Below are 60,948 nucleotides of genomic sequence, written 5' to 3'. Positions count from 1 at the left end.
TGGATGTGGTGAGGTATGTGTGCAATTTTATTGCAGAGAAGGCACCAATAGTAAAATCCTAAAAGAGGGGATTGAGGGAACCAAGTATCTGGGGCTCGGGGAGCATTCCAGGCAGAAGGAAAAACCAGTGTAAAAGCCCTGGGTGGGGAGGAGCAAGGCTGGTGTGGTTTGAGTGGGGTGAATAAGGGGGAGAGTGAGAGGAGATGAGATTGGAGAGATGACAGGGGAGGGTCAACATAGGGCCTGTGGGCTGTGGTTGAGAACACTGGCTTGTACCTGGAGTGAGGTCAGCAAGTAGGTGCCTCTGAGAAGAGGAGAGCCCTGGTGTGATACATGCAAGGTCCATCTGGTTGCATACAGGGTGCAAGCTTTTGCTGGGCAGGGGTAGGGGTGGGGTGGGGAGGGGCTGGCAGAGGAGAGGAGCAGGAGGAACAGGGAAAGGCTGCTGCCATGTTGCAGGTAAGAGAAGATGAAGGATGGACCCAGATGAGGGCCCTGGGGTGGGGGGTGAGGGATACAGTTCTGGAAATATTTTGGAGATGGAACGATTGGCCCTACCCATGAAAGGATGAGGGGTAGAAGACAAAGTTACCCAGCCCTGTTCGAGCTGGGACTATTGTGGGCAGTGCAGGCCACAGTCAGGCAGGTGTGACAGCCAAACCAGGATGATGAAAGCCTGGGCCCTGGGCTGACTCCAGGAGGTTTTCCTGGCAAAGATACAGGTTCTGAGTCCTCTAGACTGCTACAGTCATGTAGCATGGTGATTAAAGGCGCAGGCTGCATGGTTTCAAGTCTTTGCTCCACCATCTACTTGCTGTGTGCCCTTGGGCAAGTGGCTTAACCTCTCTGGGTCTGGTAAGTGCTGTGTGAGCACTATGTGATGAGAATGACAACGATGATGATAGCAATCATATCTCTAAGACACGCCTTATATAGCACGAGCATGGAGGAGGAGTCAGGTTTGAGATCTCACCAAGAGAAAATACCCATCTCCACCAACAATGAGACCCCTTGCCCGAAATGGCCTGGTTTGCAGGCTTACAGGAAGGCTCTATCATGGGGGTGGGGGTGGGGGGGCTCAAAAGGCACTGTGCCTGCTTTCCCATTCCTGTCTTTTTTATCCTTGTCTGCACTTCATCTGTCTGTCTCCGTCTCATATCCTTCGTGTCCACTTCTTCCTCCCCGCCCCCGCCCCATCCTCCGTGTCTGACCCTTTCTCCGCCAATTCCTCTAGTCTGTTCATCATGGCAAGCAGCCTCCCAGCATCTCCTCCCCCGCGCCTAGTGGGGGTAACACCGCGCATGCGCATTTAGCGCCCCTCCCTCTCCACCTCCATCTCCCCCATCGGTGTCTGCGCCTTGTCCCCTTCTCTCTGTCTCCTCCTTACCCATCACTTTCCCCGAAACGCATACCCCATTACTCCAGTCCCTCCAGTCCCAGCTTTGGTCTCCAGCCCTGTCTGCCCAAGGTAAGATGGATAGAGGGGAGGCCTGCAGAGAAGGGGAGGGGCGAAGCGTCCTGCATCCAGAGATAAACAAACCCGGGGAGGGGGCGGCCTGGACCAAGGGCCTTGACGCGAGAAGAGGAGAATGGGGGGCTGGGCCTATAGGGAAGTCTTAGGCGCTGGGCCTACACACCAGAGTCCTCTAATGGGTAACGGGTGGCCTTTTGATTGCCCCAAACCCAGAGCTGGGCCAGGGGCCCTGGGAGCCTCTGTGGGCTCTGATACCGGAGCCCGTGGGGTGCCCTGTCTAGCTTACCTTTGCCTCCACAATTTGCCTAAAGGCCGCCCCTTCAAGGGCCACTGAGAACCATGACTAAGACCGATCCTACCCCCATGGCCCCGCCACTCCGAGACGAGGAGGAAGAAGAGGACGAGGAGGATGAGCCGGTTCCCGAGGCCCCCAGCCCCACCCAAGAGCGCCGGCAGAAGCCCGTTGTGCACCCCTCTGCACCTGCTCCCCTCCCCAAGGACTACGGTAACCACCCTCCCACCCTGGAATCTGGTCCGGAGCTTTAGGTGGCCAAGGAAGTTGGGCTGAGCCCTGCTGGTGGTGATGGTGGGAGGATTCTGGGGTATTTGAAGGTGGACCCAAGGAGTCTCAGCTGCTGAGTCCTTCCTTGGACTCCAACCACCCACCCCCTTCATTTATTCATTCATTGGAGAATGGTTTTGGAATAAGCCTAATTTTTGGCTCATGTTACATCATTCAATCATTTAGTCATTCAACAGACATTTGTTGGAAAGCCTACTATGATGGGCCTGGCTCTGTGCTAGGAGCTGGTGGCACAGCATGGAACAAGACAGACCCAGTCTTTGCCTGAGAGCCTCACAGGCCTCAATAACGACCACATAAATAAGTATAACAATATAACAAATATATAATTACAAGACATGATGAGAATTGTGCTTGTCAGGAACAGGATGCTGCAAGAGCTTGGTAAGACATGGTTTCTCTGAGGCAGTAACATTTGAAGGAGACCTAAGGATGAGTTGGGAGTTAATTAGGGAAGGGTCAAGGAAAGGGATCCCAGGAGAGGTAACTGCAGAAGTAAAGGCTCTGAGAAAGGCAGTTGTGGAGCTGAGAGCGTGGCTTCTTGGAGAATCTGAAAGTGTCTAATCATCAAGCAATGTTTATCTACTGCTGCTATTCTATGACAAGCCTAATGTTGGGTGATAGAGATTTAATGGTGAGCAATCAGGCATGATCTCTTCTCTCAGGAGACGAAAGACTGAATAGTGATCAGATCAATATATCAGATAAGTTCAGATTGGAGTAAGTGCTATGAAAGAAATAAATAAAATAGAGACTGGCCAGTGGGCAGCAACTTGAGACAGAGAGGTCTGGGTGGTTCTTACTGATGAGGTAGCATCTAGGCTGAGACCCAGAGCATGAGGAGGAATCAGCCATAGGACAGCTGAAGAAAGAAGGTTCCAGACAGAGAGAAGCAGGTACAGAGCCCGGGTTTGGAACAGGACTCAGCTTGGAACAAAAAGAAGCCCATGGAGCTGCAGTTACGGAGCGATCAGAGTTGAGGTGAGAGGTTGGCAATGGCTAGATCTGAAAGTGGCTTAAAAGGCCACAGTGAAGCCTTTGGTTACACTCTAAGTGTGATTGGGGGAGAGCATTTGAGGGATTGTTTAAAAGCAGAGGAGTGGTTGGTCTGATTTATATGTTTAAAAGCTTACTCTGGCTACAAGGTAGAGAGGGTGGGGCTCAGCTGGAGTTGGACCTAAGGAGGGGCTTTTCGAAGACTTTAGTTGTGAGAGTCAGAAGCTGAGGAAGTGTCACCCACTAGAGGTGGATCAGAGGCAACTCGTTAACATCAGTCTGATAGAAAAATAAGAAAGTATTCTGGGTGTCAGGGGCAGGGAATCCATCCCAGAAACTGGAAAAGCTCCTTTGGAAATGGGGCTGGATATGATGAGGGCCTTTGACCTGGTGGGAAGTGAGAAGGTCTGGGCTGTCTTCTACCCCACCCCAGGAATACTGCTTGTAAGACAAGTAGAATTGGTCACAGAAGGTGAAGGAATCTGGAAATGTCCAGGACAGACAGGGCTAAGGTGGACCTTAAGAGGAACTCATGTATTTGCTTATTAAATTTGTATATTAATTCAGAGATTAACTGAACACCTACTCCATGCCAGGTCTGGGCCTTGGGGATAAGGCAGGGACCAAGGCAGAATGGGAATGTAGCACTTACATCCTAATGATGGAGACTACTGAGAAAGTCCGAAAGAAGAATATGGAGGTGGACTGAGCTGAGGAGGGCAAAGGGAGAAAAATTGGGACAACTATAATAGAATAACAATAAAATAAAATATTATATATATATATATAAAAAAAAGAAGAACAAAGGGAAGAAGAGAAGCAGAGGAAAAGGGGGAGGGAGAAAAGAAGGGAAGGAGGTGTAAAAAAGTTAAGCAGTGATATGTGCTGTGAATAAAGAAATAAACAAAAATAGAAGATGGAGAAGGCCAGAAGTGTTGATTTCAATAGGACGATCAGGGAGGCCTCTCTGAAGAGGTGACATTTGAGCAAAGACTTGCAAAGCTTTGAGAAGATAAGAGGGGAAATTGTCCCAGGCAAGAAAAAACAACAAGGACAAAGCCCCTAAGACAGGAATTTGTCTAGTGTGTTGGAAGGACAGAAAGAGGCTAGTGTGGCTGGAAGGGAATTAGTGAGGCAGTGAGGGCAGAGACGAGACGAGGCCAGTTTATGGAGGACCTGTAGGCAGTGGGAAGGACTGTGGTCTAGATTCTGAATGTGACTGGAGCTAGAGCAGCATTCTGAGCCAAGGAGTGCTGTTTTGTGACTGCGATTTTAAAATACTAATTCCTGGAGACACCTATGCGGTACTTCCCTGGACTCTGTATCATCTGGGCACTTATTACTCATTCATGCAACGTGCACTGAGTTCCTGCCATATGCCAGGTCCTAAGCTGGGTGCTGATGTTACTACAGAGAGCAATACTCATCAGAGTCTAATGTGGGGAGATGGAAGTCCCTATGGGCACCATCCTGGCTGGCCACAGCTTGGATCCTAACCATTCATACATTTGATGTGGACTACACAGCATTAGAAAAATTGGGGAGATTTTTCTTAAAACCCTGGATTTCTGTTATTTTTCCTCTGGAGATTTGACCAAATTCTCCCCATACCCTTTCCCCATAGGGCACTAGCAGCTTCGTTGGGCACGCAGACTCAAGGGTGCTACCACTCCTTACCACACTCTTATTTTATTATTAAATATTGTATTTATTTATTTTTAGAGAGAGGGGAAGAGAGGGAGAGAAACATTGATGTGAGAGACATACATCAGTTGGTTGCCTCTTGCGCACCCCGAGGTGGGGACCTGGCCCACAACCCAGGCATGTGCCCTGACTGGGAATCAACCTGGCAACCTCTCGGTTTGTGGGCCGGCACTCAATCCACTGAGCCACACCAGCCTTGGTGACGCTCTTGATTCAAAGGATGGTGTTTGCTGCTCTGTGGGAATTGCCCAGTCTTCCAATTTTTCAAGACATCCTGGGTGTCCAGATATTATGTGAAACCTCCAGACTTTGAAACCTCGTGGTGGCCACATGGAATATGCCTGTGGCATATGTGGCACTAGTTTGAGACCCTACCTTAAAGAACATCTAAAAGACAAAGACCTAGAGCCTCCCCTGCCTCAGGATGGAAGGAGGGGGTCAGCTTGCTTGGGGTGACTTTATACCTCTTGCCACCTCAGCCTTCACCTTCTTCGATCCCAATGACCCTGCGTGCCAGGAGATTCTGTTTGACCCGCAGACTACCATCCCAGAGCTGTTTGCCATTGTGCGCCAGTGGGTGCCCCAAGTACAGCACAAGATTGACGTCATTGGCAACGAGGTAAGAACACTGGGGAAGCTAGGGAGGGAGAGGATGGAGTCCCTCATACATTTAAGTAACCTTCCCTGGCCTGCTACTCCCAGATTCTGCGTCGAGGCTGTCATGTGAATGATCGTGATGGGCTGACTGACATGACACTGCTCCATTATGCCTGCAAAGCTGGGGCCCACGGAGTTGGTGAGAGTCCAGACCCCCAAACCAATTGCCCCAAAATCTAGGGCCCCAGATGCAACACCTTCAAAACCACCCAGGACCCTCGTCCTCTGACCTCCTCTGAACCCACAGCCTAAGATCCCAAAGTGTAGTCTCTTGAGGCCCAGGGCCTTCCCCATGCCCTTGGCCCTCGCTCTAGAGGAGATCACGCAAGCTGACCCAGGCTGTCATGCAGGGGACCCCACTGCGGCAGTGCGCCTCTCACAGCAGCTGCTGGCGCTGGGCGCAGATGTTACCCTGCGCAGCCGCTGGACCAACATGAATGCTCTGCACTATGCGGCCTATTTTGACGTGCCTGACCTTGTGCGTGTGCTGTTAAAGGGTGCGCGGCCACGAGGTGAGTGGGGAAACCCAGGCTGGGGTGAGGGGACGAGGACCCAGTGAGGGAGGAGGCCTGGAGACAGAAGGAGGGTGCCCAGGGTTGTGGAGGTGGGGACAAGGAGTGAAGAAGGAGGGATGCCAAGAGATGGGTCAGACTGAGTCTTGGCTGAGCAGGGAGGGGGACCACATTGAGGAGACAGTGGGAGGCTGGACACAGGAGGCATTGGAGATGTGACTCAGTAGTCCTCTACCCTTGGGCAGGGCTGGACCTTGTAGGGAGGGGTGGGGTTCTGTGGGAGGCACTGGCGCTGTGGGTTAAGAGAGGGTGAAGAGATGGACTTCTGGAGGTTGGAAGGTTGGGGGATGCCTGGAGTGTCAAGGGCGCTCACCCAGATCTCTCCTCTCGCCCACCTCCCAGTGGTGAACTCCACGTGCAGTGACTTCAACCACGGCTCAGCCCTGCACATCGCTGCCTCCAACCTGTGCCTGGGCGCAGCCAAATGTTTGCTGGAGCATGGTGCCAACCCAGCGCTGCGGGTACTGCCACCCTGGCCCAGCACTGTTATCTTCCTTCTCCTTCCTCCCCCATTCCTTTCTAGGCCAGTAGGCATCTGCGGAGGATGATGGGGGACCTGACCGCCTATGTCTCTGGAAACTCTCAAAATATTACAAAGATTATCTGTACAGTCAACAAATGAAATCATAGCTGACATTTACTTAGTGTTCATGATATGTCAGGTGAACTGTATTATAAGCGATATTTTTCAACAGGAAAACTGAGGAAGAGAGAGTGAGTGGTTTGTCCAGGGTCACCCAGCAAGGAATATCTTGCTTCAGTCCTGGCTGACCCTGTGGTTGTGTATAGACAGCATTTAGAGATCATGAAGAAAGTCGAATGAGACCATTGGTGAATGAGAGGGTTGGGCCCTGCATAAGCCCTCAATATGATCTTTGACTCCAACCTATTCATTTCTAGGTCCTATCTTTAACACCAATTTAATCTGCAGCATCGCAGGCACAGATATCTTGGAGTGACACCTGTGCCCCTGAGGCCCTGCCTCGCCCTCCCAGGAGCTCAGTTGTACCACTGACTCCAGTACTATAGGAGCCCATTTTTAATGTTCATCCCTCACATGGCCCCATTCATGGCTTTGGGTCTCTGAGGCAATGGCCTACCTGAAGGTGTGACCTACAACACTTAAACTGTAAACTTCCTTTCCTGTCAGCTCCACCCCTAGTCCCACCTCCAATCATGTGACATTCACAGCCTGAGATCAGCACCTTAATTGCCCAACCCCTTCTTAGTCCCTTCTTGGCCCCTGCTTCACCTAGACCCGGGGTCTCAGGGCATGGGTTCAGTGGAGATACAACCTGTGCACTGAGTCCTTGCTCCCGTCTTCCCATTGGCCCTCAGAACCGAAAAGGACAGGTGCCAGCGGAGGTGGTCCCGGATCCCATGGACATGTCCCTGGACAAGGCAGAGGCGGCGCTGGTGGCCAAGGAGCTACGAACACTACTGGAGGAGGCTGTGCCACTCTCCTGCGCCCTCCCCAAGGTCACGCTACCCAACTATGACAACGTCCCGGGCAATCTCATGCTCAGCACCCTGGGCCTGCGCCTGGGGGACCGCGTGCTGCTGGATGGCCAGAAGGTCAGGGACTGGACCGGGTAGGGGAGGGCACAACTCAGCCCTCATCCCTCAGAACTGGATCCTTGGGCACCCTCCCAATGACCCACAGGTTTTATTTCACCTAACAGTTGTTCTGTGAGTGCCTCTTCTGTGTCCCACCCTGGGCTACTCAGTCCAAGGGGGAAGACAAATTTCCCTCAGCTGACAGTGACAGTCCAGAACAGTTGTGGCTGTCATGGGGAAGCACAATCAGAGTGGTCATTGCAGCTCTGCTCCAACTGGGTCCCTTGGCCTTTGTGGTCCCCTGTCAGGCCCTGCCTCTGTTCCCAGAGTAGTCAGTACTTTGAGAAAAAAGTACAGATCAGAACAATCAGGGGTGTGAGAGGAGATGTACCCACTTGAAGATGAGGAGGAGCAAGCCAGGAGAAGTGGGTCTCAGGTAGAGGGATCAGGTGAAAAGGGCCAAAGGGCAGAGATAATCTTCATTCATCCAGGCATCCCAACTTCGACTCATTTGCTGGTGTCCCTCAGGCTCGATGCCTGACCCAGCCTGTTCTTGGGGATAAAGGACTGTCAGCCCCAGACAGCTCTCATGGAGCTTAATTTCTAATGAAGGAGAGACTATCAATAAAGTAAACCCATAGTTAAGATCATTTCTGGTAGCAACAAAGACGGAAAACCATGAAATGTTTGGATTTAGCAAATTGTCCCTGGCTAAAGGTAGAGGTGGTTTTAACTGCGTTTCCCAAGAGCGCTTCTCTAAGAAGGTGATGTCTGCGCTGAAGTGGGAAGGAACTCACCCTGCAAAAATATGGAGACAGTCCCAGCTGGTACAGAGTGCAGCTATACAGGAGGGAGGAAGAAGTGGAGAGGTCAGCAGGGACTGATCACACCAGACCTGCAGGCCACTGGAAGAAATTTGGATTTTATTTCTTGTACAGTGAGAAACCATAGAAGTCATTTTGTTTCCTAATCTTTTTTTGTATGCATACAGCCCCATCTGGAAAGCTTTCTATATGTGATCTAATCAAATTTCATATGACAATTCTGAAAGCAGGGTGCGCTCACTCTCCCCATTTTACAATCCAGAAGACTAAGAGGCTCCGAGAGGTGAAACTCTTTGTCAGAGGACATGTAATAACCATCCCCACTCCTCGGAAAACTGGCATAGCACAGTGATTGTGAGCTCAGGCTCAGGGATTTGCTGAGGCAAATCTTAATCAGCTCTGGGGCCTAAGACCAGTGATTCTGCCTTTCTGGGCATCAGTTTCTTCATCTGTACAACAGAGCTAATAACAGTACCTACCTCAGGGGGTGGTATGAGGTTTAAATTAGTTAAAATATGTAAAGCCCTTAGAACAGAGCTCAGTGCATTGTGCTTTGTGTGCAAGCACTGCTGGGATCCCCACACTAACCCTCCAAAATGGCATTTTTAGTTAACCCATCTTACAGACAAGAAGCTGAGATTTAGGTGAAAGAGCTGCACACAGTGGCAATAAACACACTCATTGCAGCTAAGCAACTTTATGTAAAAAATGTTTCAACCAGACGATCAGCCTAGGAGGTGGACTGTTATCCCAATTTTCCAGATGAAACTGGTCTGGGAGGTCCCCAGATCAAAGTTACAGGATAATAGTAGTCAACACTTAACCCCTTACTCAGCACCCAGCCTGTTCTGAGGGCTTTCATTTTTCTATACCAGCGTTCTCCAATAGACCTTTCTGTGATTAAAAAAAAAAAAAAAGTGTTGTGTGTCTACTCTGTCCAATGGAGTAGCCACAAGCCATATGTGGCTATTAAGCACTTGAAATGTGGCCAGTGTGATGGGGAAATGAAATTTTAATTTTACTTAAATTGTTGTATTTTGGCTAGTGGCTATTTTTCACTGGCTATATATATTGCACTGGACAGAGCAGTCCTATAACAATCCTGTAAGGTGGGCACAATTTCTATTCCTACTTTGTAGAGGAAGACATTGAGACACAGTGAGGTTAAGTCATATGGCCAGTAAATGGTGATGTCCAAGCTGAGATTTGAGCCTGGGGCTCCATCTACCTCACCATGATGCCTGTGTGCCAGTGATCTAGCATGGCTGCCCCAAATCATATCCTCCCTTGTTTCCTCAGACGGGCACACTGCGGTTCTGTGGGACCACGGAGTTTGCCAGTGGCCAGTGGGTGGGCGTGGAGCTGGATGAACCTGAGGGCAAGAACGATGGCAGTGTTGGTGGTGTCCGGTACTTCATCTGCCCTCCCAAGCAGGGTCAGTCCCACCAGGGGCCCAAAAGGAGTGGTGGGTGAGGTCCAATGAGTAGTTCTGATGTTGCCAACTGGGTAATGAGGCTTGGGGGATGATGGTGGGGCAGAGACATGAACAACTCCCAGCCCAGGCTCTGTCCCCCCAGGTCTCTTTGCCTCTGTGTCCAAGATCTCCAAGGCGGTGGACGCACCCCCTTCATCTGTCACCTCCACACCTCGTACTCCCCGGATGGATTTCTCCCGTGTCACTGGCAAAGGCCGCAGGGAACACAAAGGTCAGAGGGGGAGCCCTGCGGGTGAGGAGAGCCAGTCTTGGGGGAAATTTGTGGCTAGGCCAGCTTCTGTGGCTCAGGTTCTCTCCAGGCCCAAACCCTCTAGTTTTAGAGGATGACCTTTAGTCTTGACTTCTTTAACTCGGTTTCTCCTTTGACTTAGTAATGGCCCCACCCAGTTTTTGGACGGACCTGTGGGTTCCCTACCTTCTATACCTTTAGGCCCAAAAGTTTTTCCCCAGTTTTAGGGAATAATCTATGGGGTTACTGGCTTTACTGACTTGAATATCCAGTGTCCCTAGACCCAGCTCCCTCCTGTATTTTAAAAGGACAATTTCTGGGTTCCTGACTTCTGTGACTCATTTTTTCCTTTGGCCCAAATATCCTCCGGTTTGAGAAAGGATTTTGTTCTTAACTCAGTTCCCAGTTCTTAACTCAGCTGGGATTGTTTCCCTCCACACCCAAAGTCCTGCAGTTCTGGGGAAGGCTCTGGAGTTTCTCTGGAGCTAGGACAGAATTCCTGCCTTGGGGCTTTCTGGTGGCATGATCCCTCAGGGCTGGTGTCTGGGAACCCCACCTACCCTTGCATCCACCCCTAGGCAAGAAGAAGCCCCCGTCATCCCCATCTCTGGGCAGCTTGCAGCAGCGTGAGGGAGCCAAGGCTGAGGTTGGAGACCAAGTCCTTGTAGCAGGCCAGAAGCAAGGGGTTGTACGCTTCTATGGGAAGACCGACTTTGCCCCAGGTGAGAATGGGGATCTGGGTTGCTGGGCAGGCAGGGCCTCGAGGTATCCTGACACTCTTCTGCTTCAGGTTACTGGTATGGCATTGAGCTAGACCAGCCTACGGGCAAGCATGATGGCTCTGTCTTTGGTGTCCGGTACTTCACCTGCCCCCCAAGGCATGGAGTCTTTGCACCAGCATCCCGAATTCAGAGGTGAGCCCAAGCTCTAACCTTAACCCAAGGCACCACTGAGAACCCCAATTCCTCTCAGAAGCCTCCTTGTCTTGGACCAGTAGGACAGTGTGGATGCCCATGCCCACACCCAAGCTCTTTCTGCGTGGGCCACCTGGCCCCCATCTCTAGGTCAGACCCTGGCTTCTGTGGCTCTGACTCCTCCCACTCCTTGTGTCTCCCCAGGATTGGTGGATCCACTGACCCTCCTGGGGACAATGTGGGAGCCAAAAAAGTGCATCAAGTGACAAGTGAGTTGGGGGCTAGAGTGTGAGGAGGAGGGTTTGGAGATAGGATAGGAGGAAGGGTCATGCTAGTGGCAGAATCTCCAGGATTTAACTGGGAACACAGGGACCAGAAAAATGATGAAATAGTCTCCCCAAGAGGATAATTGCTATGGGATATGGGGATGTTAATGACAAGACTCTGGGCAGGCAGTTGGAACATGGGTAGTTGTTGGAAGACACGGAGAATACTATTGACAAAAGAGGTTCAGATGGGTATGGGGAATGTGGGATCCAGGAGTCTGGGTGGGTTTCGCGGGCACAGGTGGGTCTATTATCCCCACACCTGAGACCTTGCCCTCCCCTTCAGTGATGCAGCCCAAACGCACCTTCACGACAGTCCGGACCCCAAAGGACATCGCATCAGAGAACTCGATCTCCAGGTGTGTAGCCAGGCCATTGGACAAGGGTCTGGAGCTCTGGTTGGGGCTAGAAATAGAGGTTAGGAAAGCTTGTGACTAGTCAGCTTACCCAAAAACAGTCTTTAGGAAGTGAGGCCCTGCACTGAATTCTAGAGACTTCAACTTTAAGGGGAAGGTAGAAGAGGCAAAATATCCTCCTCCACAGCAACCTAAGAAGGCACAAAGAGATAGAGGCAGAATCCAGCAAGGCCAAATTCCAAATACTTAGAGGAGAGCTGAGGGAGATAGATCCAGATGTTCCCACCCCTGCTTCAGGGGATGACACATGGTTCTTCTTTCCAGATTGCTCTTCTGCTGCTGGTTTCCCTGGATGCTGAGGGCAGAGATGCAGTCTTAGAGGCCCTGGACACCCAACAAAGAGACAGGCCCCTATAGAATCTCTTGACACAAGGAGCCCCCCAAGTCACCCTGAGATAGATATTCCCAATAACACATTCAGAATAGAGACCCCCATTAGCCAGCCCTTGATCACTGAGGCCCCGTTATTATCAGATTCCCCCATGATAACCTCCGAAATACAGACCCCGTATTACCCAGAAAGAGATTCCCTGAGTGTAGCTCCTTCAGGCTAGTCCGTATCCTCAACCCCTCAGAGCAGAGCCCCCAATAACAGATTTCCACATCACCCTAAAAGGCGACCTTCTCCACATAATGCTCCACAGCAGAATATTCCTGAGTCAGTTATCACAGCTCCCTCCCCCATTAAAAAAGACCCTTTCCTATCAAGTCCCCTTGAAATAAACACAGGTCACACCTTCAGAGCTACAGTAACAGACCTTTGTCACTATCCTACATTTAACATCAGTCCCCTCAGGATATGATCCCCCATTGTTACCCCAAACCCTTACACTGCAATCACAGACCCCTCCTCCATTAACAAAGGCCCCTGCTTTTACCCTTCAAAAAGAGACATAAAGCAGACCACTGTCACTCCCAATTTACAGAAACCAAAATAGTCCTGGAAGTGCTAATTACAGGACCCCTCCCCACAGGTATTCCTACCCTCTGCACCCTCAAGAAACCCCCAGTGCCTTGTATGAAGCCCACCCAACATGGCCCAAAGCCTCTGTGCTGGCCAGGTTTCCAGAAAATTCTCTATTTTTAAAGTAATAGCTGCCCCCTTTAGGGGACCCCAAAATTTGGAGCCCCCATTCTGAGACTGGGGATCCCAAACCCCAGGATACACATCCCAAACTCCCCTGTGCCCTCAAGTCCTATGGCCCCTAGAAGATCCTAAGGCCCTAATTCCCAGGACCCCCAAACCATCGAATCTCAAATCCCCAGGGAATCCCCAATTTAAAAATCCAACCCCAAGCCCCCACAAAACCCCAGTTGTGGAGGTCCTTGTGCCTGGAATGGAGGAAACTGCAGCCAGGGTGTGCATCCCAGGCTCCCGTAGCACCTTAAGCCCTATTCACAGGCACCGGGAGACCCCAAACAGTCATGCTCATCCCTGAAAACTGGAGGACCTCAATGCCCTAAGTCATGGATCTCAAGACACTCAAATTCTAAGAGCCCCAGCTTTAACGGAACCCCAAACCCTAAAGCCTCCGTGTCTTAATACATGAAGGACCCCAAGGCCTTCAGGGGACCCCAAATCCTGGAGCTCCCATTTCAATTTACATTCTGGTCATAGCTCCAAAACACCAAACCTGAGTCATTGGCCCCAAAGGACTTACAGCACCCAGGCCTGACCAACAGCCAAGGGAGAACCTGAAGGCCCAGGGAGTCCAGTGTGAACCTGGGGGCCTCACTACCAAGGACAGCTCACGACTGCCCCTTCACTGCATGCCCCAGAACTCAGCATGACCCCTGCCCTCTTCAATAAAGACATTTATATGGTTTCTCTGTGTCGGGCCTGTATTTGGGGAATTACAGCCCTACTTCTGTACCGCTGCTGGGGGAGGATGAGAGAGGAAGTCCTTTCTTCAATCTCGTCTCCCTGCAGCATGGGCAAAGGATCATCTAGCCTGCAGGAAGTCCTAACAGTCTTCTTCCTGCGGTCGGCATGGCTGCCCCTCCCATCCAGGCCCATTCTGCAGGGTGGACAGGTTTGTTTCTGGAGCTTTGATTGGTCAGTGCCAGACGTAGACGGGTATTCGAAGGGTCCCAGTGGCTCAGAGGCTGAGAAGCGCAGCCTATCACTGGACGAGATGGAAGAAGCGGGGCACTATTGGGTGAGAATGCCGATTGGGTAGAAGGCGGACCCTTAAGGCCTATGAGAGTTCCCATTGGTCTGACGACATCTACGTCAGAAACGTGGGTGCGGAAGCGGCTGGGGAAGGAATAGAGGTGTTGAGTGTGGATATTGGAGGGGACATTGGTGGACGGTCAGTTTTGAGGGTGGCGGAGGGCGGAAATAGGGGTCCGAGGGAGCTGAGGGTGGGAATCCGGGGAAGCTCACATAGGGGTCTGAGGAAGCCCAGAGTGTGGATTCTTGGGAAACTCGTAACGTCGAGGCAAAGGGGTTCAGGGAAGAAAAGGTTTGAGAGGAGTCAGGCTTAGGGCTTGTAGGACCGCGGGTGCTGCAGTGAAGCGGCGCGCGGATAGAGAAATCTGAGTCAGTCCAGAGTCGGGGATCCGAGGAGAAAGTGGATGCGTCAGAGGAGACTCAGATTGGGAGTACAGGGTGTTCAGAATGGCACATCTGACCGGGCTTGAGGCGAGAGGTGTGTCCATGGGAACCCTCAATGTTGTTAAGAGAGCGAGGCTCATGGTTACAAATTTGAAGTTGTTAGGAAGGCGTCTCACAGTAAGATGTGTAAAAGGGCCCTGGGGTACAGCCCTGAAGACTGTGGAGCTCTTACAAAGTCTCCCAGCAGAGTCAAAGGATATTCTCTGTGAAAAGATGTTTTCTCTTGAGAAAACAAATATGTGTAGTTTGGCCCTTGGTGGATAGAGTTTGGGTGTCCTGGGTGCTTGCCGTGTCCAGACAGACAGTCTGGGTGCTCACTGGGTGGCTTTTGAGAGGCCGAGGGACTCAGGTCTTAGCAATCGAATGAGTTTGCTTAGAAGGCTGAGTTGAGACCCTGACCCATGAGAGAGCAGAAAACAAGATCATAGCTTGAGGGTAGGAGGCTTGGTGACTTCAGCATGTCCTCCCCTTCCCACAGGACTAGGTGCATGGAGTTGGTGTCGATGGAGGATCAGGACTCCAGGGTCCCAGCCCTGGAACCATTCAGGGTGGAGCAGGTTGTCAGGACTTGGGGCGCAGAGGGTGAAGGTGGGGTCTAGAGGGTGGGAGGTAGAGTGGGGATAGGCAGGCTGACTCCTGGGTTTGTGAGCTGGGACTGCTCCCTCCAAGTTTGTTCTTCCCCTTACCTCACCCCCACTTCCTACTGCCAGAACGGACATTGGTCCCTCTATGTCAGGCTCTGGCCTATCTGGGGACATCCCAAGCCTTGCTACAGAGGGCGGGGTCTGCTCTTGGATGCTAGGGCCCCTGTGTAGGTCAAAGGGCACCACCTACAGGGGATCTCTCTATCCTAGGCACCACCTGTAATCTACTATGTCCCTGACTTCATCTCCAAGGAAGAGGAGGAATATTTGCTTCGACAGGTGACCCCAATTCCCTTCTGGTCCGTTTTCCCCTTCTTTCCAGATGCTTCCCCAACCCTTAGTTCCTGTGTTAAGAGCCCCTGAGGCTATAGTGAAGATTCGGGTAGGAAGGACAGTGCCACACAGCACCCATCCCTCACCTTCCCTGTTCCTTTCTCAGTACCTACAGCACCTGTCAGAAAGAGCTTTTCCCAGGAAGCTTAGGGGAAACCAAACTGATTCTTAGAAAGGAAGTATTATTATGTAGCTCAAACTTCCTGTTTTGAGATAGGTCAGTCCAGCTTCCAAAACAAGGATGTTACTGAGATCAGATTCCTTGTGCTGGAATAGCCCAGAGCCTCAGAAATAAGGAAGTTACAGAGCCCATACTCTCTGTGCTGAGATAGCCCAATTCTGCAATCTTAGAGAAAAGGAGGTTATAAATATAGACTGAGACAGCCCAGTTCAGGCCTTTGATGTTTGGGGAATGAAGAATTTGCAGTTTTCAGATTTTTGTGTTGAGATAGGCCAGTCCTCAGAATGTTACAGAGTAAACTCTTTCCTCTGCTGAAATAGCTCAGCATAGGCCAAGAATCTTGGGAACAAGGTTTCCAAGCATAGATCACTTGTGCTATTTTTAAGGTTCAGGGAAAGAAGAATTTACAAAACTCAGTTCTTGCACTGGGATGCAGCCCCAGAGCCTTAGTTATAAAGCACAGATCTTCCCTCGGCTACTCCAACAAATCCTGTCTAGTTTGAGTCCCAGGAGTAAGTTAGCCGGAGAGCATAGACTTTTGGGCTTAGATAGTCCACTCTAGCCCCATAACCATAAGTGGAAAAAGGAGATTATTGAGTAGAGTACAGACTTGTTGGACTTCTTGAAGATTGCCCATTCTTGATCTTTGGGATCTTGCCAGTAGAGAATTTTCAAAGTACTCTTTGCTATGCTAAGTTAGCCTGACTTAGCACATTCCCTCCCCCAGGTGACAGGAACGAGGAGGTTCTAGAAGTCAGACTGTTCTGAGATAGCCCAGGAAATTACAGGGGGTGGACTATTCACTGGGCTGAAAGAGCCCAATGTGGGCCAGAGCCCTGAGTAGATTCAGATCACAATTGTGTAGCCCAGGTTCCTTTTCTTCATCCCAGTAGACAGAGGTGGGCTTTGGGGCCAGAAGCCTCCACAGGGGAAAGGACAAACAGCAAAATCTTGGGAACACTCAATTGCAGAGAATCCCACAGGTACTGAGATGACTCATTTTCACCTCAGGTAAAGACCGCTGTGTTGGCCTGGGTGGGAGAATCAGAGAGGGTAGCCCTGAAAAAGAAGTGACCCTCTCCCCACCTCCCAGGTCTTCAATGCCCCAAAGCCAAAGTGGACGCAACTCTCTGGAAGGAAGTTACAGAACTGGGGTAAGTGTTCCTGCCTCAGGGCATGAGTGATTTGAGGATGTGGGCTGGGGCAGGTGGCTCAGGTTAGTTAGTGTCAAAATATTGGGGGGGGGCCTTGATGGATCAAGGGGTCCCAGGGGCCAGAAAGACTGTGATGGGTCAGTAGAGGTCCTGTGGGGTTAGAGATTCCCTTACAAGTTGAGGGTGTCTAAGGGTCCAGGGGGTTTAGAGGCATCAGGAAACCTTTGAAAGTTGGGTGGTGATCTTCAAAGAGTCAGGTGTCCCTAAGGAGGTCAGCATGCTACTAAACCCTGGCATATTATTATTGTGAGCTTGAGGTGTCAGGGCTCCTTGGTTAGATACTCTCAGGACCCCATTGCCCTCCTCCAGGTGGGCTCCCTCATCCCCGGGGGATGGTCCGTGAGCGGCTTCCTCTATGGCTCCAGCGCTACGTGGACAGAGTATCTGACCTCAGTCTTTTTGGGGGTCTCCCAGCCAACCACGTCCTTGTGAACCAGTATCTGCCTGGGGAGGGCATCATGGTAACCACATACCCTCACCCCAACCCTCAGACCTCTAATCCGTCATGGGGCAGGACATCTTGTTGACCCACCTCCACTCTCATTAAGCAGCCACATACCCCGACCAGGCATTCACCTCCCTGTCCCTAACTGGGGAGCCCCCTAAACCACAGAGGGTGGGAGGTGTGGACTCCTGCCCTGTCCAGCCCTGGTGCCCGTTCCCCAGCCCCACGAGGACGGGCCACTGTACTACCCGACCGTCGGCACCATCAGCCTGGGCTCCCACACCATGCTGGACCTCTACGAGCCGCGGCAGCCAAAGGATGATGACCCTACAGAGCAGGTGGGCCCTGGGACACTGCTTCAGCCACTTGTGGGCACTCTGACATCCCACATCCTCTAAGAGGTCCCAATCCCACCTGCCTGCAAGATAACCACGGAGTGCAACCACATCTTCCCAGACACCTAACCCATCTGCTTGCAGGGTGCTCTAGAAATCTTGATACCCACAAACATCCCTATACCCCCACCTGCTGATTGGAATGCCTGACACCCTAGAGATCCCTTGGTCCCACACATTTAAGGGTATGTAGACCAATAGCCCAAGGTCTGCATACCCCAGGCAGGACTCCCCAATACTTTAGCAGTCACTGATTTCCTCAGATGCCCCAACACCGTTCACTTGTGGGTGTGCCGGACATCCTCTCAGATATCCTGACTCTGCCTAGTACACAGGGCACCCAAATACTGACCTCCTCCCTGCCACTCCAGTAGTATGATCTGCCATATAGGGCATACCCAGATCCTCCTTGGCACTGTCCTCTCTGAGGGCTGCTTATGACAGCAGCTTCCCTGACCTCGTCCCTGAATGATGTCTTTCTGACACCCCAATATTCACAGACCCCTGGACACCTGACCCAGCAGTTCCTTAGGACTTCCCTTTCTAGTGCTACATGCTCCTGGATACCGGATACCCTGCCTATTGTGCTGGTTTCCTCAAACATCCTGGATGTCCCCAGATTCGTGCAGACTACACCAGATCATCTCTGCCTCACTCTGTCCTCCCATACTCCCACCTCCTGGCTTCTGTCAAGCCCTCAATCTAGTTCCACCCAGTTCCCTGCAACCACTGATCCCTCAGTTCCAGCCCCAGCCCCTTGGAGGTCCTGGCTACAACCTAGTTCCTGCCTCTCCCAAGGAACTGCTGATTCACGCACCCAACCCCCACCCCCTCTGCGTTCCTTGAAGCCCTGGCTCAGGGGTCCGCTGATTTTTTACTCCAAAGCTTCCATCCCTGGGACCATGCTTGCCCCTCAGCCTTTGTCTCTGGGGACTTGCTGACCTTCCCTCCCTGATTCCCAAAGTTTGCTAACTTCTCTTCCACCCTCCCATTTCTGGGGACCCACTGACCGTCAATACGACCCGCAGCCCCGGCTCCCTCCCCGGCCAGCCACCTCGCTGCTGCTGGAACCCCGTAGCCTGCTGGTGCTCAGGGGCACCGCCTACACGCGCCTCCTCCATGGGATCGCAGCTGCCCGGGAAGACCAGCTTGATACCGCCTCCCTGCCACTCAACGCTGCTGCCTGCCCCTCAGCACAGCCGGGGGCCTGCTTGGTCCGCGGCACCCGCATCTCGCTGACCATCCGCCGGGTGCCCCGGGTGCTGCGCGCCGGCCTTCTCCTAAGCAAGTGACACCTGGCCCCAGGACCTGCCAGGCTTCCTGGGCTGCTGACTGGAGAACTGGGACCCTGCAACCTTGAAACCCTGGGGCAGAGGCGGCTCCCCTGAGTTATTTATTTCCCCAATAACTTTGTGAGAAGGTCTCACAAAGAAAAAGGTCTCATTTCAAATAAACCAACCAAAAAAAAAAAAAAATCTTTCTTTGATTTTGGATTGGGGGGTAGGGCTAATGCTTGTGTTCCTGAGGGACACTGAGCCTGGGATCTTAGATGGTGTGGGCCCAGGGGGTCAGATGAACCCAGCAGAATCCAAGACTCTTGGTGGGGCAGGGCGATATCTGGAACCCTATTGGGTGTGGTGGGTGAGCTTGGGGAGTTCAGTTACTGGTCTGCTAGGGAGTTAAGTGGTGCTACAGTCACCTGAGCCAGCATCAAATTACCTGGGTCCAGGTTTCATTGGAAGGTGAAGTTGAGCCTGCCCCTGGGCCTCCATCTGCCCCAGGCCTGGGTGAGTCCTCCTGTAGATGTCTGGGAAGACACTACTGGCTAGAAAAAAGGGCTCTTACTGGGGATCCTCACTGACTCTCTGTCTCCAGGGCCCCCCGCTATGGCCCTGTCCGCATCTCTGGGCCCTAGACCCCACTCAGAGCCCCTCGATCATCCCCCTGGAGCACCTGGGGAACTGGACATTGCTGGATGCACTATTTGCCCTGCTCCTGAAAAGGAAAGAATCAGGTAGGGGCTGGGCGTTTTGAAACGGATCTTCAAGGGGTGGCAGCAGTAGCAGGAGCTCTTGGAGGGTAAGAAGTACAATGGTTATGACCATGTAGGGATGGGGGAGAGGGAACTGGGAACGGGTAGGCTAGGGCGGATAATGGGCACCTAGGCGCACACAGGGTTCTGTCAATGTCCCCTCCCTCCCAGGCTAGATCAAGCCCAGAAACTGGGGCAGGACTCTTTGGACCTTCCGGAGCACTTCCAGGGTGGCCTGAGGAGCACTGAGCCTAGTGCCGGTCACCCCAGATTACCAACAACCTCTTCCCATGACAGTCCTGCTGGGGGCAAACACCATGAGGTGAGCCAGACTTTTTGTGTCCCCACCTCCTCTTTCCCCTGGAATCTGGCCTCACACTGAAGATGAAGTGATGATTCTGCAAAAGTGGGCACCTGGTGGGGGGTGGAACACTCCACAAAATGATTCTTTACCAGTCACCATAGAAGTATTTCAAACTGAGAAACAATTATTTCATGATTGGCCCTGGTGCAGCCTTATTCCTTGTGGGTGTATCCAGCTCCATCACCCCTTCCCTGTTGAGACCCCCAGACCCTGCATGTCCAAGTTTCTAGGAGCCTTGGAAACCTGGAGACTTTGAACTAGAGGTCTTCAGGCTTTGCTCCACTGAGAAGGACTCCAGGTGGAAACAGCCTTGGTACAGACCCAGAGATGGACTCTGTTGCAGAGAAGCATCCAGGAGGCAGGAGTCTGCACAACAGGGCTGGTTATGCAAACGGGGCAAGGTCATGGTTGGCCCACCAGCATTGATCCAGCTCCCTGTGTACTCCAGAGCCCCATCTCTGGCCAGGAAGTATTGGAAGCTGAGCAGGAGAGCCTGCATCTTTGCCTACTGGGCCTGAGCCTCCAGCTGCAGGATCTAGAGCAAGGCCTGGGGCCCCGGACATTGGCCCAGAGTGAGATGGTCCAGCTGCAGGTGGGCAATGGGAGGCCAAGGTGTGGGAAGGTGGGCAGGGCCTCAAGAGCGGGTGCCAGATCCCTGAGATGGGAAATGGGTTTATTCCATGTTCTAGGTGTCTGGGTAGGAAAGTGGGGTATGTAACTACAGGTCCCAGGTCTCTGTTTCCTTTGGCGTGGGTTTGGTATGGGGGTAGTGGTAGCCATGTGTTCCCAGGCCCTACAGGCAGACTTACGCGGGGCAGCGGAGCGTGTGGATGCACTGCTGGCATTCAGTGAGGGGCTAGGACAGCGGAGTGAGCCTCAAGCCCCGGCATCCCTGCAGCAAGTCCTGAGGGCCCTCGGAACCCACCGAGACAGCATCTTCTGGCGGCTGTGGCAGCTGCAGGCCCAGCTGGTCAGCTATAGCCTGGTATGACTCACTGTGGTGGTCCCTGGCCCCGGTGCCAATTTCACAACCCCCATGACTTCTGTCCTCTGACCAGGTGTTCCAGGAGGCCATCACACTGGACCAGGATTTGGAGGTCGAGGTGGACTCAGACTGGCCAGGACCTGGTGGAGTCTGGGGGCCCTGGGCACCCAGTAGCCTCCCCACTCCTGCAGAGTTAGAATGGGACCCAGCAGGGGATGTTGGGGGCTTTGGGCCCTCGGGGCAAAAGACAGCCTGGACACCAGGGGCTTCCTGTGAGCTGTGTGGCCACAGGGGCCCCCAGAGCTGGGGACAAGGCCCTGAGGTGAGAGCAGGTTGGGGACACCCCCACTGTGCACCTCCTAGCAGGGTTCTTCCCTTTCAAAGAGGTCTTGGTAGCTCTGTCTCTCTCAGTGTCTCTTTCTCTCTTGGTGTCTCAGTGTTTTCCTTCCTCCGTCTCTTTTGGTTTCTTTATCTTCCTCTGTCTCTTTCTGTTCTCCTCTCTCATCTGTCTATATACACATTTCCTCATTTCCTCTCACTCTCATCTTTGCTCAATCCACTAAAGCCATACTAGCCTCCAAATTCACACCCATCTCAAAGCCCCCAGATGCATATGTGGCTCGCCTCCTCACTTCATTCCAGTCTCGAGTCCTCAAGTGTCACCTCTTTAGAGAGACCTGCTCTGGCTTCCACACATCACTACTTATCCTCTTTATTTCCTAATGATACCATATCTTGACATTATACATTTATTATTGGATTGGCCAAAAAATTTGTTTAGTTTTTTCAGTAAAATAAAAGACCCATTTTTAATTTTCACCAACAACTTTATTGATTTAGATATTTGAGTGTGTCAGCTATCTCCTGCATGGCAGAACATTGATTGTTCTCAATTAATGTCTCGATTTGATCACTGTCAACTTCAACTGGTCTACCCAACCATGGAGCATCATCCAGTGAGAAATCTCCAGCACGAATCTTCACAAACAACTTTTGACACGTTCGATCAGGCACAGAACCTTCTCCATACACTACACAAATCTTTTTTTCAGTTGTGTTTTTACCTTTCTTGAAATAATAAAGCACAATATGCCAAAAATGTGTATTTTCTTCCATCTTCAGTATTAAAGTGGCTACACAAAAATTCACCAATTTTTTTTTTTAATGTACACTGATGTGACAAAATACAATTTAACAAAATTGTTTTGAATGAAGTTAAAGGTAACTAAGCACTCCTAGAACCATCTTATGGAAAAAAACCAAATGAATTTTTTGGCCAACCCAATAATTTATGGTCTCTCTTCTGGTAGAATAAAAGCTCCGTGGACACCAGGGCTTTACCTGTTTGCATTGCCACTGTGTCCCCAGCTCCTGAAATACTGTCTGGCATGTAATAGACACTCATTAAATATTTGTTGAATGAATGAATGAATAATGTTTCTCCTCTCAGTTTCTTTGGCTCTGCCCTTCTTTGTCTCTTCCCATGATCCTTCTCTTCCTCCAGCATCTCATCTCTATGACACCCCCCTATCTTAGCCCTTCCTCAATCTTGTGCCTCTTTGTCACTGGTTCTCCCAAAGCCCCCTCACCTCTCTCCACAGGATGTCCTCATGTTGGGTCTCAGCCACCAGAAACACTTAGCAGGTCACCAAAGATGCTCCCTGCTCCAGAAGTCTCAGGTGAGCTGGTTCTCAGTCAGGTATACCACTTGGGAATCTTGATGGTAAGTGACAGAAACCCCACTCAGACTGAATTACATGAAAGAGGGGATGCTATTTTTACATGTAACTGAAAAGACCAGTTGCTGTTGAATTCAGGACCTCATATGCTGTCAGGGCTTAGTCGTTCCCTCTTGACTCTAATTCCCCAAGGTCAATTTCTTTTCAGCAAAATGGCTGCCCCAGCAGCTACTCACTTTCTACTGGTTTACCCACCCCAAGAGAAGGAGACTGCCACTGACCTACTAGCCAAGTTCCAGGGCTGATTCCATTCTCCTCAACACTCCCCCCACCCTTGGGTCTTGGCCTACACTCTGAACCAATCCCAGCGGCCAAGCTGTTGGAAGACTGGCCATATCTAGGTCACGTGCTCAATCATAAAAGTGGAGATGTCTGGTTAGTAGAGTGGGGAGGTGTGACATCCCCCCACACACCAAATTGTGCCTTTGTTACCAAGAAAAGAGGAATTGGCTGGAGAACAGGCAAAGATTGACATCCACTACACTTAGAGACAGTTCAGGCCAATGAGAGGTCCTGGGGATTGATGAAGTACCAGGAAAGGAGAAATAAGCCCAGCCCTGTAGGTCTATAGCAGTAAGGGAAAATCCACACTGAAAGTCACTTCCACCCATTCTGCTGTTGGCTGCTATCTACCCTTAGAACAAGAAGCAAGCATCTTCCAATCTCCAGGATGTGATGCTGGAGGTAGATTCTGGGTGAGATGCCTGGGAGATGGGTTTGGGGGTGTCGGGGGCAGGGCTCATGATGGCAACCCAATGTATATTTAACACTGTATTTCCCTTCACAGAGGCCCTGCTTCTATGTCCAGGAGGCCCCTGACCTACCTCCTCCTTCTCCTCTTCCTTCTCCTGGTGGGTGCCACGTTGCTCCTGCCCCAGTTGGGGGGCCTCTGCTGTTCTCCTGCCCGACTTGCCAGGACACCTTACTTGGTGCTCAGCTATGTTAATGGCCCTCCCCCAGTCTGAGTACACAGCCCAGACATATGTAATAAATGGTCACCTGTCAAAGGATGTGTTAGTCCATCTGGGCTGCTGTAACAAAACAACACAGACTGCATGACTTTATAAACAATAGAAATTTATTTCTGTTTTGTAGGTTGAAAAGTCCAAGATTAAAGTGTTGACAGATTCAGTATCTGGTTAGGGCCTGCTTCCTCTCTCATAGATGGCCATCTTCTTGCTGTGGTCTTACATGGTAGAAGGAAAAGGGAGCTCTTTGGGGGTCTTATGAGAGATTAAGGCCACTAGTCATTTCCATGAGGCTATACCCTCAGACCTAATAACCTCCCAGAGGCCTCACTTAATATCATCACATAGGGGGTTACGATTTCAACGTATGAATTTCAAGGGGACATTAACATGTTTGTAGCAGAATGTGAGGATATTGGGTGCCTCAGTACTCAGAATCTAGGATATGGCCCTGGTATGTCTGGACAGCCCCCTCCACATATCCCTTTGCACTGAGCACAGAATGCAGAACTGAATCAACACATGAAACCTTGAGACAAAGAGTCAAACACAGGTAGTTTATTTAGGTGATCCTAGGCAGATTGGTAGGGGAGTGGAAAAGTGAGCCAGGGAATGGAGTTAAACTGGTTGCTGCTCTGGGCACCTGGGATGCCATACCCCTAGGAACTTCTAGGATACTGTGTGGAACACACTCAACGTTGTTCTACCCAACTCTCATTGGTTCCTGAAGCTGTCAGCTTCCCAGAACTTCCAGCTTCTTTTGTCTGTAAAAGTCCTCTCAGACAGAGAAGCATAATCACTTGCCACAGGAAGCTACAGGTATGTACAGAAAGGGTGCTTGTGACATAAGCAAGCTGCCGACAGCACCTGCTATAGCTCCTGACCTGCATACACACACATGTTCTGTTGAAACATTCTATATGGTGATCTCCCAGGCTGGGTTGTAATTGGTGCAGGACTGTGAAACCCCACTTCTCTGGGTCTTGATGACACCAAGAGGAATTTCCAGGGCTCAGTCCTGGATTCTAGCACCCAGCTTCAGGTGCCTAAGATCAAATACTTCCCAGAGCTTAAAGTGTTGGGACAAGAGATAGAACAGAATTAGACTCAAAAACAGAGGCAGGAATCTTGTGCCAGGCTCCTGGGTGTGCACTTAAGACAGATCCTCTCCTTTAATTCTCACAGCCACCCAACAATATGTCCCCACTTAACAGAATGGGAAACTAAGCCTCTAGAGGACTGAGGCTGAGGACAGTCACTGGCCTGAGGACACACAGGAGCAAGTGACTGAAGCCCAATCCCCACTGATTTCAAGAAAAATGGGAATTCATTTTTTGGTGAAAAGTTAGGGACTGCAAAAACAGCTGGATCCAGTAGCTCAAATGATAACTTCATCTCTCAGTTCCTACCTCTGATCTGACTCCCTTCTTATTGGGTGGTGGCCAGAGTATCCCTCAAAACCTCCAAGCATACATCCCACCAATTTGGCAGCCAATGGGAGAGTCACTCTTCCCTTACAATTCCAAAGTGTCATATGCTTTCCTGGGGGCTGTAGTCAGCCTTGCCCAAAATGTGTACTGAAATTGAGAAAGGAATGGGTCTCTGAATAAAATCAAGAAGCTGTTACTTTAGAGGGGGATGGACACTGAGGGAAGAAGGTAAGGAAGCAGCAGGTTCTGGGAGACTCCAGGTTCAGGGGGAAGTCAGGATGCAAACCTGGGTCTTTCCTGTTTCCAATACAGGCAAAGTCTCTATCCCCAACAAAGGAGGAGGTGTAGTATCCCAGGAGTCACCACAAATAGGGTGAACAGAGTTTTGGCAATATTGACCCTACCAGCTGGGTAATGGAGCAAAGGTGTCATCCATTCACTGAATATTGACTGCAGTTAGCCAGGCCCTGTCAAAGAAGAGGACAATGACAGTGAAGATGACAGGCTAAAATTCTTGTCCTTGCGGGGGGGGGGGGGGGGCCTCACCTAGTGAGGGAGATGGATAGTAAATAAAAGCAATAGGTGAAATATGTAATAGATCAGATGGTGATAAATGCTAGGAAGAAAAACTATTGGGCAAAGGGAAAGGGGATAAAATTTAGGCTGGTTGAAGGAGGCATCAGGAAGACAGTTATGTCATTATTTCACAATTATGTCATTATAGCAAATGTCAGTGAGGAAACAAGTCACATGGACTCCTAGAGTAGTGCTGTCCAATAGAATGTGAGGCTCAAATATAATTTTTAATTTTCTAGTAGTCACAAGTAACAGCCATCTGCAGATCACTTTGTGTGACCCTGAACAGAACACAAGCAATGGCTGACCTTGGATGTGCCAATAGCAATCAAGGCTCAACTACAACAGGAGGGTGTGCGCAGCCCACACAGTGGGCACACCTTGAGTACCCAGCTTGGGTAACAGGGTAGGCTGTGCCACCGGATCCTACAGGACACCTATTACATTAGGCAACTCTACCAAGCCTGGGCAACATAGCAGCTCTACCTAATACACAGAAACAAACACAAGCAGGATGCCAACATGAGGAGACAAAGAAACATGGACCAAATGAAAGAACAAAATAAAGCTCCAGAAAAAGAACTAAACAAAATGGAAACATGCAAGCTACTAGATGCAGAGTCTAAAACACTAGTTATAAGGATGCTCAGTGAACTTAGTGAGAACTTCAACAGCACAAAAAAGGGCATGGAAACCATAAAAAAAGAACCAGTCAGAAATGAAGAATACACTAATTAAAATAACACTTTACAGGGAATCAACAGTAGAGTGGATGAAGCCAAGAATCAAGTCAGTGATTTGGAATATAAAAAAGAAAAAAAAAAAAACAAAAACACCTAATCAGATCAGCAAGAAGAAAAAGAATTAAAAAAGAAAAATGAGGATAGTGTAAGGAGCCTCTGGGGACTTCAAGCATACCAACATTCGCATAATGGTGATGTCAGAAAGAGAAGAGAGAGAGCAAGAAATTGGAAACCTGTTTGAAAAAATGACAAAAAACTTCTTTAACTTGGTGAAGGAAATAGACATACAAGTCCAGGACGTAATGAGAGTCCCAGACAAGATGAACCCAAAGAAGCCCACACCATAATTAAATAACACGTCATAATTAAAATGTCAAAGGTAAAAGAGAAAGAATCTTAAAAGCAGCAAGAGAGAGACAGTTACCTAGAAGGGAGCTCCCATAAGACTGTCAGCTGATTTCTCAAAAGAAACTTTGCAGGCTATAAAGCATTGGCAAGAAATATTCAAAGTGATGAAAAGCAGGGACCTACAACCAAAATTATTCTACTCAGCAAAGCTATCACTTAGAATTGAAGGATAAAGAGCTTCCCAGACAAGAAAAAGCTAAAACTGTACATCACCACCAAACCAGAATTATATGAAATTATAAGATCAAAAATATGAATAAAATGGCCAAAAATACATATCTATCAACAATTGAATCTTAAAATAAACAAGCAGAACAGAAACAGAATCATGGATACAGGGAACATTTTGATGGTTGCCAGATGCAAGTGGGGTCAGGAGGATAGGTGAAAAAGGAGAAGGTATTAAGCACAAATTGGTATTTACAAAATACTCATGGGGATGTAAAGTACAGCACAGGAAACAGAATAGCCAAAGAATACATCTGCATGACCCATAGACATGGACAATAGTGTGGGGATTGCCTGAGGGAGTAGAGGGGGGCTGGGTGGAGGGTGGCAAAGAGGTAAAAATGGGGACACATGATAGCATAATCAATAAAATATAATTTAAAAATATAATTTTAAGTTTTCTAGTTGTCACAGTTAAACAGAAGCAGGAGAAATTAATTTTATTTTTAAAAATATTTTTAAATTTATTTTTAGAGAGAGAGGAAGGAAGAAAAAGAGGGACAGAAACATCTATGTGAAACATCAATCGGTTGCCTCTTGTACCCACCTCAGCCAGAGACCGAACCAAAACGTAGGCATGTGCCCGGACTGGGAATCCAATGCTTTGCAGCGTGAAGCCCAACCAATTGAGCCACAACAGCGAGGGCGAAGGTCACTTCTTGGAGAGTAAGGGTGTCATCAAACATCCCCAAACACAAAAAATCTTTTAAGACCACCAACAGGGAAGCACATCCCAACTTTATTCCTTTTGTTCAACAGTCCATAGGGTGGAAGGGTGGAGGAATCAGGGCTCTCCCTTAGAACCAGTAGGTGCAGAGGTTTTGAGGGGTCTTTAAATGATCGCTGCGATGAGACAGCTTAGCCCCTTCATCAGTCCTGGTTTGTTCCAATTAATAGATGCAAAGTTTTCCAAAGGAGGAGTCGAGGCTTCTCACAGCCCATCAGAGCATCTTCTTAAATACCTCAGCAAAAAAAATTCTGCTGTTATCAGAGTTAAATACAAAGAGAGTTCAGGAGCAAGGGATCAAGAGAAGGGTGTTTCAGTCTTTTTCCGTCCAAGGGGGTGGTGGGCGTCCTGGCTTCCCATGCCTTTGAGCAAATAGCTCTCAGCTTGACATTGTCCAGCCAGCTAGGGACCCAGGCCGCCTCAAGCTCCCATTAGGAGGCCCGACAAATTACCAAGGCTCGAACAAGGTCAAGCATCTCTCGCCATCTATCATGGTGGTCTTTGGATCCTACGTTGCCAGGAGGACTCTGATTCCCCTAATCCATCGAGCTAGTCTTGTCTCTTAAGAGGTCTCATGTTCCATCAGGTGGGTTCCCTGGTTCCCCAGCCCCAATCCCGGCCCCTCATCATCGGGTGAACTCTTCAGCCTGTCACCGTCTATCCGGCGGGGTCTCCGGTGACCTCATGCTGTTAAGCGGGCTCCTCGTATCATCACCATCCTCAGGGAAGGTTCCAGCGGCCCCCGCACGGCGGGGCTCCTCGATCGCTTCCCGTGGGCGCACAAAAGCGCCTAGGGCTGTGGCGTGGCCTGAGCGCAGCAATTGGAGCTGGCGCCTCCCACGGCGGTAGAGATATTCGATGCGCAGTACGTCGGAGCGTGGCAGAGAGGCATGCTGCCGGAACTCCGCCCGCACCCGCGCCTCAGCTCCCGGCTTCCCGCGCCCGGCGCGCAGCAGCTCACGGTACAGGCTAAGAACTTGCCTCTGCAGCCGGCTGGGCCGGCTCATGGTACAACTTGGTCGCTGGTGCGCGTAGGGAATAGCCCAGAACAGTTGGAGCGGCGGCAGCACAATTGGGAAAAACGAGGACGCAAGAAAACAGTCACTTCCGCTCCAGTCTCCAAAACCTCCACCTCCAACCTCTTGTTATCCGGTGGTGTCGCTCCCCATTGGCTATCGTTGCGGTTCCATCACAGTGTTACGAGTAAGGGGCGGAGCTGCTGGTTCGCTGGCCCTTCCCATAGGGAATCTGTGTCCTTGACGGAACTGCAGTTCTGGGAATTCGGAGAAGTGGGAGGGATTAGGCGAATGGCGGTTCTGACCTAACTCCTGCGTCCTAGGAGAGGAGGGAGCCAGAGGTTGAGACACTTGTCCATCGTCCCTTCTGGGTGCGTGGGGCACTGGTAGAAAGAAGATAGGCACTAACACTTTTTTTTTTTTCGTTTATTAAAACAATCTCGGGAAGGTTGGTGCGACCCCACCCTCAAGGCAGGTGTGTGTCAGCGTTCCCAGCCTTCAAGAAGTGCAGAGAAACGTGGTCACACAGTGAAGTGTTGGGTCACAGGGGGCAGGACACGCTTCTCCGTGGTATGGGAAGACAAGCAGAGAGAGGGTGGGGGCTCCAAGTCCCCAAAGGCAGCCCATGGCACACCGAGTTGGGATGGCCGCAGCGCCTTCTAGGCGAGCTGGGGGAGAGTCCTCACCAGCTGTCGAAACCCTAGCACGCCTGGAGCCCTTCAACTAGGTTGGCACCCCGAAGTGCTGGGAGTATCAAGTCGTGGTTGCAATTCCGTTGTAGTCCTCGCAGGCTGCCAGGAGGCGTCCTCCTACCTTGGGGGAGGCCCGCAGGGCAGGAGCCCCTCGGGCTCCACCAACACCTGGAACGTGGGACCCCCTCCATGATAGCCCTCTGCCCAGCGTGCGGCCACAACCCCGCACACCTGGGCCGTTCATCTGCGGAGAGGGGAGGCGAGTTAGGGGCTTGGATTTGGGCTACAGCCCAGGAGTCAAGGGGGTGCTCAGAAACCACTGTGAATCCTGCTGGAGTCTGTATCAGAAATACATATCTAAGACTTTGCTAGAGGAATAAGGTCTGGGATTTGCTTTAACATCTCCCAGCATGACTAAAACAAAGAGTGGCAGGAAAGGATGAAAACAAGAATGGCAAAATATTTGTAACCATAAAGGGGTTTCATAACCCTATTCTCTCTCTTGTGACGCTTGAAAATTTCCATAGTAAACACTTTCCTAAAAGGGATCTTTAAAGAAAAAAAAATCCTCTGGATAATATATGACATAGTATATTAATATAATATGCAATATAATATGATACAATTGATATTTTAATATAGTGTCACCTAATTTGTTATTTTATATAATAAATTTCTTAAAAATAGTGAATATTTAAAATAATTTAAACATTTATTTTAAATACTATATACTATACTAATTATGCATCTTGCCTCTTACTGATAAAGAAACTGAGGCCCGGAGAAATAACGTAGCTTGCCGAGGTTCACATGGCTGGTAAGTAGCAGAGACAGGTTTTGACCCCAGGGGTTCTGATTTCATGACCTGTGTTCTTTCTCTTTAAAAAAAAGAAGAAGAAGAAGAAGAACAAGAAAAAGAAGATTTTTAGAGAGAAAAGTAGAGGAAGAGGTAGATAGATAAATAGAAACATTGATTTGTTGTTCCACTTATTTATGCATTCATTGGTTAATTCCTGTATGTACCTAGACTGGGAATCAAACCTGTAATCCTAGAGCATCAGGATGACACTCTAACCAAGCAAGCCACTGGGCCAGGGCATGACCTCTGTTCTTAACCACTCTACTGTATATACTGCCTCTCCAATAATAGGATAAAAATGGCAGCAAGAGCATAGACTTACTGAATGCTTATATGCCAAGCATGTATTCTCAAAGCTACCCTATGTGTTGGGTACTATGATTACCACTTTTTGTGAATGAACAAACTGAGGCACAGAGAGAGGTTGGGTCCTTTGAACAAGGTTACATGTCATTTGAAAGACAGAGTCAGGAGTCTCTTGACACTTTAACCAAAGGCTCTGGCTTAGTTTACCTGCCAGGTTGTGGCAGATACCCTAGCTATTCTCTTGCTCACCCATCTTCGCACTCCTACAATTAGTTTTGAATCCCCAGCTGGATTCTATTTCTCTGCATGGGACTTCAGGTTTTTCTCTTATAAATACTATCCATTTTGTCGGCCCAGTTTCCAATTTTTCTGCTGCACTCTGGCTTCCATGTTCCCTGAAGAGCTAGGTATGCTCCACTCTGGCATCTCTCTTCTGACTTCCAATTTCTCCTTATTTGTTTTCTTCCCATCAGCACATAAACATCCCTGAGTTTCTCCCATCTGAAAATCATCATCATAATAAATCAGCTCTAAGACACTCTCGCCTCTTCCTGGCTGATTTCTATTTTCCTCATTCTGCATAGATGACTTGTCAATGGTGGTGTCTATGCTTGTTGTCTCCTCTTAAGTCTCACTCCTCAACCCTGCAATCCAGGTGCTGCCCCCCACCCCCCGCTCCCTGGATTTTGTGATTTCTTAAGTCACCAAAAGCCTCCATGGTCCTAAGTCAATGGACATTTAGTGGGCTATTTTATACACATTGGTTGATTTTCACCACAGTCCCCAAATATAGTCCCTCCCTTTACCTGACTTTGTTCTGCAATGTTTCTACCTGCTCTCTTCCCCAGCCTAACATGAGGTCCGACTCATTTGTGACCTCCTTCAGAAAGCGTTCACTGATCCTTTCTGCCCACAGGGCACTGATCCAGTCTGTGCCCTGTGTGCAGAAAAAGGGCCAGCACTGGAGGCTTTGGCCACTCAAACAAATACAGTGTGTCTGGAAGCCAGGTGGGATCGGCGTCTCCCCAACTTGCAGGCAAGACTCAAAATCGGATCCAAAAAACCATTATGAACGAAAGAAACATTGAAGCATATGTGCAGAAACACATCACAAAGAACTAATTTCCTTAATATATAAAGAATTCCTAGAAATTAAAAAGAAAAAGACTACTAACCCAATATTAAAAAATGGGCAAAGGCTACTCAGAAAGTTAATAGAAAAGGAAATACAAATGTTTCTTAGGCATTTGAAAAGTTGCTCAACCTTCTAATAAGAAAATGCAAATTAAAAATCCATTGAGATATTTTTCCCTGTGAGATGAGCAAAAATAAAATATTTTTATTAAGTTTCTCCAGTTGCCTCTGAAATATTTATAACAGTTCATTTTGAACAAGGATGCAATCAATCTTTGCGTACTACATTTGATTGTTGTGGTTTTTAAGTCACTTTTAACCTAAGACAATTCCTCTGCTTTTCATTGGTGCATGAAAAGCACTAATTGGTCTCTTAAGATTCTGATGTGTGGCTAGCATTGTCGGCGCTGGCATGGAGTCGAGATGCAATGGCAGATGTTTCTGCTTTTATGCCTTGCCCCTCCCGGTGTGGACATCTCTTCGTTCTCAGGTTGCCCTAAGGGTTCAACATCCATGTCTCCTATCCAGTGGCCTCTAATCTTCAAGACTAAACCATCCTGGGGGTAGGGGTCATTCTTTACTTTCCAGTGGACTCAAAGAGTTGCAAACTTTGAAGAGAACACTTTGCCTGCCCAGAGTCCATCCATGATTTTCTGGTAACAGCCTCCCAGTTTATTTGGGGAAATAGCCCCCGCCCCCGCCTTTAAGCCTATGGGGTCCCCTAGGTGATATATTAGGTTGGCCAAAAAGTTCTTTTAGACTTCTGATCAAGATAATGGCGTAGACAGACATGGCTCCCCTCTTTATACAACCACATCAAAATTATGACTAAAATATAGAATAACCATCACTCAGAACCGTCAGAAATCAAGTTGACTAGATGTCTGACAACTACAGAATTAAAGATACCACATCCATCCAGACTAGTAGGAGGGGCACAGACATGGAACAGGCTGGTCCCACACTAACGTGGTGGATAAAAATCCAGGAGGGACATCTCAGGAGTGAGGAATCCCAGCCCCACAATAGGCCCTTCCAGTCCAGGGTTCCAGTACCAGGAAAGTAAGTCTCCACAACATCTGGCTGCAAAAACCAGCAGAGATTGAGTCAGTGGAAGAAATTTCTGGAGCCCCAGGCAGTTCCTCTTAAAGAACCCACACATGGATTCACCTACTCAGACTCATTCTCTCTGAGCTCCAGCACTAGGGTAGCAGCTTGAAAGGCAAGAGCAGCAGAAAGGGAGGAACTGAAGTATCTGGCATCAGGTGAACAAAGGCCATTGTTCCCTTTCTAAACCTTCCCCACAAAAAGCCAGTGAGCTGGTGCCATATCTAAGATTCCATCAACCTGGCTAATACTATAAGACCTGCTTTGGAGATTCCCCACCCAACTTGTGGACCCACCCAAGCTGCTCTTCCATATAAATGGCTGGCTGATCTTGGCTCCTGCTTCACTACTTCCTAAATCCTCTCAAACAAGCAACAGCTGGCCTCAGTGAGCTGCAGGCTCAGCACTAGCAGCAGCCAGTCTAGAACCACAGCTTGGCTTTGCCTGGAAATCTCCAAGCTCAGCACAAGTAGCAGCCATCTCAAATTGCTTTTTAGCTCAGTCAGGGTGCCCCAGGCAAAACACAGGTGAGGGCTGAACTTGGCCTGTACCACCCAGGAAACCCCAGGTCCAGTGCACCCAGTGGACAGCTACAGACCACATACGAGCACCACCACCCTGTCCCTGCAGAGCTGATACTCCATGGAGGATGGGGGTTGGTGGTAAGTAGTCACAGCCAATCTTTGCAGCTGACTGGCCTAGGTAAATCCCTCCCATTGATCTGCCAACAGCAACCAAGGCTCAACTACAAGAGGAGGGTGTACTAAGTCCACATGAAGGGCACACCTCAAGTACCCAACTTGGGTGATAGGGGAGGCTGTGCCACTGGACCCTACAGATGCCTACTACATTAGGCCTCACTACCAAGACACAGAGTCAAAGCAGCTCTATCTAATACATAGAAACAAACACAGGGAGGCTGTCCAAATGATGAGACAAAGGAACAGATCAAAACTCCAGAAAAAGAATGAAACAAAATGGAGATAAGCAATCTATCAGATGCAGAGTTCAAAACACTGGGTATAAGGATGCTCAAGGAACTTAATGAGGACCCCAACAGCATAAAAAAGATCTAGTCAGAAACAAAGGATACACTAACTGAAATAAAGAACAATTTACAGGGAAACAACAATAGAGGGGATGCTGCTGAGAATCACATCAGTGATTTGGAACATAAGGAAGCAAAAAACAACCAATCAGAACAAGAAGAAAAAAGAATCCAAAAATATGAGGATAGGATAAGCAGCCTCTGGGACAACTTCAAGAGGTCCAACATTTGCATTGGGGTGCCAGAAAGAGAAGAGGAAGAGAAAGAAATTGGAAATCTATTTGAAAAAATAATGAAAGAAAACTTCCCTAATTTGGTGAAGGAAACAGACATGCAAGTCGATGAAGTGCAGAGGAGTCCCAAACAAGAAGGATGCAAAGAGGCTCACTTCAAGACACATCATAATTAAAATGCCAAAGGTGAAAGATAAAGAGAGAATCTTAAAAGCAGTAAGAGAAAAGTAGTTAGTTACCTACAGGGGAGTTCCCATAAGACTGTCAGCTGATTTCTCAAAAGAAACTGCAGGCTAGAAGGGATTAGCAAGAAATATTCAAAGCCATGAAAAGCAGGGACCTATAGCCAAGATTGCTCTACCTAGCAAAGCTATCATTTAGAATTGAAGGGCGGATAAAGAGCTTCCCAGACAAGAAAAAGCTAAAGGAGTTCACCACCAGCAGATGTTTATTATATGAAATGTTAAGAGCCTTATTTAAGAAAAAGAAATCAAAATTCTGAACAATAAAATGGAAAAATACATTATCTATTAACAATTGAATGTAAAAAACAAACTAAGCAAACAAGAACAGAGACAGAATCATGGATACAGAGAGCGTTTTGATGGTTGCCAGATGGGAGAGGGGTGTAGGGGAATGGGCGAAGAGGTGAGGTGAGTAAGATATACAAATAGGTATTTATAGAATAGCCATGGGAATGTAAAGTACAGTATAGGAAATGGAGGAGCCAAAGAACTTGTACGCATGAAATACGGACATGAACAATGGTATGGGGATTTCCTGAGGGAGTGGGGGTTGCTGGGTGAAGGGGGCAAATGGGAAACAATTGAGACGACTGTAATAACATAATCAATGAAACATAATTTAAAAAAGTTTGTTTAGTTTTTTCATAAAAGACATGTTTTTTTATTTTCACCAATAACTTTATTGATATGGATGTTTTAAGAATGTCAGCTCTTTCCTGTATGGTAGAACATTGAGTGTTCTCAATTAATCTCAATTTGATCACAATCAACTTCAACTGGTCTACCCAAATGTGGAGCATCATCCAGCGAGAAATCTCCAGCATGAAACTTCGCAAACCACATTTGAGACTTTCTGTCAATCACAGCATTTCATACACTGCACAAAACTTTTTTGCACTTCAGTTGCGTTTTTACCTTTCTTGAAATAATAAATCACAATATGCCAAAAATGCGTATTTTCTCCCATCTTCAGTATTAAAATGGCTAAACAAAAAATCACCAATTTTGATTTTTTTTAAAATGCACACTGATATGACAGCTGTCACAATACAATTTAATAAAACTGTTTCAAATGAAGTTAAAGCAACTAAGCACCACTAGAACCTTCTTATGGCAAAAAACAAACACACTTTTTGGCCAACCCAATATCTTCCTTCTGGCTCCAGCTCTGGGCACATGCCCCAGGTCTGGTCAATTAGAGACAAATCACAGAGTACCACATACCCTGGCCTCTGTCATTGGTTTAGGAATAGGCAAAAGACCTAAACTCGGACAATAAGAGCCAGTGCTGGAACTTCTGCTGGAACTACTGAGGGAGAAGTGCTGTTCCCATTGAGATTGCTAAACTGTATGTCATAAACCTGGAGCAATTGGAGACCACCACTGCCTCAAAACACAGTAGTTTGAGAATAAGTCTATGGTTGTCTTCAAATATTTCTTCTCCATTTCTTATCCAGAATTAGAATTTTTAGCTGCACATGGCCACCTAGCTAAAGATACATCTTCCAGTCTCCTTTGCAACCAAATGGAATCCTTCCATGAAGTTCTGGCCAATGGGAGTGAACAGAAGTGGTGTGTGCCACTTTTGGGTTGTGCCTTGAAAGGGAGGAAGCCTGATCTCCTTGTCCCCTCTTTTTTCCCTTCCAACTTGCTCGAATGTAGAGCGGTGGGGAACAGAAGAAGGTAATACCAAAGGGGAGGCAGAGCCACATGATAGAAGGAGCCTGTGTCCCTGACTTGGAGAAACCAATCTGGTTATACTTGAACTATTCATGAGAAAGAAATAAGCTTCTATAGAGTTTAAGCCACTGTAATTTTGAGTCTCTGTTATAGTATTTGGATATACAACCTACTTAATATAGAAGCTAAAACAGAAAAAGGAAAAGGCAGGTATGAAAAATATAAACTCAAGTCCTAGTGACATCATTTGAGTCCTTGAATCCAGCCATGCTTGAAGGCCTCAACTTTACACAAATTAAAGTAGATATTATTCCCTGTTGTATTTGAGAGAGTTGGCATAATTTTCTGTCAGTTACAACTGAAGATGCTGATTGATATGGTGTGGTTCATGGAACATCTTATAACAGGGTTTGGGAGACTCTGTGCCCACCTGCTCAGACCTGGGAACCTCTCTTACAGGGATGTAGTGTCTATTTGTGGTAGCAGCCACAGTGGTCCTGAGATACACAGTCTTTGCTATCAAAGCTGAGGCCAGGGTCACACTCACAGCCCTCACAGCATCCAGTGGAAGCAGTAAGCAGGGATGGCAGGCAGTACACAGTCCCCATCACAGGTCTATGCACAGATGCTGTAGTGACTTTGCGGTGGACAAGTCAGGCTGCAGGCAGATGGTAAAGGCAAATGCCAAGGACTTAAATTCCCCTTCCTGATTGGCTGTGAAAACCGCACTGCTGTTAGGCTGCCCCAGCCCTGGGGCCATGTCCCTCTTAGGCTAGACAACTCTGCTCTTGATGGTCCACCCCGGGGAGACCTTCAGTGTCTCAGGTCTAGCCAGGGAAACAAAGTCTTCAGTCTGTGCTCTCCTAGCCCACCGGGGAGCTGGCTTATTTAGATATAAGTCCCCACCCCTGGTCCCTGATTGGTCTGTCCTCATGCAAATGAGGACACCAAATCTTCACAGTTCTATTGATCCAAAGAAACGGTCCTGACTGATCAGAATAGAGACACTCTGATTGGTTGGAGATGCACAGCTCCGATTGGATGGAGAAAGCCTCAGTCCTATTGGTTAGTACATGACTCCAGGAAACTTTTATAAGGGCTGACTCAGACTGTAGAATCACAGTACAGGCAGGCACTTTAGCTGTGCAGAGGCTTGCAGTCCATTGCAGAGGCTTCTAGATGAAGTGCAGCTTGCATTCTGCTTTTTTTCTTTGAGCCCAGTTAGCTAGCATGTGTCTTCTCCCCCCTCCCCCTCCCCCTCCCCCTCCCCTCCCCCTCCCTCTCCCCCTCCCCCCCCTCCTCCTCCTCCTCCTTCTTCTTCTCACGGTTTGCATAATCCTATTGACTCCTGACACAATCAGGGTAACTTCCTATTGATATTTTCCAACCTCCACACCTTTGCAATTACAGTTCCCTTGTTGGATGTCCTTCCCATACACTCTCCTCAGCCAATTCCATACATATCAGGATTTCTCTGATCCCCATCAAGAGAGGAAGATCTTCCCATCAGCCCACAATCTGCTCAGATGCATCTCAGGCTTAGCCAGAGTGCTCATGGAAAAGCCTGAGGCCCATTCAGGGCATCATTGGGATCCCAGCCTCCTGACAGGCTACAGTATAGACTGAGGGCATCACAGAGGCCAAAGTGCTGGCCATGGGTATGACACACATCCTACAGGCATATCCTAAGGAAAAGGTTGGGGATGAAATGACCCAGGGAGCTGTCAAAGGGGCCATCTTTTGCCCGTAGGAGTCAATGCAGTTTTGGAGCCTTGAAGGTCTGAGCAAACTGAATGGGGCAGCTGATGCAAAAGCCAAGGTCTGTCCAGAACAGTGGCAGGGGGTAGTGACTGGGCCATAGGCTTGTATCCAGTGTCCAGACACAGGTCACAGGAGCCAACATCACCACCGAGGACTTCACACAGCCCCACCAGACAGCTGTGGAAGACACAATCAGTCATACCTGGCTGCCCCAGTCATATATGAGATGCAACATATTGGCTGTGTGCACCACCACATGATGGTCCTCTAATGTAACCCAGGGCAGCCAGCAGCATTCACTATCCACCTGTGGAGGAGGAAAGGACTGGAAAGGTTGAGCCTGCTCCCGTGCTTCCCAGCAACCTGGACATTCCTCCCAGTTGTGCCACAAATGAGCTACAGGACTTGGGTGAGGGACTTAGCCTCTCTGAACTTCAGTTTCTCCATTTGTAAAGTGGGGGGATAGGAGTACCTACTTATAGGGTTGTCGAGGGAATCAAATGAATTAACAAAAAGTGCTTAGAGCAATGCTAGGCATATGGTAAATGCTTTATGACCTGAGCCAAGATTAGCCAAATTCCAGTCAACTCACAGATACGTGAATGAAAAAGCTGCTAGGGGTAAGTCACTGAGAGTTTTGAGGTTTTCTGTTATGCAGCACTAGCTGACTGATTCAACTGCGATTAGGATTTAATGAAATGATACAAAGTGCTCAGTAGCTACTTTGAACAGTACCTAGCACATAATGAGCACTAAACAAATTCTAGGGCCCCTTCTCTGGCCTTATATTCCTCGTGAGCGCTGGGCACATCCCTTTTTTAAGCTCTACGTCTGGGTTGAATTTCACCACACTTCTGCTTTCCCTGCTATTACTCTGCGCAAGTCTTTACCACTGCCCACCCCATAAAGCCCCAGTGATCTGGCCCTGTCTCCTATCTGACCTCATCAGCTCCTCCCCCTCCCCCTCTCACTCACTATACTGGCCTCTCTTGCTGTTTCTCCAACACACTAGGCACCTTCCCAGCCCCCTTTCCTTTGCTCTCTTCCCTCTGCCTTGCTCCCTCCCAGAGGTTCCCTCACTTACCTCCTTCAGATCTTAACTCAAATATTACTTTCTCAGTGGATTATTCCTCATCATCTTATTTAAAATTATAAACCTTCTCTGTGCTCTTTGTCTCTTTCCTGTTTCATTTTTCTTTACAGTTCTCATACCCACCATGTGATGTACCACCTATTTTACTTACTCTTTTCCCAGAAGAATGTGAGTTCCTCCAGGACTTGCTCACCATCAAATCCTCCAGGGCTTATCTTGCTGCTGGCCATAGCGATACTCTCCATAACTATTACATTTACATAAGTAATTTTCAATGACTGATTTTATTCAACCTTGCATACTAGGTGATAATACAAATACTAAGAGCTACCCTTTAGTGAGCCATTATTATGTTTCAGGCAATGCTTCTACCTTGTTACATACTTACACCACCTTTTAAATCTGAAGGGGCAAAGAACTTCCAGAGGGAAAAGGAAGGCGGGCGCCTACCTTGGTGATGCCAACCAAGACGCGGTCTTGCTGCAAATACTGTCGGGAGAGGTTGAGGTGCGGACTAAGCAGCTTGGCCAGTCGCTGTCCACGTCCAGGCAGCGAGGCGTGCGGTGCCGGCCAGCGTGAGCACCGGGCTGAAGGGCGCGGGCGAAGGCGGAGTGATCGCGCGGCCGTTGCGCAGGAAGCGGCTCACGCCTCCGCGGAGGCCGCACACACGCCCACAGCCGCAGGGCCGCAGGGCCCACGTCACCGGGCGCTCCGGCTGCGGCGGCCCCAGCGTGCGCTGCCCCGGCCGGGACACCTGACAACGTCCAGCTGCCTGCGCGGAAGCAGCCGCAAAAGGCTGTAGGCACGCAGAAGCCGCTGCTGAGCACGAAGCCCGCGTCGCGCACGCAGCTCCCACCAGCGCACGCGGCTGTCACTCGCACACAAGGCTGGGCAGCATCCCCTACCTTTCCCCCACCCCCAGCACAGCTTGTAGTGTGATTGCAGCACCGCTGCAACGCTGGGGCGAGCCGCGGGGGGAGGGATCGCAAAAGATGAGAAGGGAGTATCGCGGGGTTGGCGGGGGGGGGGCGGCGGGGGGAAGACCTGGGAGCAGACGCGGAAGGCAAAGACGAAGGATTGCGAGTAGAGAGCAACACGGGGGTACTCGGGAAGAGGGAACGAAGAACAGAAAGACTAGGAACGCGAGGTAGAAATAATGAGGCATAGGGAAGGAGGCATAACACATAGAGACAATGAGAAAAAGAGGCGCAAAAGACAGGCAGAACTTGTTGATCGAAATGTTGCCCCTCCAGGTCTGGCTGCTTTTCATCCCTAGTCTTAACTCTTCTGCAAGTCTCATCCTTCTCTGCGTGGCCCCGTCCGCTCAGGCCTAAACTTCTCCATTGGTCCTCTCTCGTCTGTCCCCTGGTGGCTCAAATCGGAGCTCTTCTGAGCTTCACATATGTCTACCAATTCCTGCACACTCACGACAGAAGTCAGGCATCTTCCAGGGCCACGAGGCGCATGCCAAGAGCCTGCCAGAGCTGGCCAGGCCGTGTGGCTGGCGCTGCAGTGGCGGCACACATTGTCCAGGAAGTCACTGAGAAACTGGAGCAGGTCCCCTGCTGCATAGCATGGTCCCAGGAGAGACTTGGCCACCTCCAGCAGCTCACAGTATGTGTCCCCTGTGAGTCGAGAGTGTGCTGTCACTGGGCCTGGGCCAGGGCAGAGGAGCCTGAAGACTGGCATCTCTGCCACCTTCCAGGTGTCGGGCAAGGGTGCAAGGGGCCGCTTGGGTCCCCTGGGCCACAGAGTCCACACAGGTAGGCCCTCCATAGCAGCACATGTGCTAGGCTGCCCAATTTTAGGTCAGTGAGAAGCCAAAATATGTCTAGGTAGAGTTGGGGGCCCAGGCAGTAAATGCAGAGGCAGCAACCCTAAAAGAAGGTGAGTGATCCCAGAATTCTGTCCACCTACAGGGAGGGCATTTGGGTGAGAATAGCTGGGGAAGGGGGTCGTGATGGGGACCAGCAGACGCTCTGGGAAATGTCAAGGAAGGATCAGAGAGAGATCAGGAACATTAATGGCTGGGTTTGTTCCCTGGGTGGGTCACGTATGAGAGGCAACCAATCGATGTTTCTCTCCCTCTTTTTCTCCCTCCCTACTGCTCTCTCTAAAAATAAATAAAGAAATAGATTTTTTAAAAAAGGGGGCCAATAGGAGCTCAATAAGGGGCAAAAAGAATAATTAGAGAGTCAGTGGAGAGGGATCACATCAGGGGTCCATGGGAGGATCAAGAACAAGGCCAATGGAGGAAATGGATGGACAAATCAATGGGTCACTGAGGACAAAGAGAAGGCTTAGTAAGTGGCTTTGGGTGTCAATGGAGAGGCTCAGTTGGAGTGTAAGTGGAGATGTAGTCAGGAGGTGAGTCAAAGAATTAATGGTACACTCTGGAAGGCTCTGTGTGTGAGAGAATTTGTCAAAGAGAGGCTCAGCTGGTATAATCAAAGGCCTGGGAATTTAATGGAGGAATCAATAGGAAACTCAATGGGAAAATCAGATGCCGTGGGAGCTCAATGGGAAGATCCAAGGAGTGTAAATGTGGGCACTAATGGGTCAGTCAGTGGATCCCTGGGAAGATCTTGGACTGCTCAGTGCAGATCAGTGGGGAAGCGGGGTGGGGTGGGATGAGCAGGATAGTAAGTGGGGTTAAGGAGCAAGTCAATTAACAGGTGTAGGATCAGTTGGGGAGGAGCAGTGGGTTAATGGGATGCTCAATGGGGGTGAAAGGAAGGGTCAATGGGAAAGTCACAGATGAGCCTGTGGGTTAAAGAGGAATTAATTAGGGAGTCAACTGAGGACTCTGGATAGTTAATAAGAGGGTAATAGGGCAGCTGAAGGGGACACAGGTCACACCCTAACTAATCTGGTGGGTACAGGAGCAGGAGCAATTCTTGAGAGGATGGTCTGGCAAGGCTGTGGAGGAAGAGAGGGAAGGTGAAAGGAGAGGTGGTGTTGAAGGGAAGGTGCAGCTAGAGGTTCTGAGATAAGACCTATATATGAAAGTGCATGGAATGAGAGACAAAGTGGAAGGATTCACGTGAAACTCTTAACAAGTACTCACAGAGAAGTACTAGCCATTGCAGAAGCAGGAATGGTGGTCCAGCCCTGGCCAGTGTGACTTAGTTGGTTGGAGCATCATCCTGTAACCTTAGGGTTTCAGTTTCGATTCCTGGGTAGGGCACATGTCTAGGTTGTGGGTTTGTTCCCGGATCCGAGTGCATATGGGAGGCAACCAATTGATGTTTCTCTCTCACATCAATGTTTCTCTCTCTCCAAAAGAAGTGGAAAAAAAATATCCTCGGGTGAGGATAAAAAAAAAAAAAGAACGGTAGTCCACAGGGATGCAGTCACTTCCAGCCAGGAAGAATCCATCCTCATACAGGGAGTTGGAAGCTGCACCACCTCCTGAATACCCTGACAGGCCACAGGGCAGGGATTCACACAGAGGCTGTAGTGGCTGTGTGGAAGGCACTGCATGACTGGGGAGAGACATATTGTTAGGATCAGACAAGCCAGGGGCTGGCCCTCCGTGCAACCAGCACCCCCAGATTGCATCCTTCTTGGATTATTCATAACAGCAATAATAATCAGTGATGACTGAGTAGTGTCTTTTAATGGACCCTAGATAAGACTAACATGACTGCCCTGCTCTTTGTTTTGGAGTCTTGCGCTCCCTGCCCCAGCGCTTGTTGGAGGGGTGATTATCTCTTGAACCAAGTGATCCTACTTTCTACCATGCCTGTTTAAGTCTGTGGGGAACCTGTCAGTGGACTCCAGCATGATGTCTTTTTTGTCCGTACTACCTTTCCAATAATAATATGTCTCCCTCCTTTTTGACAATGATTATCAATACTTTCAACATGTGCACTGAGTGATCCCACATCCAGGATCCAGGGATGGGTATAGAACCCAGGGCTGGCTAATAAAATTACTCCCCTCTCCTCTGGGCCCTAATAATTGGTCAGGCAAAGCCTATGGGTAGTGAACCTGGGGCTTTTGCTGGGGTAAATGGGAAAAGGTGTTACATTTTTGGGAGGGCTTTGAGGCTGGTGGAATGTCAGCCTGAAGTTGCTGAAGCCTTGCTGCAACAAGAGGAGAATAAAGATAACACATAGAAGGGAAGGAAAAGAAGACCAAGACAGAGAAAAGAAAACAAGACAGAAGGAAAGAAACAGATTTCTCATATAACTGCATTCGAAATTTCTTTATTTAGCTAAGCCCAAAAATAGAAATACCATTGGTCTTTGCAATTATATGTGGTCCAAATCCTTTTTTCTTTCTCCTCTCAGTATGAATTGGAATTCTGACACTGCCATTAAGAGTCCCGCCTAACATAGTGGCCACATTGTGCCCCCATGACCCCACGTCTGCTACAGCTGATTGGGCCAAAACTAGATAAATGACCATGGCAGAGAGAGGTGCGGTGGTCATCAATCTTTAAGTAAAGAGCAAGTCAAACATCCCAGCCCGGAGCATTTAAACTAAAGACAAAAAGGGATCAGAAAGAGATGGACAATGACACAAACATAATATGTTAAGGTGGGGCCAAGAGTCCCTGAGGAGCATGGAGGAGACACATGGACATAGAGACTCAGAGTTGATGAGAATTTGTTAAATAAATGAACAAATATTTAGATGCTAGCTAACACTTTTTGTAGATGTGTGACATTGGCCAAATTCCTTAACCATTGTTGCTTTGGTTTCCTTCATCCATAAAATGCGCCTGCATGATGGGCCTACAGAGAGAATTGAGGTAGTGCAAGGCTTAACAATATAGGTCAACTGATCTTTTCATCTTATTACTGGAATTATTTTTACACTATTGTTGGAGAGATGCTATAGCACAGGGGGTCAGAGCAAGGATTTTGGAGCTAAGTGGAAAGGCCAGTTCTGCAGCTTACCAGCTGTGAGATCTGGGAGAGTACTTAGTTTTGTGCCTCAGTTTCCTCAACTGTAGAAAACAGACAATTGTCCCTATTTCCTAGAGCAGTTTGAAAATAAAGTGAACTGACTTAAAGCAGGTAAAACAGAGGTTCTCAGACTTAGCCTTGCATCTGAATCTCCTGGAGAGCTTGTTAAAACATAGGCTGCAAGGTTTTGCTCCAGAGTTTCCGATTCAGTAAGTTTGGGGCAGGGTAAGACTGCATTGTAAACAAGCCCTGGATGTTGCTGATGCTGCCGGTTCAGGGACAACCATTCTAGAATCACTGTCTTAACACAGCTACTGATATTGAATGAGTGCTCTGTAAATTTTAACTAAGCTAAAATTAAGTCTGTTTTCCAATTGAGAATGTGTGCAAGATTCTGTCCTGTTTGGTGCTGTATCTCCGGCGTGAGCACATAGTAGGTTCTTAACTAACACTTGTGGGATAACAATACTTGACCTGGGTGTCCAGACCTTGGCTTCATCCCAGCTCGGGCTCGGGACATCGTTTGGACATGGGACTTGAAAGGGGCCGCGGGCCTCCACACACCCTGAGCACCACAAAGGCGCATGCGCGAAGGCACACACTACCCTTTCCGCCCACTGCTGCTTCGAGAAGGGAAGGAAACTCCACACGCAGCCCACCTGGGGTCAGGGGTCCAGTAGTCTAGGGTGGAGCAGAGGACGGGGGTGTGTCCGGGTCTGGAGAGAATCAGAAGGAAGACCAGTGGGGAAGAGTGGTACAGGGAGTGTACGCAAAGGGTAAGAGATAGTGTGCCAGGACAGAGGGAGAGTGGGTGGAGAGAGACTGGAGGAATGAGAGGGAAGTGGGGGTGAAGTAGGAGGGAGGCGAGAGTGGAGGAGGGAAGGTGCATTCAAGGCAGCGCTTGTGAGTGGGTAAGGAGGGGAGGTGTGTGGAGACCGAGGGAGGGGAAGGAAAGTGAAAGTGAGGGAGAGCGTTGAGGTGGGCATGGGGATTGCAGAGGGCACTTCTGTCTCAGGCAGGAGGGAGACCTACAGGGTATCCTTGGGCCTGGAGGATGGAGAGACAATGAAGGTCTGTAGAGCCGGGAAAGAGGAGAGAGGGCATGTTAGGGACAGGAGGAAGGGCTATTCTGGGTAGAAAGACCAGGAGGCCTCGAGGAGGGCAGCGGTGATAGAGGGCAAGCAGAGAAGGGTTTGGGGCAAGTGCGGACCAGAGGTTGGCCGAGGGTGGGAGGAGTTTGAGAAGCCAACATGGTAGTTGTGGAGCATGGGAGAGTGCAAGGAGACCCAGGTGGAGGAGAAAACGACACGCAGATTAAGATTGGGGGTTGGGAGAGACAGGTGGGTGGGCATGCTGGGGTGTTGAAGAGAGAAGGAGGGAAGTGAGAGAGACAGAGAGCCTAGGCAGTATAGGGCAGGGACACGCGGCGTTCGAGAGGGGAAGGAAAGGAAGAGAGGGGATTTGGTGGAGAGGAGAGAAGGGAGGAGGGAGAGAAGAGTGGAGATGAGGGAAGGGCATTAGGGGGCGATATACCGAGGTCTTGCCCACCAGAAGAGACTTAAAGGCAGCTGAAATGAGGAGGGGGACAGGGCAGAGGCGGGGGTGTCACAGAAATACAGGAGCGGGCAAAAGTAGGTTTACAGTTGTAATATAAACAATACAATAATTAATAATAATACAAGAATAAACTATGTTTCTCTAGTCACAACTGTAAACCTACTTTTGCCAATTCTTGTACATCCAGAGTCCTCTCAGTCCAGGCAGAAGCGGCGTCCATGCGCTTGGAGCAGCACGCGGTGGAGTTCCGATATCCGTGGGCTTTTCTCCATCACCACCTGGAAGTGCCACACACCCTGCCTACGGCCGGTGCCTCTGCCCCGGCTCCCCCCGCCACCCCCCCGCCCCCGCGCCGGGTATAGGTGCCGGCGCCCAGGAGGTGAAAGGTGGTACTGCAGCAGGTCCTGTAATGGAGCCCGCTCGAGGCGAGGCAGAGGCTTGGGCCACCGCTGGCTGCGAGTCAGGGTGTGCAGGCTACCCAGCTGCTAAAGCGGCAGCGGCAGCAGCCACTGGGCAAGGGGTGAAGGGGCGGCAGCAGCGCACAGGGTTCGAGCTGTTGCAGGCACCGCAGTGAGCCGTGGCTCTCAGGTGGCACCGCTCATCGCGCACACAGCTCTCGCGGCGGCGCCCGCTGTGCTCACAGACCGGGCTGAGGCTCAAACCCCGCTCAAATGGCTGGGCCTGCCAGAGCGCACGGCGTCTCGTGTGAGTGTGCAGGGCACAGTGGGACTGCGGGAAGGAGTAGGAATAGAGGGTTACTGGTGGCAAATAGCTGTTGGAGTCTCATCGCCCAGCTCTGGGGCTAGGACCTGGCACGGGGCCCTGCCGGGGTTAGGGCTGGAAAGCTCCAATTTGGGCAGAGCGGAAGCTCAGCACTTCAGATAGGTGAAGACCAGGAGGCTAACCCCGGATTACAGGCATAGGATGGGTAAGGGGTTAGGAGCTGGACCATGAACAGGTTGGTGTCCCTAAAGAGGTTAAGGTTGAAGTGCTGGACCATAAGCAGGACCAAGAATTGGGAAGCATCCGAGCTAGGTGCTGGACTTTCATCAGAGCAGTGCTGAAAGCTAAGGATGGGTAAGGTTGAGGGCCTGGATCATGATGGGTTGTGGAGGGATGTTTGGAGGCTGGTGCCATGAGATGGGACTAAAGTACAGGGACTAAATTGTGCAGCCATGGGCTGGTGCCCTGGGATGGGTAACAGTCAAAGAACCGAACCCTGGACAGCAGTGGGTCTGGGTTTCCCAGATGAACAAGGAGGAAAGCCTGGATCAAGGCCCTGGGCAATCACTGCCCAGGTTTGACTTCTGCTAGCAGGTTTCACAGTAAAGGTCGAGCATGGGGCAGGGCGTGGTGCTCAGGCATACATCCGCCATGCGATCTTAAAAACAGGGGCTTGGACCCTAACCACTGGGGCTCAGTTGGTTAGGTGTCATCCCACAAACCAAAAGGTTGTCAGTTCTATTCCTGGTCAGGGCACATGCCTGGGTTGTGGGTTTGGTCCCTGGTTGGAGTGTATGCAAGAGCAACCCATCGATGTTTCTCTCCCTCTCTTTCTCCTTCCCTTTTCCTCTCTCTAAAAATAAATAGAATCTTGTTTTCAAAAATAGGGGCTTGGTTCCAGCAGCTCATAGCACAGCTGGAAGGACTCCAGGGGATCCAAGGATGTCACAGATGTGCACAAAGTGGGCTGAGGTGTTGGTGATTGGCCGGGTGACACAGGATAGTGGCAGTGGTGGCGCCTTGACAGCAGGGTCCAGGCATGCATGTGGAGAACCAACCAAGCAGCTATGGCCAAAGGCCCAGGCCAACGCATCTTTAGGCCCCTTAGTGTTTGACACAACTCCTGGAACCTGGAGGTCATCTTTGGGGTCCCCGTTGTAAGCAGCCCACAGCCCCACCACATGGCTCCTATATGCGTCTTGGAGAGCTAGAGCTACATGGATCCCAGAGGCAGAGGTCACATGCAGGCTAAAGGGGCAGCTCTTACCAGTGTCACAGCCACAGTGAAAGATGAGTGTACTGCTGCCCAGAGCCTGGAATGTTAGGTTCTGCCAGACACCATTCACCTGTGCAAAGAAGGTATGTCAAGCCAAGGCTCTGGAGACTCAGGATCGGTACCAAAGATGGAGGACGGGGAGCACTGTTGAGGGGGCAGGGGTCTGTCCAGAATGGCCTATAAATGCTTGAGGTGTTAGCAGCTTTTCCAACAAACACTTGGAAGGTGAGAACTGTGGATTCTGAGGGTTGGGGCTGTAGTATTTATTCCTTGATAAGATCTGGGTAGTTGAAAGCTGGGGACTCTGAAAGTGCATATGTACGACACATTTAGAACATTGTCTGGCCCATAGTCAGTGCTCAGTAAGTACATGTTGAATTATGCATGAATGAGTGAATGAGGTTCATAGGTCAAGTCAGTCAGTAGAGTCCCAGGAACGCTGGAGTTTCCAGGTAATGGTAGGAGTTTCAGAGTGCTGTGGTGAATGGCATAGGGCAGTAAGGGCTTTCCACAGCATCTACCAATGATGAAGCGCTTGTCTGTGGTTCCTATTTGTCCACAGCATTTGGGACTGGGAATCTAGGAATTGGGGGGAAGCAGGGGAAGTGGGTGAGGGTGTGTAAGACTTTGGAATTGGGGATTTAGAATTTCTGGATTGTGTCTGAGGGTCCCCAGGACATGGACTGAGAATGGTGTCAGAAATTCAGTAAAAAATCACTTCAAATTCATGTAAAAAATCAAGCAAAAAGCACTTAGAATAGTGCCTGAAACACTGTAGATACTCAATAAGTGATTACTGAATGACTAAATGGAATTCCGGGGTTAGAACTGAGATTCCAGGATCCCAGAATCAGTGCTGAAAGATCTGGCATACTGGGACTCACATTGAAGGTTCTAGGAATCTTGAATAAAGGCTAGGAGTCTTTGTCGCAGGGTACAAATACTTAGGTTGAACTAGATGAAATTGTTACGTTTGTAGGACATCAAATATTGGCAACTTCATATGGTCCAACTGCATGTGCCAGCACAGTGAAGCAAGTTGGAGCCAAGTTGTCTGGGTTCAAATCTTGACTCCTGGTTTGCTGAGTTATTTCACTTTGGCAGTTTGTTTGATTTCTCTGTAAAATGGGAGAAATAATAATATCCATTGGAAATAATTGTTGTAAGAATAAAGGGGGGATTTATAATTGTGCCTGACACATCTAGGGGTAAGAAAGGGATCTTAGGTCCTGGGAATAAGGCCTGTGGGGATGTAGGGCCTCCCACAAAGCTGAAGTCAGGACTAGACCTCTGGTCCCATGAAAGGAACAAAACCTGGTCCTAATTGACATGCTTCCAAAATCTAGGTGAATAACTCAGTGAGTGAGGTTGAGATGTGATGGGGACTGTCACACACTGGAGAGAAAGTGTTTGCCCTGTCTAGGGGGGAAGCCTGACCTATGAGTGGCCATAGGAATAGGAACAAGTTGCCAGAGATTCTGGTTTCTTAAGAGATGCCATAGACCAGCCTTCCTCATTTGAAAGTGCTAACTAATTCAGTAATACATTTAAAATCTTGCCAGGGCAAACCACCAACGTAAAACAACTGACACAGTTTGGGTCTTGTCTTCTGTGGTCGGTGAGTTCAATCATCCCCACAGCCCCAGAGGCCATCCTCCCAGCGTTCCTACCTTTTCTTTGTCTTTTTCACCTTGATGGGAAAATTTGCTATTTGCTATTGAAGTATCAGAGTCACTGGGGACTCTGAAACATGTTTTGCAAATGAGGTAATTGTGGTCATGTATCTTTTTTATTCTTCACCCGAGGATATGTTATTGATTTTTTAGAGAGAGGAAGGGAGAGAGACAGATAGACAGACATTGACATGAGAGAGAAACATTGATTGGTGCCTCCTGTCCACGCCCTAGCCCAGGATCGAACCCACAACCTAGGTATGTGCCCTGACCAGGAATCAAACCCTCAACCTTTTGGTGTATGGGATGACTCTCCAACCAACTGAGCCACCTGTCCAGGGCTGGTCATGTATTTTTTGACCATTTGCAGAGTCAACATAACAGATCCTAGAGACAAACTGTCAAGGTTCAAACTCCAGCTGTGCTATTTATTAGCTGTGTGACCCAGGGCAAGATGCTTCATCTCTCTGGGCCACAGTTTCCTTGTCTGACAAATGGTAATACCAATTGTATCTATCTTGAAAGGATTGATATGCATTGTTTTACTATATTAGTATCTGTTAAGTGCCTTACATGTGGCCTTTCCAACAGCCTCACAACTTCTTTTCTGTCTCCTCCAAGAAGTTGTGTGGGACTGTGGTAGGGGGTTCTGGACTTATAGTTGAGTTTAAAGGGTTGTTTTGAGTTCTAATTTGGGGGTTAGGTTTAGCGGCCTTTTAAGTTAGGCCCCTAGGTCAGATATCATGGGGCAAAAGGTGGGAGCCCTGGATTTAGGGTCTAGGACTATAGGACAAAAACTCAAGGTATGATGCTAGGGTACGGTTAGAGTGATCTTGTTATCAGGTTTGGGAGCCTTCAGGTAAGGACTCTGGGTCAGAGGTCATAGGGTGGGGTCCTTATGTGTACGTTTGAGCAGGATTGGGGTTTCTTTACCAGGACCCGACTGGGTTCCTTGGGTTCCAGCCTCAGGTGGCATCTAGGCACATGTATTTTGAGGCTGCTGAGGATGCCCTCAGGACTGGTGCCCAGGAGCTCACAGAGGTCAGCAAGCTCATGTGATGCTGGAGAAGTAAGGCCATTCAGCAGGTATGTGCAAGAGCCAGGGAAATGGAGCAGTACCCATAGAAGTTGACACACTGGCCTCCACCCATTGCAACTCAGGTGGCCATGTGCAGGCTGTGCAACAGGGAGCAGTGCTTGCCAGCCTGCAACTGATCTCGATGCAGATTGCTCTCCCTGCTGAGGCTTCACAAAGGCAGTGGAGTGCACAGCCCATGCCCTCCTCTCAAAGCCTCGTTGGGTGCCAGCAGTTACCCATTTGTGTGTGCCACCACAACTGCCCAACCTGGGGTGCTGCAATAGCAGACCTAGCTACTGTGCGTGTAGCCAGCATCACAGGTGCACACCGCTGGCTCCAATCAGCTGCAAGGTTCATAGTGGCTGTTTTGGGGACACTCTATAGCTATGAGGGAGGGGTGGTGGAAGGAGGTTGAGGGAAGAGAGTGTTCACATTAGGACCTCTGAGTCTGGTTCTGGAGACCCAAGCATTCAGCTACCCCTAGCACGGAGACATCCTTACCCTCTAGAGCAAGTGTCTCTCCCAGGGTCCTGGGGTCCTTACCCCCTTGAATGGAGGCTTTCCAGCCCCAGACCCAGCAGCCTCGCAGAGTAAAGAAGTGTCTATTTTCAAAAACAAGAAGTCACCCTCCCAGAACATAAAAGTCTGGCTCTGAGACACAAAACTGTTACTCCAGACCATGGAGTCCTTGCCACCTATAGGACTTTTTCATCCACCAAACCCAGGAATCTTGCAGTTCTGGGCCCCAGGGCCTAGAATTCTTTAGCCCTAAGGCTCAAAAGCCTGATCCCAGGACCTAGGCAGATGCCCCAGCCCCTAGGACACCGAAGTCCTGCCCCTGTGGTGAAGGACTCTCCATCTCCAGACCCAAGGAACTCTGCCTTTTGGGCTTCGGCAGTCTTGCTCCAAGGACCCAGAGGCTGTCCCACCTGAGGGACCCTGAAGCCTTGCCCCAAGAATTGACTCCAGTATCAAGGAGTGTTGTCCCTAAATCCCATAATCCCCCTCTCCAGCAGCCCATAGCCATTTCCCTCTAAGGCTCACTCATGGCAGCCAACCTGGAATCTCCAGGGGTGGATGGTGACATCCGGGTGCTGACAGGCATAGGTGTAGACCTGAAGAGCCAAAAAAAGTGAAGGTCACTAGTTGGAGAAGGGGCAGATTGAAGACTGCAGCTGATCTTGAAGGGTATAGGCTGCAGCATGTGGCAGGGGCTCAAGGGCCTGTTCAGAGCCCCCAGGACAGCACAGGGCCCCAGGGTCTCTGGTGGGGATGCATGCTTGGCCCAGGCAGCAGCCCAGAGGCATGGCAAGGGGCATGGCAAGGGCCGAAGTGCACAAGAAATCGTGTATGTCAGGACTGCCCACATCATCAGTGAGTCCTCATTGAAGTTGCTGCGTAGGCCCACTATGTGCTTGTGATAGCCATCGGTCACTTGCAGTGACAGCACAGGCTGTCCGTCATAGACCAGGCACAGTATGGCAGCTCTTGTTCGAGATGTCATTCTGCCCATAGCTGAAGTACCATTCCAAGCTGCAGAAGTACAACTGCAGCTGCTAGTTGCTCAGGATTTCTGGCATCTGCAGCTGCTGCTGGTTCAAAAACAGAGGTGACTCGAGAGCTGGAGCCAACATAGAGGCTGCATCCCTGAGCATTTTAGAAGGGGTAAGGGATAAAAGCAACGGGATTGGATACTGGGATGCTGAGGGAGTTGGGGTTTTAAGGATCTAGGTGGTCTCACTCTCATCCACTAACCAGGAGACTTGTTTCTGATACCTAGATGTGCCATCATGCAAAACTCAGAGGTCCTTCTCTCAGGAATTCAGATAAGTAATTCCACTAAGGAGCTCCTCTTCCAGTTAATAGGAGAGTCTTCATATAGGACCCAGATTACCACTTCTCCCAGCCCACGATTTCCTTTTTTATTTTATTTTTTCCCTGCACCTACCCAAAAGTTTCCCAACATATCTTTTACTTTCTCCTTCACTGCCTCCAGTCTGGTCCAGCCTCCATCATCTCCTGCCCGGATTATTGCAGTAGGCTCTTCACTGGTCTCCCAGCTTTTCCTTCACTAGCCCTACAGTCTGCTCCACATGGCAGCCACAGGGATCTTGTTAACACCCAAGTGAAATCTCATTTCTCCTCTGCACAAAATCTTTCCATGGCTCCCTCCTCACACAGAATAAAAGCTTCTTTAGGATCAGGGAGCACAGCCCTCCCCACTGCCCAGAACCCTCCAATGGCTTCTCATGCTGCTTAGAATAAAATCCAGACTCCTCCCAGTGGCCTACAGCAGCCTGCAGCACCTGCCCCGGGCTCGGGCTCGCTCTCCAGTCTCAACACAGCACCACTTCTCCGCACCACACTTCAGCCGCATGGCCTCTTTCAGTCCCCTTTACTCACCATGCATCCCTCAGCCCCTGGACTTCTTTACATGCTGTTCCACTTGCGTGGAATGCCTTTTCCAGCCCCTGTGTGGTTAACTCAGCCTGATCATCCTTCATATCTCAGCTGGGGCATCACCTCCTCCAGGAAGCCTTCTTCAACCTCTCTTCCTGGGTCAGAGCTTTGATGTAGATTAGAATGTGAGCTATAGTGTCAACTCCCTAGGGTAGGGATGCAGTCTGTGTTGTTCATTGTTCCATTTCCAGTGCCTAGAACAGGCCTGGCCTGAGATAATTATTTTAAAAGATTACTTAAAAAAAACCCCCAGATATTTACTGCATGCCAGGCACTGTTCTATAAACTCATTTTTAAAAATGCCACAACAACCTTATGATGTTGGTATTATTATCCACATTTTACAGAGGAGAAAATAGAGGGTCAGAGAGGTGAAGTGATTTGTCCAAGATCATACAGCTTGTAGTTGGAGTTTAGTTCAGGTCTCTTGGCTCCAGAGTCAAGCTCTGGACTATTATGAATATATGAATTGAAGTCCATGTCTTCATTTCTAAGAAGCTCTATTTTCCCTCTGAGTATCCCCTCACTTTTCATTCTCCAGCTGTTTTTCAGGACTGGAAAAGATTGGGTGAGAGCCTCCTAATTCCAGGGTTACAGGAAAATCCTGAGTTCCATAGTGAATTGTATTTAGAACCATGGTCAGCATTCAGCTACACAGAGTCCAGCTACACAGAGCTCCTGTCACCTGCTCAGTGATTCCTTGCATTTTGGCAATGATTTAAACTACTTCCTTTATAAAGTGGGGATGATAAAAAGACCTCCTCCAGGTCCTGGCTATTAGGAAGACAGTATATAGATGCACATACCACTCAATTTGTAAGTCTAGACTATTTGTAAGTCTTTGTGCGGCAGTACAAAACAAAAAGTGGTTAAAAACTTGTGCCCTGGGAGCAAGTGGTCTTTGGTTCAAATCCTGGCTCTGCAACTTTCTAGCTGAATGAACTTGGAAAAAGATTTGAGCTCCAGCCCTTTCCCCATCCCTTCTCCAGGAAAAAGGAATTATTGCAATCTTATTTTAGAGACTACCTCAAAGACTAGCATAAAAGTTAAGCATTCAATATTAGCTATTATTATTTTATACATCCCCCCTACCATATTGTTCACATTTTACATTGTAATAAAGAAAAGAGCATGTGACCTTCTGCAGTAACTACTTCTCTTGGCCCAGTACCTGGCATGTGATGTGGCACTCATTTAACATATTATAACTATTATATTATTAATTGCTATTATTAATTCTACAACTATATACTGAGTGCTGAGTACTGTCTTAGGTGCTGGCCATTAAACAGTGAAAAAGCATTTTTGTAAAAATTTGATCCATGGAGTTATTTGGGGTGATAGAAATGTTCTATAGTTAGATCTAGGCGATGGCTAGATGAGTGTGTATATATGTGAAAATTCATCAGGCTGAATACTTAAAAATTGTACAATTAGCTGTGTACCTTAAAACTTACTCAAGGAACAACTGTGTAGCAGAGAAAGAGAATAAGTAAGTATATAGAAAGTGATATGTGCTGTGGGAAAAAAAGCAGGAGAGGGCTAGAGATTGTAGGGGTGGGGGATGGTGATTTTAAATTGGGTGGTCAAGTTGGCTTCAGTAAGGTGACATTTAAGCAAAGGATTTAAAGGAGGGAGAACTTCATAATGACATCATGGGGCAGCTAGTGCAAAGGCTCTAGAGCAGGGAGAAGAAAAAGAAGGTGGCCAGTGTGGTTGGAACAGAGTGGAAGAAGGACAAGAGTGAAAGATGAGATCAAAGAAATAATGGGAGCAGATCATAGGGGGCCTCATAAAACACTGAAAGAACTTTGCTTTTGTTGGGAGTGAGGTGGGATGATTGCATGGGAAGATATGAATGGAGGAGGGACTTGACTTGCATTTTAAAACTCTCTCTCCAGGCCCTAGTGCCTGTTCACTGGCCATCAGCTGCCCCATGGCCTGGGCTAAAATCCAGTGCCATAGGTGGTGCTGAAACTTTAGCATATGGGTGCATGATGCATCTACAGGTGGTGCACGGCAGTGTGCCTATATGCCACTTCGGCCCAGGCGAAGCCCCGAGCCAGGTTTTGGCTTTGGTCAGAACGCTACTGGTGCCGTGGCTCAGAGCTGGTGGGAATGAGGCACTAGTGCAGGTCAGACAGCGAACTCTGGTCCAAGAACCTCATCAGCACCTCCACATTGGAAAAGCCCTGCTGCACTGTGAGCTGGAAGCTGTGGCTGAACGTGCTCAACGAGGGCAAGAACTGAAGGGATCGTAGGAGACGCCACCACAGGGCATGGGCATAGCCAGGAAAACCACTCGCATGGGAGAAGAGGAATGCACCACAAGGGGCGCACCAGATCCACCTCGAAGCACAGCATGGCGCCAGGGCTCAGAGCCCCGAACCCCTTTGGTGCATTCTCCACCCTCACCAAAACGTAGGCTGCCCTGCCTGACAGCCATCAAATACACAAGGTCTCTGGCCTGGGACCCACAGGAGCAAAGTGGGGTGGGGCACCGTATAATCATATCTCCAGCAACCCTTTGGCAGCAATTGTTCTGACAAGTGGCCACAGGCATTGTCTTCTGTTTGCAGACAACTGTGGCCAGCAGTAGCATGACAGGATGAGTAGCCACGATGTGGGTGCCCAGCAAATCTTCTGTGCTCTGCACCTGCAGCGACTGGAAGGGCTCAGGATGCTCAAGGAGTGGCTGGTAGGCAGCATGCTTGATGCTGTCCAACAGGACTGGCCCGGCAAACTCCTGTACCAGTCGTGGGGCTGCCACAATGACAGTGTCACGGCCATGTAGCCACTAGTCAGCAGGCGGCATGGAAGTGCTAACCCTGTGTCCAGGGAGGCAAGCCCACACATGTTCCCCACTGTCACTTCCACCCATCGAAATGCCTCTAGGCCTACCTTGCCTCCGGCCGCGTACCAAGAGCCCCCCAGCTCCACAGCGTCAGGTAGGCACACCAATGCAGTCGAGCCTGGTCACAGGCTCAGGCGCAGTAAGGGCGGCCCCACCACCTGCTGCACCTTCGCTAACGCCACTGTCACGGGCAGTGGCAACATGTACGGCAGAAAGTCATGATGAAGTGATGGCTTTGGAAACTCATAAACATACCCCTCAGGCCTGAGGGAAGCAGGATAGAAGAGAGGGAGTCAGCATAACCAGGTGGATGTTGAGGCCAAATACATCAGGTTATGATCCTGACTCTGCCACTCCATAGCCATGTGAACATGGTCAAAGTACCTGACTTCTTTGGACCACAATTGCCTCATCTATAAAAGGGTTTGTTGGCAGACCCTTCATAGAGCTATGGGAAGATTAGATGTTATATATATAAAGGACATGGAACAATGTCTACTATATAAATAACAGCTTAAAATAAAGTCATTTCCTTTGGACCATTTGTCCCAGAAAGGCCTTCCTGGCCCTCCTCCCCACAACCAGTTTGGTCAATCCCTTGCCCCAGAATCTGCCACAATAGTCCCCTGTCATAGCTGGCCAGTGCCCTGTCCCAAGAAGTTCTACTTTGGCCAGTCCCAAACAGATCCAAGCCAGGGAGGCCCCTACCCCAGATAGTACAACCAGTCCAGATCCAGACCAGCTCACCAGCCTCCTGTGTCTCCCGTCGATCACTCACTCCACAGGAAACTCAAAGTACAACAGGGCAGGTGTGAGGAGAGCCACGGCTGGGGATAGGGTGCAGATACTGGCTCATCAGTGTAGTTTCTCCTGCCAGCCTGTCCTCCAGCCCTCCCACTGAACCAGAGGGGAGCACAGGGGTAATCCCAGAGTAGGGCTCCACCTTAGAGTCTAGGGAAAAAGAGGAGGCTGGGAGTCTTACCTGCCCAGAGCTGGGCTGAGGCCAGGCACACTGTGGGGGCACTTATAGTTCCAGACGCCTGGGTCTGGTCCTCAGCACATTCCCTGGGTCAGCATGCAATGTCCCTTTAAGGACTGGCTTCAGCCTAACCTAGTGCTATTAATCATAATGAGGCTTAACTATGTGGGCAGGGCAGGGAGAAGGGGCAGATAGAGGGACAGAGAAAGGAAAAAGAGGGCCAGGGAGAGAAGAGTGGAGAAACAGTTATGGGGGGAGGAGAAACCTAGATGAGCAGAGGCACTAAAAGAGGGAGAGGAAAAATACAAGAAAATTACAGCCAAATGGAGAGATGGTTGTGGGGAAAGGGACAGAGAGGGTAAGGAATGAAGAGAAAAAGAGAGTGGGGGAAAGATACAAAGACCAAGAGAGAAACAAGAAAGAGATTTTTTCAGAAAAGGGCCTTTAACTGTGGAAGACATGGTTGTGTTTGAAGGGGAGAGGGGTCCAGGTTTGAGATAGAAAATTATGAATTAGAATACCAAAGGGGGCAAGGCAAGAATACCATGATTCCTAAGAAGGAAAGGACAGACTCTTGAGTCTGCTGAGGAGTGAGAGGCTTCAGACTTGAAATTTTGGGGTCCTGGGGAGGTAGGGGCAAAGAGCCGGGACTCCTGGATTCTAAGAAAGGAGGGACCTGTGTCCGAGAGAATAGAGAATTGGGGACCTTAACTCCTACGTCATGGAAGTAACTAGAGACAGAGGCAGGAGAAGGTACCATCTGCCAAATGTGGACATCTGAAGGATTTGGTGTGGAGCTCCCCAAGAGGACACAATGGCTTCCACATCACTCTCATCTTCCCAGAACAGTCTGAGCTGGAGAACAGTGAGCTTCACGGATGATCCAGGAGGTCCATGGAGGAAGGACAAGGCTGGTTTGAGACAGGGACAGGCAAGAGACCTTGGGTACAGTTTCCAGCACCCTCCTCCCCTAAGTCCTAGGAGCCTGCACCCTTAGCCCCCTTCTCCCCCAGAACACTTGCCTTTGGTATGGGGAATAGCAGAGAATTCAAGAAGGAACTTTCTTAGAATAGCCTTATTATCACCTACTTAAGATCCTTCCCGGGCTCTTCAGGTTTGGGAAGAAGCTAAGGCTAGTGTAGAACTCAGTGGATTGAGAAGCCTAAGGGGTTAGAAGAAGTGCGAGTTCTGGGGTCAGAGATAGTAGAGGTCGTCTGCAGAGAAGGAAAATCAAGGCAGTGGGGCACATGGGGACGGAGCACTGATGCCCCAGAAGGAGGTGAATGGAGAAACAGGAAGAGGGTCAGTTCCCAGCCCTGGGGCCACAGCATTTACGGTTATGAATGAAGAGGAGTTTCCCAAATAACTAATATTTTGTCCAGAGGCCTGGGGAGAGGCACCTTAGGGGTTCCACAGAGTAGAAGCCAGAATATACCCAGAATAAAGTTCTTTGAAGTCTCACATTTATACTGTAAATTCTTGCCAATTTTTCATTCACCTCCATCAGTCTATCCATGAGTTCTCATATAAAAAGATTTTCCAGCCCTGGTTGGGTACTCAGGTGGTTAGAGCATTGTCCCGATGTGCCAATATTCAGGTTCAATCTCTGTCCAGTCAGAGCACATACAAGAAGCAACCATTGAATGCGTAAATAAGTGGAACAAATCGATGCTCCCCTCTCTCCCTCTCCCTTCCTTTCCCTAAAATCAATTTTTTAAAAAAGATTTTCAAGTACTTACCAGTGATACCCTTAAACCTACCCTCTCACCCTCAACTGTGAAAATCTTGAAGTGAAAAGGAAGCTGTGGGTTCATTCTGTGGTTTTGGGGTCTCCCCAGTTAGTCTCCTAGTGCATTGGGGTGTCCACCAAGGCTCTTTATAAACCCGCCCACAGTAGCCAGGCATTCCCAACTCTCTCTACAGGCTACCGAGTTGCCCACCCCAACCTTGTTCTCTGCCGTGTGCCCTCAGCCACTCTCCCCATTGTAGCCAGACGGATCTTTCTAAAGTCTTAACCTGACCCCGTCCCTCTCCATGGGTGCCCAGTGCTCCTGGCATGGGATCACAGCCCCTCAGCCTGGCAGCTAGTGCCTGCCCACTTAGCTCAGCTGTCACCATCCCCCTTCTACCATGCTTCTCTCCAGCTACACAGAACTTTGGCCAGCTCTTCAAGTGTACAATCCTCTGTCCTCATTTCTTGTCCTTTGCACAAAATGTTCTCTCTCCTTGGAAGATCCCTTCTTCTCCTGGCTCTCTTTGTATATCCTGCAACTGTGCAAGACCCAGCACAAAATGAAAATGTGGAGTCCCTTAATAAAAAAATCATTAAGGGGGAGGGGAGCATCAGGGGACTGAATAGTAATGGAAAAAATACAATAAAATTTTTTTAAAAATCATTAAGAATTTCACAATAGTGACAGCAGGACATTCAACCAAAGGCAGAATCCTAAAAGTGGGGCTTTGTGTGACTGCGCAGGACATACTGCCATGAAGCTGGCCCTGCCTTCAGGAAATCTTAGACCCTCCCTGCCTCCCATCCCAGGCTGTAAGGAGCCTCCTCTGGACTCCCAAAGTTCCCTGGACTTAAACACGCCCTAATCATTCTCACCTGTGCGTCCCCCATCCCAGCCCTAGACACTCTGCAGTGCCATTGTTTGGTATCTATTTCCTCCACAGGACTAGAACTCTGTGAGGGCAGGGTCTGGGTCATCATTACACTATGTTGTTCCCAGCATTACTCTACACAGGTCAGGGCAACACTGAGAATTGTTACTTATTCTTGTTTTGTGAAGCATGAAAGCATACAGGCACCAGGGAGGAATCAAAGGCAAGAACCATGCTTAGGTTCAATCCTTTATCTGATTCTCCCACATATATGCTCATGTAAAGAGCAGCAAAAGACCTTGGCATAAGATGAGGCCCTGCAAGGGATCACAGGTATGCCCAGACACTTGACCTCTGTTGGATCAGCCATACCCAGACACATGGGTTGGACTGGGCAGCGTGCAGACAGCATGCAGCGTGCTGGTATCGGGACCAGTCACTTCAAAAAAAAAAAAAAAATGCCCCAGTAACCTGGCACTTTGGCACCAGGAAAGCTCGTCCCAAAAATGTACAGGGCATTTTCAAAGCCAGACAGGGGATAGGCAGTGGAAGGAGTAGCACTCCCTGCACTCAGGAAATTGGTGGACTCAGCTGGGTAGTGTTGGACAAGCTACATTTTAAGTTCTAGATACATGTGATCATTTGTCTAGTCATATAGTTTCTGCATGGGGGTGGCACCAGCCTGCTTCCAAACATGTAATAAGCTACCACTAGGTGTATGCCCCCCTTTTGGGCCCACATTTTCTGTGTCCACATCCCCCCTACAAGCCTTGCAGAGCCCTGGTCCATTGTTTTGCCTAGTACTTGAACCTGGAAAAGGTCATTAACTCTTATGCGACTGAGGTCAGCTCCCCCATCTAAGGAATGGATCCTTGGATATCAGATACCAGGGCCCCACAACTCTTATTCCCCAGTCTCTCTGCAATTTTGCCTGAGAACCACGTAGCTGGACAGTGTGGACAGTGATCCACACTGCCCTCATCTGCATAGAGGAATGGAGGCTTCTGGTGAGGTAGTCTCAAATCTCTCTCTAATCCATTCACTCAGGCCTCAATCTGGGCTGGGTCAGCCTTCTGCTTGGACTACTGCAGTAGCTTCCTCCCTGGTCTCCCTGCTTCACTTTTGCCCCCACATGCAAACACACCTGCCACTGGAGCCTTTAGGATCAGGGAGCACAGCCCTCCCCACTGCCCAGAACCCTCCAATGGCTTCTCATGCTGCTTAGAATAAAATCCAGACTCCTCCCAGTGGCCTACAGCAGCCTGCAGCACCTGCCCCGGGCTCGGGCTCGCTCTCCAGTCTCAACACAGCACCACTTCTCCGCACCACACTTCAGCCGCATGGCCTCTTTCAGTCCCCTTTACTCACCACGCATCCCTCAGCCCCTGGACTTCTTTACATGCTGTTCCACTTGCGTGGAATGCCTTTTCCAGCCCCTGTGTGGTTAACTCAGCCTGATCATCCTTCATATCTCAGCTCGGGCATCACCTCCTCCAGGAAGCCTTCTTCAACCTCTCTTCCTGGGTCAGGCTTCCTGGTTAGAGGGTCTCACAGTTCCATGTATCTTTCCTGCATGGCCCTACTTGTCTTCACAGATGATTACACTCGCTTGTGTGATTATTTACCATTTGTTTCCCCCACCAAATGGTGAGATATGTGAGGGTAGGACAGGCTCATGTTCACTACTGAATCCTCTGCACGTAGCACAAGTAGACACGGAACAAATTAATATTTTAAAAAACAGGGTTGAGGAACAGTGCACTCTGGCTCCCCCTCATGGCAGCAACTAGCTCTAGGTACCCAAACCTCCTATTCCTTAGGCCCTTTCCGCAATATACCTCCCTGTCCCTGCTAGTTGCTCCTGACCTCAGCCACCCA

At 49.3% G+C, this 60,948-nt stretch overlaps 4 protein-coding genes across 10 annotated transcripts; 3 read left to right on the top strand and 1 right to left on the bottom strand.

Annotated features, from left to right (window-relative positions):
- The first annotated feature begins 1,325 nt into the window (after positions 1 to 1,325).
- CLIP3 (CAP-Gly domain containing linker protein 3) lies at positions 1,326 to 13,556 on the top strand. Its single transcript, XM_054589055.1, has 14 exons — positions 1,326 to 1,468; positions 1,786 to 1,979; positions 5,237 to 5,376; positions 5,460 to 5,553; positions 5,765 to 5,926; positions 6,329 to 6,447; positions 7,325 to 7,561; positions 9,667 to 9,802; positions 9,945 to 10,073; positions 10,670 to 10,813; positions 10,882 to 11,005; positions 11,210 to 11,274; positions 11,618 to 11,690; positions 12,012 to 13,556. Exons 2-14 carry the CDS (start codon positions 1,814 to 1,816, stop codon positions 12,064 to 12,066), a joined length of 1,644 nt encoding a protein of 547 aa, XP_054445030.1. The 5' UTR covers positions 1,326 to 1,468; positions 1,786 to 1,813; the 3' UTR covers positions 12,067 to 13,556.
- A 432-nt stretch (positions 13,557 to 13,988) lies between these two features.
- Positions 13,989 to 19,051, top strand: ALKBH6 (alkB homolog 6). 6 transcript variants are annotated; one of them, XM_054588893.1, is made up of 7 exons: positions 13,989 to 14,059; positions 14,843 to 14,921; positions 15,219 to 15,287; positions 16,616 to 16,676; positions 17,046 to 17,197; positions 17,403 to 17,519; positions 18,605 to 19,051. In XM_054588893.1, exons 2-7 carry the CDS (start codon positions 14,853 to 14,855, stop codon positions 18,866 to 18,868), a joined length of 732 nt encoding a protein of 243 aa, XP_054444868.1. In that variant the 5' UTR covers positions 13,989 to 14,059; positions 14,843 to 14,852; the 3' UTR covers positions 18,869 to 19,051. The 6 variants fall into 6 exon arrangements, with proteins under 6 accessions (XP_054444868.1, XP_054444864.1, XP_054444862.1 ...); XM_054588889.1 differs by lacking the exon at positions 14,843 to 14,921 and adding an exon at positions 16,416 to 16,533 and having other exon boundaries at positions 13,995 to 14,059; XM_054588887.1 differs by lacking the exon at positions 14,843 to 14,921 and adding an exon at positions 16,413 to 16,533 and having other exon boundaries at positions 13,995 to 14,059.
- Positions 19,052 to 19,462: 411 nt separating this feature from the next.
- Positions 19,463 to 23,661, top strand: SYNE4 (spectrin repeat containing nuclear envelope family member 4). 2 transcript variants are annotated; one of them, XM_054588885.1, is made up of 8 exons: positions 19,463 to 19,590; positions 19,780 to 19,930; positions 20,421 to 20,564; positions 20,763 to 20,957; positions 21,031 to 21,285; positions 22,538 to 22,636; positions 23,336 to 23,391; positions 23,484 to 23,661. In XM_054588885.1, the coding sequence occupies exons 1-8, from the start codon at positions 19,463 to 19,465 to the stop codon at positions 23,659 to 23,661; spliced, it is 1,206 nt and encodes a 401-aa protein (XP_054444860.1). The 2 variants fall into 2 exon arrangements, with proteins under 2 accessions (XP_054444860.1, XP_054444861.1); XM_054588886.1 differs by lacking the exons at positions 20,421 to 20,564; positions 20,763 to 20,957.
- A 692-nt stretch (positions 23,662 to 24,353) lies between these two features.
- Positions 24,354 to 28,914, bottom strand: SDHAF1 (succinate dehydrogenase complex assembly factor 1). Its single transcript, XM_054589054.1, has 2 exons — positions 27,597 to 28,914; positions 24,354 to 25,561 (listed from the first exon to the last, which is right to left on the bottom strand). The coding sequence occupies exon 1, from the start codon at positions 28,781 to 28,783 to the stop codon at positions 28,427 to 28,429; it is 357 nt and encodes a 118-aa protein (XP_054445029.1). The 5' UTR covers positions 28,784 to 28,914; the 3' UTR covers positions 24,354 to 25,561; positions 27,597 to 28,426.
- Positions 28,915 to 60,948: the final 32,034 nt, after the last annotated feature.

Source organism: Pteronotus mesoamericanus, unplaced genomic scaffold (genome assembly GCF_021234165.1).
Source record: "Pteronotus mesoamericanus isolate MK-2021 breed Mesoamerican mustached bat unplaced genomic scaffold, CSHL_Meso_final scaffold_165, whole genome shotgun sequence".
Classification (NCBI taxonomy): domain Eukaryota; kingdom Metazoa; phylum Chordata; class Mammalia; order Chiroptera; family Mormoopidae; genus Pteronotus; species Pteronotus mesoamericanus.
This window is presented reverse-complemented; position numbering and strand designations above follow the sequence as displayed.

What these genes read in the sequence shown, in the direction of transcription:
- CLIP3 (XM_054589055.1), top strand. Translation starts at nt 1,814, where the DNA reads ATGACTAAGACCGATCCTACCCCCATGGCCCCGCCACTCCGAGACGAG. An exon ending in TCCCCTCCCCAAGGACTACG is followed by an intron (nt 1,980 to 5,236) that starts GTAACCACCCTC and finishes TTGCCACCTCAG; the next exon opens with CCTTCACCTTCTTCGATCCC. An exon ending in AAAGGGTGCGCGGCCACGAG is followed by an intron (nt 5,927 to 6,328) that starts GTGAGTGGGGAA and finishes CCCACCTCCCAG; the next exon opens with TGGTGAACTCCACGTGCAGT.
- ALKBH6 (XM_054588893.1), top strand. Translation starts at nt 14,853, where the DNA reads ATGGAGTTGGTGTCGATGGAGGATCAGGACTCCAGGGTCCCAGCCCTG. An exon ending in TGCCTGGGGAGGGCATCATG is followed by an intron (nt 17,198 to 17,402) that starts GTAACCACATAC and finishes CCCGTTCCCCAG; the next exon opens with CCCCACGAGGACGGGCCACT. An exon ending in ATGATGACCCTACAGAGCAG is followed by an intron (nt 17,520 to 18,604) that starts GTGGGCCCTGGG and finishes TACGACCCGCAG; the next exon opens with CCCCGGCTCCCTCCCCGGCC.
- SYNE4 (XM_054588885.1), top strand. Translation starts at nt 19,463, where the DNA reads ATGGCCCTGTCCGCATCTCTGGGCCCTAGACCCCACTCAGAGCCCCTC. An exon ending in AGCTGGTCAGCTATAGCCTG is followed by an intron (nt 20,958 to 21,030) that starts GTATGACTCACT and finishes TCCTCTGACCAG; the next exon opens with GTGTTCCAGGAGGCCATCAC. An exon ending in CCCTGCTCCAGAAGTCTCAG is followed by an intron (nt 22,637 to 23,335) that starts GTGAGCTGGTTC and finishes ATCTACCCTTAG; the next exon opens with AACAAGAAGCAAGCATCTTC.
- SDHAF1 (XM_054589054.1), bottom strand. Translation starts at nt 28,783, where the DNA reads ATGAGCCGGCCCAGCCGGCTGCAGAGGCAAGTTCTTAGCCTGTACCGT.